The following is a 72,089-nucleotide window of genomic DNA, read 5'->3' on the forward strand; positions in this document are numbered from 1 at the left end:
CTGATTCCCCGCCTCTGATTCCCCATCTCTGATTCACCGCCTCTGATTCCCCATCTCTGATTCCCCACCTCTGATTCCCCATGTCTGAATCCATGCCTCTGTTTCCCCGCCTCTGATTCCCCACCTCTGTTTCCCCATATCTGATTCCCCGCCTCTGATTCCCCAACTCTAATACCCCACCTCTGATTCCCCAGCTCTGATTCCCCGACTCTGATTCCCCGCATCTGATTCCCTGCCTCTGATTCCCCGCCTCTGATTCCAGGCCTCTGATTCCCAGCATCTGATTCCTGCCTCTTATTCCCGGCCTCTGATTCCCTGCTTCTGATTCTGATTCCCTGCCTCTGATTCTCCATCTCTTATTCCGCACATCTGATTCCTTGCCTCTGATTCCCCACCTCTGTTTCCCCATATCTGATTCCCCGCCTGGGTTTCCCCACCTCTGATTCCCCGCCTCTGTTTCCCAATATCTAAGTCCCCGCCTCTGATTCCCCAAATCTGATTCCCCACCTCTGATTCCCCAGCTCTGATTCCCCGCCTCTGATTCCCCGCATCTGATTCCCTGCATCTGATTCCAAGCCTCTGATTCCCTGCCTCTGATTCCCAACCTCTGATTCCCCACCTCTGATTCCCCATATCTGATTCCCCGCCTCTGTTTCCCCGCCTCGGATTCCCCGCCTCTGTTTCCCCATATCTGATTCCCGGCCTCTGATTCCCCGCCTCTGATTCCCCGCCTCTGATTCCCTGCCTCTGATTCCCCATCTCCGAATCCGCACATCTGATTCCCTTCCTCTGATTCCCCGCCTCTGATTCCCCGCCTCTGATTCCCTGCCTCTGATCCCCAACCTCGGATTCCCCACCTCTGATTCCCCATATCTGATTCCCCGCCTCTGTTTCCCCGCCTCTGATTCCCCGCCTCTGATTCCCAACTCTGATTCGCCGCCTCTGATTGCCCAGCTCTGATTCCCCGTGTTTGATTCCCTGCCTCTGATTCCCTGCCCTGATTCCCCATCTCTGTTTCACCGCCTTTGATTCGCCACCTCTGATTCCCCATATCTGATTCCCCGCCTCTGTTTCCCCGACTCTGATTCCCTGCCTCTGATTCCCAACCTCTGATTCCACACCTCTGATTCCCCATATCTGATTCCCCGCCTCTATTTCCCCATATCTGATTCCCCGCCTCTGATTCCCCAACTCTGATTCCCCGCCTCTGATTCCCCAGCTTTGATTCCCCGACTCTGATTCCCGGAGTCCGATTCCCTGCCTCTGATTCCCCGCCTCTGATTCCCCATCTCTGATTCCCCGCCTACGATTCCCCGTGTCTGATTCCCTGCCTCTGATTCCCCGCCTCTGATTCCCCGCCTCTGATTCCCTGCCACTGATTCCCTGCCCCTGATTCCCCAATTCTGATTCCCCATATCTGATTCCCCGCCTCTGTTTCCCCGCCTCTGATTCCCCGCCTCTGATTCCCCATATCTGATTCCCTGCCTCTGATTCCCCAACTCTGATTCACCGCCTCTGATTCCCCAGCTCTGAATCCCCGCCTCTGATTCCCCGCGTCTGATTCCCTGCCTCTGATTCCCCGCCTTGATTCCCCACCTTGATTCCCCATCTCTGATTCACAACCTCGATTCCCCACCTCTGATTCCCTATATTTGATTCCCCGCCTCTGTTTCCCCGCCTCTGATTCGCAACCTCTAATTCCCCACCTCTGATTCCCCATATCTGTTTCCCCGCCTCTGTTACCCTGCCTCTGATTCCCGGCCTCTGTTTCCCCATATCTGATTCCCCTCCTCTGATTCCCCAACTCTGATTCCCCGCCTCTGATTCCCCAGCTCTGATTCCCCGCCTTTTATTCCCGGCCTCTGATTCCCTGCCACTGATTCCCCGCCCCTGATTCCCCACCTCTGATTCCCCATATCTGATTCCCCGCCTCTGTTTCCCCAGCTCTGATTCCCTGCCTCTGATTCCCTGCCCTGATTCCCCATCTCTGTTTAACCGCCTTTGATTCGCCACCTCTGATTCCCCATATCTGATTCCCCGCCTCTGTTTCCCCGCCTCTGATTCCCTGCCTCTGATTCCCAACCTCTGATTCCACACCTCTGATTCCCCATATCTGATTCCCCGCCTCTATTTCCCCATATCTGATTCCCCGCCTCTGATTCCCCAACTCTGATTCCCCGCCTCTGATTCCCCAGCTCTGATTCCCCGCCTCTGATTCCCGGCATCCGATTCCCTGCCTCTGATTCCCCGCCTCTGATTCCCCACCTCTGATTCTCCATATCTGATTCCCCGCCTCTGTTTCCCCGCCTCTGATTCCCCGCCTCTGTTTCCCTATATCTAATTCCCCACCTCTGATGCCCCAACTCTGATTCCCCGCCTCTGATTCCCCAGCTCTGATTCCCCGCCTCTGATTCCCTGCATCGCATTCCCCATATCTGATTCCCCGCCTCTGTTTCCCCGCCTCTGATTCCCCACCTCTGTTTCCCCATATCTGATTCCCGCCTCTGATTCCCAACTATGATTCCCCGCCTCTGATTCCCCAGCTCTGATTCCCTGCCTCTGATTCCCCGCGTTCTATTCCCTGCCTCTTATTCCCCGCCTGTGATTCCCCATCACTGATTCACCACCTCTGATTCCCTACATCTGATTCCCCATATCTAATTCCCCGCCTCTGTTTGCCCGCCTCTGATTCCCCGCCTCTGTTTCCCCATATCTGATTCCCCGCCTCTGAATCCCCAACTCTGATTCCCTGCCTCAGATTACCCAGCTCTGATTCCCCGCCATTGATTCCCCCCGTCTGATTCCCAGCCTCTGAATCCCCGTGTCTGATTTCCTGCCTCTGATTCCCCGCCTCTGATTCCCCATCTCTGATTCACCGCCTCTGATTCCCCACCTCTGATTCCCCATCTCTGATTCCGCACATCCAATTCCCTGCCTCTGATTCCCCAACTCTGATTCCCCACCTCTGATTCCCTAGCTCTGATTCCCCGCCTCAGATTCCTCGCGTCTGATTCCCTGCCTCTGATTCCCCGCCTCTGATTCCCTGCCTCTGATTCCCCATATCTGATTCCCCGCCTCTGATTCCCCAACTCTGATTCCCCGCTTCTGATTCCCCAGCTCTGAATCCCCGCCTCTGATTCCCCGCATCTGATTCCCTGCCTCTGATTCCCCGCCTCTGATTCCCCATCTGTGATTCACAACCTCTGATGCCCCACCTCTGATTCCCCATATCTGATTCCCCGCCTCTCTTTCCCCGCCTCTGATTCCCCGCCTCTGATTCCCCATATCTGATTCCCCGCCTCTGATTGCCCACCTCTGATTCCCCGCGTCTGATACCCTGCCTCTGATTCCCCGACTCTGATTCCCCATCTCTGATTCACCACCTCTGATTCCCGGCCTCTGATTCCCCATCTCTGATTCCGCACATCCGATTCCCTGCCTATGATTCCCCACCTCTGATTCCCCGCCTCTGATTCACCAAATCTGATTCCCTGCCTCTGTTTCCCCGCCTCTGATTCCCTACCTCTGTTTCCCCATATCTGATTCCCCGCCTCTGATTCCCCAACTCTAATACCCCGCCTCTGATTCCCCAGCTCTGATTCCACGCCTCTGATTCCCCGCATCTGATTCCCTGCCTCTGATTCCCCGCCTCTGATTCCAGGCCTCTGATTCCCAGCATCTGATTCCGGCCTCTGATTCCCGGCCTCTGATTCCCTGCTTCTGATTCTGTTTCCCTGCCTCTGATTCCACATCTCTGATTCCGCACATCTGATTCCCTGCCTCTGATTCCCCACCTCTGATTCCCCATATCTGATTCCCCGCCTCTGTTTCCCCGCCTCTGATTCCCCGCCTTTGTTTCCCAATATCTAAGTCCCCACCTCTGATTCCCCAAATCTGATTCCCCACCTCTGATTCCCCAGCTCTGATTCCCCGCCTCTGATTCCCCGCATCTGATTCCCTGCATCTGATTCCAAGCCTCTGATTCCCTGCCTCTGATTCCCAACCTCTGATTCCCCACCTCTGATTCCCCATATCTGATTCCCCGCCTCTGTTTCCCCGCCTCGGATTCCCCGCCTCAGTTTCCCCATATCTGATTCCCGGCCTCTGATTCCCCGCCTCTGATTCCCCGCCTCTAATTCCCTGCCTCTGATTCCCCATCTCCGATTCCGCACATTGGATTTCCTGCCTCTGATTCCCCGCCTCTGATTCCCCGCCTCTGATTCCCTGCTTCTGATTCCCAACCTCTGATTCCCCACCTCTGATTCCCCATATCTGATTCCCCGCCTCTGTTTCCCCGCCTCTGATTCCCCGCCTCTGATTCCCCAACTCTGAATCCCCGCCTCTGATTCCCCAGCTCTGATTCCACGCCTCTGATTCCCCGTGTTTGATTCCCTGCCTCTGATTCCCTGCCCTGATTCCCCATCTCTGATTCACCGCCTTTAATTCGCCACCTCTGATTCCCCATATCTGATTCCCCTCCTCTGTTTCCCCGCCTCTGATTCCCAACCTCTGATTCCACACCTCTGATTCCCCATATCTGATTCCCCGCCTCTGTTTCCCCGCCTCTGATTCCCCGCCCCTGTTTCCCCATATCTGATTCCCCACCTCTGATTCTCCTACTCTGCTTCCCCGCCTCTGATTCCCCAGCTCTGATTCCCCGCCTCTGATTCCCCGTTTTTGATTCCCTGCCTCTGATTCCCCGCCTCTGATTCCCCATCTCTGAATCACCGCCTTTGATTCGCCACCTCTGTTTCCCCATATCTGATTCCCCACCTCTGTTTCCCCGCCTCTTATTCCCCGCCTCTGATTCCCCATATCTGATTCCCCGGCTCTGATTGCCCACCTCTGATTCCCCGCCTCTGATTCGCCAGCTCTGATTCCCCGCCTCTGATTCCCCGCATCTGATTCCCTGCCTCTGATTCCCCGCCTCTGATTCCCCATCTCTGATTCACCGCCTTTGATTCGCCACCTCTGATTCCCCATATCTGATTCCCCACCTCTGTTTCCCGGCCTCTGATTCCCCGCCTCTGATTCTCCATATCTCATTTCCCGCCTCTGAATCCCCATCTCTGATTCCCGGACTCTGATTCCCCACCTCTGATTCCCGGCCTCTTATTCCCAGCATCTGATTCCCGGCCTCTGATTCCCGGCCTCTGATTCCCCGCTTCTGATTCTGATTCCCTGCCTCTGATTCCCCATCTCTGATTCCGCACATCTGATTCCCTGCCTCTGATTCCCCACCTCTGATTCCCCATATCTGATTCCCCGCCTCTGTTTCCCCGCCTCTGATTCCCCGCCTCTGTTTCCCTATATCTAATTCCCCACCTCTGATGCCCCAACTCTGATTCCCCGCCTCTGATTCCCCAGCTCTGATTCCCCGCCTCTGATTCCCCGCATCCGATTCCCCATATCTGATTCCCCGCCTCTGTTTCCCCGCCTCTGATTCCCCGCCTCTGTTTCCCCATATCTGATTCCCCGCCTCTGATCCCCAACTATGATTCCCCGCCTCTGATTCCCCAGCTCTGATTCCCTGCCTCTGATTCCCTGCGTTCTATTCCCTGCCTCTGATTCCCCGCCTGTGATTCCCCATCACTGATTCACCACCTCTGATTCCCCACATCTGATTCCCCATATCTAATTCCCCGCCTCTGTTTGCCCGCCTCTGATTCCCCGCCTCTGTTTCCCCATATCTGATTCCCCGTCTCTGAATCCCCAACTCTGATTCCCTGCCTCTGATTCCCCAGCTCTGATTCCCCGCCTTTGATTCCCCCCGTCTGATTCCCAGCCTCTGAATCCCCGTGTCTGATTTCCTGCCTCTGATTCCCCGCCTCTGATTCCCCATCTCTGATTCACCGCCTCTGATTCCCCACCTCTGATTCCCCATCTCTGATTCCGCACATCCGATTCCCTGCCTCTGATTCCCCAACTCTGATTCCCCGCCTCTGATTCCCCATCTCTGATTCCCCACCTCTGATTCCCCGTGTCTGATTCCCTGCCTCTGATTCCCCGCCTCTGAATACCAGCCTCTGATTCCCCATATCTGATTCCCCGCCTCTGATTCCCTGCCTCTGATTCCCCAGCTCTGATTCCCAGCCTTTGATTCCCCCTGTCTGATTCCCAGCCTCTGAATCCCCGTGTCTGATTTCCTGCCCCTGATACCCCACCTCTGATTCCCCATCTCTGATTCACCGCCTCTGATTCCCCATCTCTGATTCCCCACCTCTGATTCCCCGTGTCTGATTCCCCGTGTCTGATTCCCTGCCTCTGATTCCACGCCTCTGATTCCCCATATCTGATTCCCTGCCACTGATTCCCCGCCTCTCATTCCCAACTCTGATTCACCACCTCTGATTCCCGGCCTCTGATTGCCCACCTCTGATTCCCCGCCTCTGATTCGCCAGCTATGATTCCCCCCCTCTGATTCCCCGCGTCTGATTCCCCGCCTCTGATTCCCCAACTCTAATACCCCGCCTCTGATTCCCCAGCTCTGATTCCCCTCCTCTGATTCCCCGCATCTGAATCCCTGCCTCTGATTCCCCGCCTCTGATTCCAGGCCTCTGATTCCCAACCTCTGATTCCCCACCTCTGATTCCCATAACTTATTCCCCGCCTCTGTTTCACCGCCTCTGATTCCCCGCCTCTGTTTCCCCATATCTGATTCCCCACCTCTGATTCCCCAACTCTGATTCCCCGCCTGTGATTCCCCAGCTCTGATTCCCCGCCTCTGATTCCCCATATCTGATTCCCATCCTCTGATTGCCCACCTCTGATTCCCCGCCTCTGATTCGCCAGCTATGATTCCCCGCCTCTGATTCCCCGCATCTGATTCCCTGCCTCTGATTCCCCCCTTGATTCCCCATCTCTGATTCCCCGCCTGTGATTCCCCAGCTCTGATTCCCCGCCTCTGATTCCCCAGCTCTGATTCCCAGCCTCTGATTCCCCGTGTTTGATCCCCTGCCTCTGATTACCTTCCTCTGATTCCCGGCCACTGATACCCCGCTTCTGATTCTGATTCCCTGCCTCTGATTCCCCATCTCTGATTCACCACATCTAATTCCCTGCCTCTGATTCCACGCCCCTGATTCCCCACCCCTGATTCCCCATATCTGATTCCCCGCCTCTGTTTCCCTGCCTCTGATTCCCCGCCCCTGTTTCCCCATATCTGATTCCCCGCCTCTGATTCCCCAACTCTGATTCCCCGCCTCTGATTCCCCAGCTCTGATTCCCCGCCTCTGATTCCCCGTGTTTGATTCCCTGCCTCTGATTCCCCGCCTCTGATTCCCCATCTCTGATTCACCGCCTTTGATTCGCCACCTCTGATTCCCCATATCTGATTCCCCACCTCTGTTACCCCGCCTCTGATTCCCCGCCTCTGATTCCCCATATATCATTCCCCGCCTCTGAATCCCCATCTCTGATTCCCGGACTCTGATTCCCCACCTCTGATTCCCGGCCTCTTATTCCCGGCATCTGAATCCCGGCCTCTGATTCCCGGCCTCTGATTCCCCGCTTCTGATTCTGATTCCCTGCCTCTGATTCCCCATCTCTGATTCCGCACATCTGATTCCCTGCCTCTGATTCCCCACCTCTGATTCCCCATATCTGATTCCTCGCCTCTTGTTTCCCCGCCTCTGATTCCCCGCCTCTGTTTCCCCATATCTAATTCCCCACCTCAGATGCCCCAACTCTGATACCCCGCCTCTGATTCCCCAGCTCTGATTCCCCGCCTCTGATTCCCCGCATCCGATTCCCCATATCTGATTCCCCGCCTCTGATTCCCAACTATGATTCCCCGCCTCTGATTCCCCAGCTCTGATTCCCCGCCTCTGATTCCCCGCGTTCTATTCCCTGCCTCTGATTCCTCGCCTGTGATTCCCCATCTCTGATTCACCACCTCTGATTCCCCACCTCTGATTCCCCATATCTAATTCCCCGCCTCTGTTTGCCTGCCTCTGATTCCCCGCCTCTGTTTCCCCATATCTGATTCCCCGTGTCTGATTCCCTGCCTCTGATTCCCCGCCTCTGATTCCCCGCCTCTGATTCCCTGCCACTGATTCCCTGCCCCTGATACCCCACCTCTGATTCCCCATATCTGATTCCCTGCCTCTGTTTCCCCATCTCTGATTCCCCACCTCTGATTCCCCGTGTCTGATTCCCCGTGTCTGATTCCCTGCCTCTGATTCCAGGCCTCTGATTCCCCGCCTCTGATTCCCTGCCACTGATTTCCTGCCTCTGATTCCCCGCCTCTGATTCCCCATCTCTGATTCACCGCCTCTGATTCCCCATCTCTGATTCCCCACCTCTGATTCCCCGTGTCTGATTCCCCGTGTCTGATTCCCTGCCTCTGATTCCACGCCTCTGATTCCCCATATCTGATTCCCTGCCACTGATTCCCCGCCTCTCATTCCCCATCTCTGATTCACCACCTCTGATTCCCGGCCTCTGATTGCCCACCTCTGATTCCCCGCCTCTGATTCGCCAGCTATGATTCCCCCCCTCTGATTCCCCGCGTCTGATTCCCCGCCTCTGATTCCCCAACTCTAATACCCCACCTCTGATTCCCCAGCTCTGATTCCCCTCCTCTGATTCCCCGCATCTTAATCCCTGCCTCTGATTCTTCGCCTCTGATTCCAGGCCTCTGATTCCCAACCTCTGATTCCCCACCTCTGATTCTCATAACTGATTCCCCGCCTCTGTTTCACCGCCTCTGATTCCCCGCCTCTGTTTCCCCATATCTGATTCCCCACCTCTGATTCCCCAACTCTGATTCCCCGCCTGTGATTCCCCAGCTCTGATTCCCCGCCTCTGATTCCCCATATCTGATTCCCATCCTCTGATTGCCCACCTCTGATTCCCCGCCTCTGATTCGCCAGCTATGATTCCCCGCCTCTGATTCCCCGCATCTGATTCCCTGCCTCTGATTCCCCCCTTGATTCCCCATCTCTGATTCCCCGCCTGTGATTCCCCAGCTCTGATTCCCCGCCTCTGATTCCCCAGCTCTGATTCCCAGCCTCTGATTCCCCGTGTTTGATCCCCTGCCTCTGATTACCTTCCTCTGATTCCCGGCCACTGATACCCCGCTTCTGATTCTGATTCCCTGCCTCTGATTCCCCATCTCTGATTCACCACATCTAATTCCCTGCCTCTGATTCCACGCCCCTGATTCCCCACCCCTGATTCCCCATATCTGATTCCCCGCCTCTGTTTCCCTGCCTCTGATTCCCCGCCCCTGTTTCCCCATATCTGATTCCCCGCCTCTGATTCCCCAACTCTGATTCCCCGCCTCTGATTCCCCAGCTCTGATTCCACGCCTCTGATTCCCCGTGTTTGATTCCCTGCCTCTGATTCCCCGCCTCTGATTCCCCATCTCTGATTCACCGCCTTTGATTCGCCACCTCTGATTCCCCATATCTGATTCCCCACCTCTGTTACCCCGCCTCTGATTCCCCGCCTCTGATTCCCCATATATCATTCCCCGCCTCTGAATCCCCATCTCTGATTCCCGGACTCTGATTCCCCACCTCTGATTCCCGGCCTCTTATTCCCGGCATCTGAATCCCGGCCTCTGATTCCCGGCCTCTGATTCCCCGCTTCTGATTCTGATTCCCTGCCTCTGATTCCCCATCTCTGATTTCGCACATCTGATTCCCTGCCTCTGATTCCCCACCTCTGATTCCCCATATCTGATTCCTCGCCTCTGTTTCCCCGCCTCTGATTCCCCGCCTCTGTTTCCCCATATCTAATTCCCCACCTCAGATGCCCCAACTCTGATACCCCGCCTCTGATTCCCCAGCTCTGATTCCCCGCCTCTGATTCCCCGCATCCGATTCCCCATATCTGATTCCCCGCCTCTGTTTCCCCGCCTTTGATTCCCCGCCTCTGTTTCCCTATATCTGATTCCCCGCCTCTGATTCCCAACTATGATTCCCCGCTTCTGATTCCCCAGCTCTGATTCCCCGCCTCTGATTCCCCGCGTTCTATTCCCTGCCTCTGATTCCTCGCCTGTGATTCCCCATCTCTGATTCACCACCTCTGATTCCCCACCTCTGATTCCCCATATCTAATTCCCCACCTCTGTTTGCCCGCCTCTGATTCCCCGCCTCTGTTTCCCCATATCTGATTCCCCGTGTCTGATTCCCTGCCTCTGATTCCCCGCCTCTGATTCCCCGCCTCTGATTCCCTGCCACTGATTCCCTGCCCCTGATACCCCACCTCTGATTCCCCATATCTGATTCCCTGCCTCTGTTTCCCCGCCTCTGATTCCCCGCCTCTGATTCCCCATATCTGATTCCCCGCCTCTGATTCCAAACTCTGATTCCCCGCCTCTGATTCTCCAGCTCTGAATCCCCGCCTCTGATTCCCCGCGTCAGTTTCCCCGCCTCTGATTCCCCGCCTCTGTTTCCCCATATCTAAGTCCCCGACTCTGATTCCCCAACTCTGATTCCCCACCTCTGATTCCCCAGCTCTGATTCCCCGCCTCTGATTTCCCGCATCTGATTCCCTGCATCTGATTCCCAGCCTCTGATTCCCTGCCTCTGATTCCCAACCTCTGATTCTCCACCTCTGATTCCCCATATCTGATTCCCCGCCTCTGTTTCCCCGCCTCCGATTCCCCGCCTCTGTTTCCCCATATCTGATTCCCGGCCTCTGATTCTCCGCCTCTGATTCCCCGCCGCTGATTCCCTGCCTCTGATTCCCCATCTCCGATTCCGCACATCGGATTCCCTGCCTCTGATTCCCCGCCTCTGATTCCCCGCCTCTGATTCCCTGCTTCTGATTCCCAACCTCTGATTCCCCACCTCTGATTCCCCATATCTGATTCCCCGCCTCTGTTTCCCCGCCTCTGATTCCCCGCCTCTGATTCCCCAACTCTGAATCCCCGCCTCTGATTCCCCAGCTTTGATTCCCCGCCTCTGATTCCCCGCATCTGATTCCCTGCCTCTGATTCCCCGCCTCTGATTCCAGGCCTCTGATTCCCAGCATCTGATTCCAGCCTTTGATTCCCGGCCTCTGATTCCCTGCTTCTGATTCTGATTCCCTGCCTCTGATTCCCCATCTCTGATTCCGCACATCTGATTCCTTGCCTCTGATTCCCCACCTCTGATTCCCCATATCTGATTCCCCACCTGGGTTTCCCCGCCTCTGATTCCCCGCCTCTGTTTCCCAATATCTAAGTCCCCGCCTCTGATTCCCCAAATCTGATTCCCCACCTCTGATTCCCCAGCTCTGATTCCCCGCCTCTGATTCCCCGCATCTGATTCCCTGCATCTGATTCCAAGCCTCTGATTCCCTGCCTCTGATTCCCAACCTCTGATTCCCCACCTCTGATTCCCCATATCTGATTCCCGGCCTCTGATTCCCCGCCTCTGATTCCCCGCCTCTGATTCCCTGCCTCTGATTCCCCATCTCCGATTCCGCACATCTGATTCCCTTCCTCTGATTCCCCGCCTCTGATTTTCCGCCTCTGATTCCCTGCCTCTGATTCCCAACCTCGGATTCCCCACCTCTGATTCCCCATATCTGATTCCCCGCCTCTGTTTCCCCGCCTCTGATACCCCACCTCTGATTCCCAACTCTGATTCCCCGCCTCTGATTCCCCAGCTCTGATTCCCCGTGTTTGATTCCCTGCCTCTGATTCCCTGCCCTGATTCCCCATCTCTGTTTCACCGCCTTTGATTCGCCACCTCTTATTCCCCATATCTGATTCCCCGCCTCTGTTTCCCCGACTCTGATTCCCTGCCTCTGATTCCCAACCTCTGATTCCACACCTCTGATTCCCCATATCTGATTCCCCGCCTCTATTTCCCCATATCTGATTTCCCGCCTCTGATTCCCCAACTCTGATTCCCCGCCTCTGATTCCCCAGCTCTGATTCCCCGACTCTGATTCCCGGCATCCGATTCCCTGCCTCTGATTCCCCGCCTCTGATTCCCCATCTCTGATTCCCCGCCTCTGATTCCCCGTGTCTGATTCCCTGCCTTTGATTCCCCGCCTCTGATTCCCCGCCTCTGATTCCCTGCCACTGATTCCCTGCCCCTGATTCCCCACCTCTGATTCCCCACATCTGATTCCCGGCCTCTGTTTCCCCGCCTCTGATTCCCCGCCTCTGATTCCCCATATCTGATTCCCTGCCTCTGATTCCCCAACTCTGATTCCCCGCCTCTGATTCCCCAGCTCTGAATCCCCGCCTCTGATTCCCCTCGTCTGATTCCCTGCCTCTGATTCCCCGCCTTGATTCCCCATCTCTGATTCACAACCTCTGATTCCCCACCTCTGATTCCCTATATTTGATTCCCCGCCTCTGTTTCCCCGCCTCTGATTCCCCGCCTCTGATTCCCCATATCTGATTCCCCGCCTCTGATTGCCCACCTCTGATTCCCAGCCTCTGATTCGCCAGCTCTGATTCCCCGCCTCTGATTCCCCGCATCTGATTCCCTGTCTCTGATTCCCCGCCTCTGATTCCCCATCTCTGATTCACCGCCTTTGATTCGCCACCTCTGATTCCCCATATCTGATTCCCCACCTCTGATTCCCGGCCTCTTATTCCCAGCATCTGATTCCCGGCCTCTGATTCCCGGCCTCTGATTCCCCGCTTCTGATTCTGATTCCCTGCCTCTTATTCCCCATCTCTGATTCCGCACATCTGATTCCCTGCCTCTGATTCCCCACCTCTGATTCCCCATATCTGATTCCCCGCCTCTGTTTCCCCGCCTCTGATTCCCCGCCTCTGTTTCCCTATATCTAATTCCCCACCTCTGATGCCCCAACTCTGATTCCCCGCCTCTGATTCCCCAGCTCTGATTCCCCGCCTCTGATTCCCTGCATCCGATTCCCCATATCTGATTCCCCGCCTCTGTTTCACCGCCTCTGATTCCCTGCTTCTGATTCTGATTCCCTGCCTCTGATTCCCCATCTCTGATTCCGCACATCTGATGCCCCGCCTCTGATACCCCATCTCTGATTCCCCGCCTCTGATTCCCCGTGTCTGATTCCCTGCCTCTGATTCCCCGCCTCTGATTCCCTGCCACTGATTCCCTGCCCCTGATACCCCACCTCTGATTCCCCATATCTGATTCCCTGCCTCTGTTTCCCCGCCTCTGATTCCCCGCCTCTGATTCCCCATATCTGATTCCCCGCCTCTGATTCCCCAACTCTGATTCCCCGCCTCTGATTCTCCAGCTCTGAATCCCCGCCTCTGATTCCCCGCGTCAGTTTCCCCGCCTCTGATTCCCCGCCTCTGTTTCCCCATATCTAAGTCCCCGACTCTGATTCCCCAACTCTGATTCCCCACCTCTGATTCCCCAGCTCTGATTCCCCGCCTCTGATTTCCCGCATCTGATTCCCTGCATCTGATTCCCAGCCTCTGATTCCCTGCCTCTGATTCCCAACCTCTGATTCTCCACCTCTGATTCCCATTATCTGATTCCCCGCCTCTGTTTCCCCGCCTCCGATTCCCCGCCTCTGTTTCCCCATATCTGATTCCCGGCCTCTGATTCTCCGCCTCTGATTCCCCGCCGCTGATTCCCTGCCTCTGATTCCCCATCTCCGATTCCGCACATCGGATTCCCTGCCTCTGATTCCCCGCCTCTGATTCCCCGCCTCTGATTCCCTGCTTCTGATTCCCAACCTCTGATTCCCCACCTCTGATTCCCCATATCTGATTCCCCGCCTCTGTTTCCCCGCCTCTGATTCCCCGCCTCTGATTCCCCAACTCTGAATCCCCGCCTCTGATTCCCCAGCTTTGATTCCCCGCCTCTGATTCCCCGCATCTGATTCCCTGCCTCTGATTCCCCGCCTCTGATTCCAGGCCTCTGATTCCCAGCATCTGATTCCAGCCTTTGATTCCCGGCCTCTGATTCCCTGCTTCTGATTCTGATTCCCTGCCTCTGATTCCCCATCTCTGATTCCGCACATCTGATTCCTTGCCTCTGATTCCCCACCTCTGATTCCCCATATCTGATTCCCCACCTGGGTTTCCCCGCCTCTGATTCCCCGCCTCTGTTTCCCAATATCTAAGTCCCCGCCTCTGATTCCCCAAATCTGATTCCCCACCTCTGATTCCCCAGCTCTGATTCCCCGCCTCTGATTCCCCGCATCTGATTCCCTGCATCTGATTCCAAGCCTCTGATTCCCTGCCTCTGATTCCCAACCTCTGATTCCCCACCTCTGATTCCCCATATCTGATTCCCGGCCTCTGATTCCCCGCCTCTGATTCCCCGCCTCTGATTCCCTGCCTCTGATTCCCCATCTCCGATTCCGCACATCTGATTCACTTCCTCTGATTCCCCGCCTCTGATTTTCCGCCTCTGATTCCCTGCCTCTGATTCCCAACCTCGGATTCCCCACCTCTGATTCCCCATATCTGATTCCCCGCCTCTGTTTCCCCGCCTCTGATACCCCACCTCTGATTCCCAACTCTGATTCCCCGCCTCTGATTCCCCAGCTCTGATTCCCCGTGTTTGATTCCCTGCCTCTGATTCCCTGCCCTGATTCCCCATCTCTGTTTCACCGCCTTTGATTCGCCACCTCTTATTCCCCATATCTGATTCCCCGCCTCTGTTTCCCCGACTCTGATTCCCTGCCTCTGATTCCCAACCTCTGATTCCACACCTCTGATTCCCCATATCTGATTCCCCGCCTCTATTTCCCCATATCTGATTTCCCGCCTCTGATTCCCCAACTCTGATTCCCCGCCTCTGATTCCCCAGCTCTGATTCCCCGACTCTGATTCCCGGCATCCGATTCCCTGCCTCTGATTCCCCGCCTCTGATTCCCCATCTCTGATTCCCCGCCTCTGATTCCCCGTGTCTGATTCCCTGCCTTTGATTCCCCGCCTCTGATTCCCCGCCTCTGATTCCCTGCCACTGATTCCCTGCCCCTGATTCCCCACCTCTGATTCCCCACATCTGATTCCCGGCCTCTGTTTCCCCGCCTCTGATTCCCCGCCTCTGATTCCCCATATCTGATTCCCTGCCTCTGATTCCCCAACTCTGATTCCCCGCCTCTGATACCCCAGCTCTGAATCCCCGCCTCTGATTCCCCTCGTCTGATTCCCTGCCTCTGATTCCCCGCCTTGATTCCCCATCTCTGATTCACAACCTCTGATTCCCCACCTCTGATTCCCTATATTTGATTCCCCGCCTCTGTTTCCCCGCCTCTGATTCCCCGCCTCTGATTCCCCATATCTGATTCCCCGCCTCTGATTGCCCACCTCTGATTCCCAGCCTCTGATTCGCCAGCTCTGATTCCCCGCCTCTGATTCCCCGCATCTGATTCCCTGCCTCTGATTCCCCGCCTCTGATTCCCCATCTCTGATTCACCGCCTTTGATTCGCCACCTCTGATTCCCCATATCTGATTCCCCACCTCTGATTCCCGGCCTCTTATTCCCAGCATCTGATTCCCGGCCTCTGATTCCCGGCCTCTGATTCCCCGCTTCTGATTCTGATTCCCTGCCTCTTATTCCCCATCTCTGATTCCGCACATCTGATTCCCTGCCTCTGATTCCCCACCTCTGATTCCCCATATCTGATTCCCCGCCTCTGTTTCCCCGCCTCTGATTCCCCGCCTCTGTTTCCCTATATCTAATTCCCCACCTCTGATGCCCCAACTCTGATTCCCCGCCTCTGATTCCCCAGCTCTGATTCCCCGCCTCTGATTCCCTGCATCCGATTCCCCATATCTGATTCCCCGCCTCTGTTTCACCGCCTCTGATTCCCTGCTTCTGATTCTGATTCCCTGCCTCTGATTCCCCATCTCTGATTCCGCACATCTGATGCCCCGCCTCTGATACCCCATCTCTGATTCCCCGCCTCTGATTCCCCGTGTCTGATTCCCTGCCTCTGATTCCCCGCCTCTAATTCCCCGCCTCTGTTTCCCCGCCTCTGATTCCCCGCCTCTGATTCCCCATATCTGACTCCCCGCCTCTGATTCCCCAACAGTGATTCCCCGCCTCTGATTCCCCAGCTCTGATTCCCCGTGTTTGATTCCCTGCCTCTGATTCCCTGCCCTGATTCCCCATCTCTGTTTCACCGCCTTTGATTCGCCACCTCTTATTCCCCATATCTGATTCCCCGCCTCTGTTTCCCCGACTCTGATTCCCTGCCTCTGATTCCCAACCTCTGATTCCACACCTCTGATTCCCCATATCTGATTCCCCGCCTCTATTTCCCCATATCTGATTTCCCGCCTCTGATTCCCCAACTCTGATTCCCCGCCTCTGATTCCCCAGCTCTGATTCCCCGACTCTGATTCCCGGCATCCGATTCCCTGCCTCTGATTCCCCGCCTCTGATTCCCCATCTCTGATTCCCCGCCTCTGATTCCCTGCCACTGATTCCCTGCCCCTGATTCCCCACCTCTGATTCCCCACATCTGATTCCCGGCCTCTGTTTCCCCGCCTCAGATTCCCCGCCTCTGATTCCCCATATCTGATTCCCTGCCTCTGATTCCCCAACTCTGATTCCCCGCCTCTGATTCCCCAGCTCTGAATCCCCGCCTCTGATTCCCCTCGTCTGATTCCCTGCCTCTGATTCCCCGCCTTGATTCCCCATCTCTGATTCACAACCTCTGATTCCCCACCTCTGATTCCCTATATTTGATTCCCCGCCTCTGTTTCCCCGCCTCTGATTCCCCGCCTCTGATTCCCCATATCTGATTCCCCGCCTCTGATTGCCCACCTCTGATTCCCAGCCTCTGATTCGCCAGCTCTGATTCCCCGCCTCTGATTCCCCGCATCTGATTCCCTGTCTCTGATTCCCCGCCTCTGATTCCCCATCTCTGATTCACCGCCTTTGATTCGCCACCTCTGATTCCCCATATCTGATTCCCCACCTCTGATTCCCGGCCTCTTATTCCCAGCATCTGATTCCCGGCCTCTGATTCCCGGCCTCTGATTCCCCGCTTCTGATTCTGATTCCCTGCCTCTTATTCCCCATCTCTGATTCCGCACATCTGATTCCCTGCCTCTGATTCCCCACCTCTGATTCCCCATATCTGATTCCCCGCCTCTGTTTCCCCGCCTCTGATTCCCCGCCTCTGTTTCCCTATATCTAATTCCCCACCTCTGATGCCCCAACTCTGATTCCCCGCCTCTGATTCCCCAGCTCTGATTCCCCGCCTCTGATTCCCTGCATCCGATTCCCCATATCTGATTCCCCGCCTCTGTTTCACCGCCTCTGATTCCCTGCTTCTGATTCTGATTCCCTGCCTCTGATTCCCCATCTCTGATTCCGCACATCTGATGCCCCGCCTCTGATACCCCATCTCTGATTCCCCGCCTCTTATTCCCCGTGTCTGATTCCCTGCCTCTGATTCCCCGCCTCTGATTCCCTGCCACTGATTCCCTGCCCCTGATACCCCACCTCTGATTCCCCATATCTGATTCCCTGCCTCTGTTTCCCCGCCTCTGATTCCCAACCTCTGATTCCCCATATCTGATTCCCCGCCTCTGATTCCCCAACTCTGATTCCCCGCCTCTGATTCTCCAGCTCTGAATCCCCGCCTCTGATTCCCCGCGTCAGTTTCCCCGCCTCTGATTCCCCGCCTCTGTTTCCCCATATCTAAGTCCCCGACTCTGATTCCCCAACTCTGATTCCCCACCTCTGATTCCCCAGCTCTGATTCCCCGCCTCTGATTTCCCGCATCTGATTCCCTGCATCTGATTCCCAGCCTCTGATTCCCTGCCTCTGATTCCCAACCTCTGATTCTCCACCTCTGATTCCCCATATCTGATTCCCCGCCTCTGTTTCCCCGCCTCCGATTCCCCGCCTCTGTTTCCCCATATCTGATTCCCGGCCTCTGATTCTCCGCCTCTGATTCCCCGCCGCTGATTCCCTGCCTCTGATTCCCCATCTCCGATTCCGCACATCGGATTCCCTGCCTCTGATTCCCCGCCTCTGATTCCCCGCCTCTGATTCCCTGCTTCTGATTCCCAACCTCTGATTCCCCACCTCTGATTCCCCATATCTGATTCCCCGCCTCTGTTTCCCCGCCTCTGATTCCCCGCCTCTGATTCCCCAACTCTGAATCCCCGCCTCTGATTCCCCAGCTTTGATTCCCCGCCTCTGATTCCCCGCATCTGATTCCCTGCCTCTGATTCCCCGCCTCTGATTCCAGGCCTCTGATTCCCAGCATCTGATTCCAGCCTTTGATTCCCGGCCTCTGATTCCCTGCTTCTGATTCTGATTCCCTGCCTCTGATTCCCCATCTCTGATTCCGCACATCTGATTCCTTGCCTCTGATTCCCCACCTCTGATTCCCCATATCTGATTCCCCACCTGGGTTTCCCCGCCTCTGATTCCCCGCCTCTGTTTCCCAATATCTAAGTCCCCGCCTCTGATTCCCCAAATCTGATTCCCCACCTCTGATTCCCCAGCTCTGATTCCCCGCCTCTGATTCCCCGCATCTGATTCCCTGCATCTGATTCCAAGCCTCTGATTCCCTGCCTCTGATTCCCAACCTCTGATTCCCCACCTCTGATTCCCCATATCTGATTCCCGGCCTCTGATTCCCCGCCTCTGATTCCCCGCCTCTGATTCCCTGCCTCTGATTCCCCATCTCCGATTCCGCACATCTGATTCCCTTCCTCTGATTCCCCGCCTCTGATTTTCCGCCTCTGATTCCCTGCCTCTGATTCCCAACCTCGGATTCCCCACCTCTGATTCCCCATATCTGATTCCCCGCCTCTGTTTCCCCGCCTCTGATACCCCACCTCTGATTCCCAACTCTGATTCCCCGCCTCTGATTCCTCAGCTCTGATTCCCCGTGTTTGATTCCCTGCCTCTGATTCCCTGCCCTGATTCCCCATCTCTGTTTCACCGCCTTTGATTCGCCACCTCTTATTCCCCATATCTGATTCCCCGCCTCTGTTTCCCCGACTCTGATTCCCTGCCTCTGATTCCCAACCTCTGATTCCACACCTCTGATTCCCCATATCTGATTCCCCGCCTCTATTTCCCCATATCTGATTTCCCGCCTCTGATTCCCCAACTCTGATTCCCCGCCTCTGATTCCCCAGCTCTGATTCCCCGACTCTGATTCCCGGCATCCGATTCCCTGCCTCTGATTCCCCGCCTCTGATTCCCCATCTCTGATTCCCCGCCTCTGATTCCCCGTGTCTGATTCCCTGCCTTTGATTCCCCGCCTCTGATTCCCCGCCTCTGATTCCCTGCCACTGATTCCCTGCCCCTGATTCCCCACCTCTGATTCCCCACATCTGATTCCCGGCCTCTGTTTCCCCGCCTCTGATTCCCCGCCTCTGATTCCCCATATCTGATTCCCTGCCTCTGATTCCCCAACTCTGATTCCCCGCCTCTGATTCCCCAGCTCTGAATCCCCGCCTCTGATTCCCCTCGTCTGATTCCCTGCCTCTGATTCCCCGCCTTGATTCCCCATCTCTGATTCACAACCTCTGATTCCCCACCTCTGATTCCCTATATTTGATTCCCCGCCTCTGTTTCCCCGCCTCTGATTCCCCGCCTCTGATTCCCCATATCTGATTCCCCGCCTCTGATTGCCCACCTCTGATTCCCAGCCTCTGATTCGCCAGCTCTGATTCCCCGCCTCTGATTCCCCGCATCTGATTCCCTGCCTCTGATTCCCCGCCTCTGATTCCCCATCTCTGATTCACCGCCTTTGATTCGCCACCTCTGATTCCCCATATCTGATTCCCCACCTCTGATTCCCGGCCTCTTATTCCCAGCATCTGATTCCCGGCCTCTGATTCCCGGCCTCTGATTCCCCGCTTCTGATTCTGATTCCCTGCCTCTTATTCCCCATCTCTGATTCCGCACATCTGATTCCCTGCCTCTGATTCCCCACCTCTGATTCCCCATATCTGATTCCCCGCCTCTGTTTCCCCGCCTCTGATTCCCCGCCTCTGTTTCCCTATATCTAATTCCCCACCTCTGATGCCCCAACTCTGATTCCCCGCCTCTGATTCCCCAGCTCTGATTCCCCGCCTCTGATTCCCTGCATCCGATTCCCCATATCTGATTCCCCGCCTCTGTTTCACCGCCTCTGATTCCCTGCTTCTGATTCTGATTCCCTGCCTCTGATTCCCCATCTCTGATTCCGCACATCTGATGCCCCGCCTCTGATACCCCATCTCTGATTCCCCGCCTCTGATTCCCCGTGTCTGATTCCCTGCCTCTGATTCCCCGCCTCTAATTCCCCGCCTCTGTTTCCCCGCCTCTGATTCCCCGCCTCTGATTCCCCATATCTGACTCCCCGCCTCTGATTCCCCAACAGTGATTCCCCGCCTCTGATTCCCCATCTCTGATTCCCAGTCCTCTTATTCCCGGCATCTGATTCCCGGCCTCTGATTCCCAGCCTCTGATTTCCTGCCACTGATCCCCCGCCCCTGATTCCCCACCTCTGATTCCCCATATCTGATTCCCCGCCTCTGTTTCCCCGCCTCTGATTGGTCGCCTCTGATACCCCGCCTCTTATTCCCCATCTCTAAATCACTGCCTCTGATTCGCCTCCTCTGATTCCCCATATCTGATTCCCTGCCTCTGATTCCCCGCCTCTGATTCCCCGTGTCTGATTCCCTGCCTCTGATTCCCCGCCTCTGATTCCCCGCCTCTGTTTCCCCGCCTCTGATTCCCCGCCTCTGATTCCCCATATCTGATTCCCCGCCTCTGATTCCCCATCTCTGATTCAACACCTCTGATTCCCCGCGTCTGATTCCCCACCTCCGATTCCCCATCTCTGATTCCCCATATCTGATTCCCCGCGACTGTTTCCCCGCCTCTGATTCGACGCCTCTGTTTCCCCATATCTGATTCCCCGCCTCTGATTCCCCAACTCTGCTTTCCCGCCTCTGATTCCCCACCTCTGATTCCCCGCCTCTGATTCCTCGCATCTGATTCCCTGCCTCTGATGCCCCGCCTCTGATTCCCCATCTCTGATTCCCCGCCTCTGATTCCCCGTGTCTGATTCCCTGCCTCTGATTCCCCGCCTCTGATTCCCCATATCGGATTCCCCGCCTCTGATTCCCCATCTCTGAATCCCCACCTATGATTCCCCGCCTCTGATTCCCCAGCTCTGATTCCCCACCTCTGATTCCCCATCTCTCATTCCCAGTCCTCTTATTCCCGGCATCTGATTCCTGGCCTCTGATTCCCAGCCTCTGATTCCCTGCCACTGATTCCCCGCCCCTGATTCCCCACCTCTGATTCCCCATATCTGATTCCCCGCCTCTGTTTCCCCGCCTCTGATTGGTCGCCTCTGATACCCCGCCTCTGATTCCCCATCTCTAATTCACTGCCTCTGATTAGCCTCCTCTGATTCCCCATATCTGATTCCCCGCCTCTGTTTCCCCGCCTCTGATTCCCCGCCTCTGATTCCCCATATCTGATTCCCCGCCTCTGATTCCCCATCTCTGATTCCCGGACTCTGATTCCCCACCTCTGATTCCCGGCCTCTGATTCCCCATCTCTGATTCCCCGCCTCTGATTCCCCGTGTATGATTCCCTGCCTCTGAATCCCCGCCTCTGATTCCCCACCTCTGATTCCCCATCTCTGATTCCCCATATCTGATTCCCCGCGTCTGTTACCCCGCCTCTGATTCCACGCCTCTGTTTCCCCATATCTGATTCCCCGCCTCTGATTCCCCAACTCTGAATCCCCGCCTCTGATTCCCCAGCTCTGATTCATCACATCTGATTCCCCACCTCTGCTTCCCCATCTCTGATTCACTGCCTCTGATTCGCCACCTCTGATTCCCCATATGATTCACCGCCTATGTTTCCCCACTTCTGATTCCCCGCCTCTGATTCCCCATATCGGATTCACCGCCTCTGATTCCCCATCTCTGAATCCCCAACTATGATTCCCCGCCTCTGATTCCCCGCGTCTGATTCCCTGCCTCTGATTCCCCGCCTCTGATTCCCCATCTCTGATTCACAACCTCTGATTCCCCACCTCTGATTCCCCATATCTGATTCCCCGCCTCTGTTTCCCCGCCTCTGATTCCCCGCCTCTGATTCCCCATATCTGATTCCCAGCCTCTGATTCCACACCTCTGATTCCCCGCCCCTGATTCTTCAGCTATGAATCCCCTCCTCTGGTTCCCCACGTCTGATTCCCTGCCTCTGATTCCCCACCTCTGATTCCCCATCTCTGATTCCACACATCCGATTCCCTGCCTCTGATTCTGCGCCTCTGAATCCCTGCGTCTGATTCCCTGCCTCTGATTCCCAACCTCTGATTCCCCACCTCTGATTCCCCATCTCTGATTCCACACATCCGATTCCCTGCCTCTGATTCTGCGCCTCTGAATCCCTGCGTCTGATTCCCTGCCTCTGATTCCCAACCTCTGATTCCCCACCTCTGATTCCCCATATCTGATTCCCCGCCTCTGTTTCCCCGCTTCTGATTCCCCGCCTCTGTTTCCCCATATCTGAATTCCCGCCTCTGATTCCCCAACTCTGATTCACCGCCTCTGATTCCCCGTGTCTGATTCCCTGCCTCTGATTCCCCGCCTACGATTCCTCGCCTCTGTTTCCCCGCCTCTGATTCCCCGCCTCTGATTCCCCATATCTGACTCCCCGCCTCTGTTTCCCCGCTTCTGATTCCCCACCTCTGATTCCCCACCTCTGATTCCTCGCATCTGATTCCCTGCCTCTGATGCCCCGCCTCTGATTCCCCATCTCTGATTCCCCGCCTCTGATTCCCCGTGTCTGATTCCCTGCCTCTGATTCCCCGCCTACGATTCCTCGCCTCTGTTTCCCCGCCTCTGATTCCCCGCCTCTGATTCCCCATATCTGATTCCCTGCCTCTGATTCCCCAACTCTGATACCCCGCCTCTGATTCCCCATCTCTGATTCCCAGTCCTCTTATTCCCGGCATCTGATTCCCGGCCTCTGATTCCCAGCTTCTGATTCCCTGCCACTGAATCCCCGCCCCTGATTCCCCACCTCTGATTCCCCATATCTGATTCCCCGCCTCTGTTTCCCCGCCTCTGATTGGTCGCCTCTGATACCCCGCCTCTGATTCCCCATCTCTAATTCACTGCCTCTGATTCGCCTCCTCTGATTCCCCATATCTGATTCCCCGCCTCTAATTCCCCATATCGGATTCGCCGCCTCTGATTCCCCATGTCTGATTCCCGGACTCTGATACCCCAGCTCTGATTCCCCGCCTCTGATTCCCCGCGTCTGATTCCCCGCGTCTGTTTCCCCGCCTCTGATTCCACGCCTCTGTTTCCCCATATCTGATTCCCCGCCTCTGATTCCCCAACTCTGAATCCCCGCCTCTGATTCCCCAGCTCTGATTCATCACATCTGATTCCCCACCTCTGCTTCCCCATCTCTGATTCACTGCCTCAGATTCGCCACCTCTGATTCCCCATATGATTCCACGCCTATGTTTCCCCACTTCTGATTCCCCGCATCTGATTCCCCATATCGGATTCCCCGCCTCTTATTCCCCATCTCTGAATCCCCAACTATGATTCCCCGCCTCTCATTCCCCGCGTCTGGTTCCCTGCCTCTGATTCCCCGCCTCTGATTCCCCATCTCTGATTCACAACCTCTGATTCCCCACCTCTGATTCCCCATATCTGATTCCCCGCCTCTGTTTCCCCGCCTCTGATTCCCCGCCTCTGATTCCCCATATCTGATTCCCAGCCTCTGATTCCACACCTCTGATTCCCCGCCCCTGATTCGTCAGCTATGAATCCCCGCCTCTGGTTCCCCACGTCTGATTCCCTGCCTCTGATTCCCCACCTCTGATTCCCCGCTTCTGATTCTGATTCCCTGCCTCTGATTCCCCATCTCTGATTCCCCACATCTGATTCCCTGCCTCTGATTCCCTGTCTCTGATTCCCCGCCTCTGATTCCCCGCCTCTGATTCACAACCTCTGATTCCCCAACTCAGATTCCCCATATCTGATTCCCCGCCTCTGTTTCCCCGCCTCTGATTCCCCGCCTCTGTTACCCCATATCTGATTCCCGGACTCTGATTCCCCACCTCTGATTCCCCATCTCTGATTCCACACATCCGATTCCCTGCCTCTGATTCTGCGCCTCTGATTCCCTGCGTCTGATTCCCTGCCTCTGATTCCCAACCTCTGATTCCCCACCTCTGATTTCCCATATCTGATTCCCCGCCTCTGTTTCCCCGCTTCTGATTCCCCGCCTCTGTTTCCCCATATCTGATTTCCCGCCTCTGATTCCCCAACTCTGATTTCCCACCTCTGATTCCCCAGCTCTGATTCCCCGCCTCTGATTTCTCACGTCTGATTCTCTGCCTCTGATGCCCCGCCTCTGATTCCCCATCTCTGATTCCCCGCCTCTGATACTCCGTATCTGATTCCCTGCCTCTGATTCCCCGCCTCTGATTCCCCGCCTCTGTTTCCCCGTCTCTGATTCCCCTCCTCTGATTCCCCATATCTGATTCCCAGCCTCTGATTCCCCAACTCTGATTCCCCACCTCTGATTCCCCATCTCTGATTTCCAGTCCTCTTATTCCCGGAATCTGATTCCCGGCCTCTGATTCCCCGCCTCTGATTCCTCGTGTATGATTCCCTGCCTCTGATTCCCCGCCTCTGATTCCCCACCTCTGATTCCCCATCTCTGATTCCCCATATCTGATTCCCTGCGTCTGTTTCCCCGCCTCTGATTCCACGCCTCTGTTTCCCCATATCTGATTCCCAGCCTCTGATTCCCCAACTCTGAATCCCCGCCTCTGATTCCCCAGCTCTGATTCATCACATCTGATTCCCCACCTCTGCTTCCCCATCTCTGATTCCCCGCCTCTGATTGCTCACGTCTGATTCCCTGCCTCTGATGCCCCTCCTCTGATTCCCCATCTCAGATTCCCCGCCTCTGATACCCAGTGTCTGATTCCCTGCCTCTGATTCCCCGCCTCTGATTCCCCGCCTCTGTTTCCCCGCCTCTGATTCCCCTCCTCTGATTCCCCATATCTGATTCCCAGCCTCTGATTCCCCAACTCTGATTCCCCACCTCTGATTCCCCATCTCTGATTTCCAGTCCTCTTATTCCCGGAATCTGATTCCCGGCCTCTGATTCCCAGCCTCTGATTCCCTGCCACTGATTCCCTGCCACTGATTCCCTGCACCTGATTCCCCACCTCTGATTCCCCATATCTGATTCCCCGCCTCTGTTTCCCCGCCTCTGATTGGCCGCCTCTGATACCCCGCCTCTGATTCCCCATCTCTAATTCACTGACTCTGATTCGCTTCCTCTGATTCCCCATATCTGAATCCCCGCCTCTGTTTCCCCGCCTTTGATTCCCCGCCTCTGATTCCCCATATATGATTCCCAACCTCTGATTCCCCACCTCTGATTCCCCATATCTGACTCCCCGCCTCTGTTACCCCGCCTCTGATTCCCCGCCTCTGTTTCCCCATATCTGATTCCCGGACTCTGATTCCCCACCTCAGATTCCCCATCTCAGATTCCGCACATCCGATTCCCTGCCTCTGATTCCCACCCTCTGATTCCCCGCATCTGATTCCCTGCCTCTGATTCCCAACCTATGATTCCCCACCTCTGATTCCCTATATCTGAATCTCCGCCTCTGTTTGCCCGCCTCTGATTCCCCGCCTCTGTTTCCCCATATCTGATTCGCCGCCTCTGATTCCCCACATTTGATTCCCTGCCTCTGATTCCCTGTCTTTGATTCGCCGTCTCTGATTCCCCATATCTGATTCCCCGCCGCTGTTTCCCCAGACTCTGATTCCCCACCTCTGATTCCCCATCTCTGATTCCGCACATCCGATTCCCTGCCTCTGATTCCCCGCCTCTGATTCCCTGCGTCTGATTCCCTGCCTCTGATTCCCAACCTATGATTCCCCACCTATGATTCCCTATATCTGATTCTCCGCCTCTGTTTCCCCGCGTCTGATTCCCCGCCTCTGTTTCCCCATATCTGATTCACCGCCTCTGATTCCCCACATCTGATTCCCTGCCTCTGATTCCCTGTCTCTGATTCGCCGTCTCTGATGCCCCATATCTGATTCCCCGCCGCTGTTTCCCCGGACTCTGATTTCCCACCTCTGATTCCCCATCTCTGATTCCGCACATCTGATTCCCTGCCTCTGATTCCCCGCCTCTGATTCCCCGCGTCTGATTCCCTGCCTCTTATTCCCAACCTCTGATTCCCCACCTCTGATTCCCCATATCTGATTCCCCGCCTCTGTTTCCCCGCTTCTGATTCCCCGCCTCTGTTTCCCCATATCTGATTCCTCGCATCTGATTCCCTGCCTCTGATGCCCCGCCTCTGATTCCCCAATTCTGATTCCCCGCCTCTGATTCCCCATGTCTGATTCCCTGCCTCTGATTCCCCGCCTACGATTCCTCGCCTCTGTTTCCCCGCCTCTGATTCCCCGCCTCTGATTCCCCATATCTGACTCCCCGCCTCTGTTTCCCCGCTCTGATTCCCCACCTCTGATTCCCCGCCTCTGATTCCTCGCATCTGATTCCCTGCCTCTGATGCCCCGCCTCTGATTCCCCATCTCTGATTCCCCGCATCTGATTCCCCGTGTCTGATTCCCTGCCTCTGATTCCCCGCCTACGATTCCTCGCCTCTGTTTCCCCGCCTCTGATTCCCCGCCTCTGATTCCCCATATCTGATTCCCTGCCTCTGATTCCCCAACTCTGATACCCCGCCTCTGATTCCCCATCTCTGATTCCCAGTCCTCTTATTCCCGGCATCTGATTCCCGGCCTCTGATTCCCAGCCTCTGATTCCCTGCCACTGAATCCCCGCCCCTGATTCCCCACCTCTGATTCCCCATATCTGATTCCCCGCCTCTGTTTCCCCGCCTCTGATTGGTCGCCTCTGATACCCCGCCTCTGATTCCCCATCTCTAATTCACTGCCTCTGATTCGCCTCCTCTGATTCCCCATATCTGATTCCCCGCCTCTGATTCCCCATATCGGATTCGCCGCCTCTGATTCCCCATCTCTGATTCCCGGACTCTGATACCCCAGCTCTGATTCCCCGCCTCTGATTCCCCGCGTCTGATTCCCCGCGTCTGTTTCCCCGCCTCTGATTCCACGCCTCTGTTTCCCCATATCTGATTCCCCGCCTCTGATTCCCCAACTCTGAATCCCCGCCTCTGATTCCAAAGCTCTGATTCATCACATCTGATTCCCCACCTCTGCTTCCCCATCTCTGATTCACTGCCTCAGATTCGCCACCTCTGATTCCCCATATGATTCCCCGCCTATGTTTCCCCACTTCTGATTCCCCGCCTCTGATTCCCCATATCGGATTCCCCGCCTCTGATTCCCCATCTCTGAATCCCCAACTATGATTCCCCGCCTCTCATTCCCCGCGTCTGGTTCCCTGCCTCTGATTCCCCGCCTCTGATTCCCCATCTCTGATTCACAACCTCTGATTCCCCACCTCTGATTCCCCATATCTGATTCCCCGCCTCTGTTTCCCCGCCTCTGATTCCCCGCCTCTGATTCCCCATATCTGATTCCCAGCCTCTGATTCCACACCTCTGATTCCCCGCCCCTGATTCGTCAGCTATGAATCCCCGCCTCTGGTTCCCCACGTCTGATTCCCTGCCTCTGATTCCCCACCTCTGATTCCCCGCTTCTGATTCTGATTCCCTGCCTCTGATTCCCCATCTCTGATTCCCCACATCTGATTCCCTGCCTCTGATTCCCTGTCTCTGATTCCCCGCCTCTGATTCCCCGCCTCTGATTCACAACCTCTGATTCCCCAACTCAGATTCCCCATATCTGATTCCCCGCCTCTGTTTCCCCGCCTCTGATTCCCCGCCTCTGTTTCCCCATATCTGATTCCCGGACTCTGATTCCCCATCTCTGATTCCCCATCTCTGATTCCACACATCCGATTCCCTGCCTCTGATTCTGCACCTCTGATTCCCTGCGTCTGATTCCCTGCCTCTGATTCCCAACCTCTGATTCCCCACCTCTGATTCCCCATATCTGATTCCCCGCCTCTGTTTCCCCGCTTCTGATTCCCCGCCTCTGTTTCCCCATATCTGATTTCCCGCCTCTGATTCCCCAACTCTGATTTCCCGCCTCTGATTCCCCAGCTCTGATTCCCCGCCTCTGATTGCTCACGTCTGATTCCCTGACTCTGATGCCGCGCCTCTGATTCCCCATCTCTGATTCCCCGCCTCTGATACCCCGTGTCTGATTCCCTGCCTCTGATTCCCCGCCTCTGATTCCCCGCCTCTGTTTCCCCGCTTCTGATACCCCTCCTCTGATTCCCCATATCTGATTCCCAGCCTCTGATTCCCCAACTCTGATTCCCCACCTCTGATTCCCCATCTCTGATTTCCAGTCCTCTTATTCCCGGAATCTGATTCCCGGCCTCTGATTCCCAGCCTCTGATTCCCTGCCACTGATTCCCTGCCACTGATTCCCCGCCCCTGATTCCCCACCTCTGATTCCCCATATCTGATTCCACGCCTCTGTTTCCCCGCCTCTGATTGGCCGCCTCTGATACCCCGCCTCTGATTCCCCATCTCTAATTCACTGACTCTGATTCGCTTCCTCTGATTCCCCATATCTGATTCCCCGCCTCTGTTTCCCCGCCTTTGATTCCCCGCCTCTGATTCCCCATATATGATTCCCAACCTCTGATTCCCCACCTCTGATTCCCCATATCTGACTCCCCGCCTCTGTTATCCCGCCTCTGATTCCCCGCCTCTGTGTCCCCATATCTGATTCCCGGATCTGATTCCCCACCTCAGATTCCCCATCTCAGATTCCGCACATCCGATTCCCTGCCTCTGATTCCCCGCCTCTGATTCCCCGCGTCTGATTCCCTGCCTCTGATTCCCAACCTATGATTCCCCACCTCTGATTCCCTATATCTGATTCTCCGCCTCTGTTTGCCAGCCTCTGATTCCCCTCCTCTGTTTCCCCATATCTGATTCGCCGCCTCTGATTCCCCACATCTGATTCCCTGCCTCTGATTCCCTGTCTTTGATTCGCCGTCTCTGATTCCCAATATCTGATTCCCCGCCGCTGTTTCCCCGGACTCTGATTCCCCACCTCTGATTCCCCATCTCTCATTCCGCACATCCGATTCCCTGCCTCTGATTCCCCGCCTCTGATTCCCCGCGTCTGATTCCCTGCCTCTGATTCCCAACCTATGATTCCCCACCTATGATTCCCTATATCTGATTCTCCGCCTCTGTTTCCCCGCGTCTGATTCCCCGCCTCTGTTTCCCCATATCTGATTCACCGCCTCTGATTCCCCACATCTGATTCCCTGCCTCTGATTCCCTGTCTCTGATTCGCCGTCTCTGATTCCCCATATCTGATTCCCCGCCGCTGTTTCCCCGGACTCTGATTCCCCACCTCTGATTCCCCATCTCTGATTCCGCACATCCGATTCCCTGCCTCTGATTCCCCGCCTCTGATTCCCCGCGTCTGATTCCCTGCCTCTTATTCCCAACCTCTGATTCCCCACCTCTGATTCCCCATATCTGATTCCCCGCCTCTGTTTCCCCGCTTCTGATTCCCCGCCTCTGTTTCCCCATATCTGATTCCTCGCATCTGATTCCCTGCCTCTGATGCCCCGCCTCTGATTCCCCATCTCTGATTCCCCGCCTCTGATTCCCCGTGTCTGATTCCCTGCCTCTGATTCCCCGCCTACGATTCCTCGCCTCTGTTTCCCCGCCTCTGATTCCCCGCCTCTGATTCCCCATATCGTACTCCACGCCTCTGTTTCCCCGCCTCTGATTCCCCACCTCTGATTCCCCGCCTCTGATTCCTCGCATCTGATTCCCTGCCTCTGATGCCCCGCCTCTGATTCCCCATCTCTGATTCCCCGCCTCTGATTCCCCGTGTCTGATTCCCTGCCTCTGATTCCCCGCCTACGATTCCTCGCCTCTGTTTCCCCGCCTCTGATTCCCCGCCTCTGATTCCCCATATCTGACTCCCGCCTCTGATTCCCCAACTCTGATACCCCGCCTCTGATTCCCCATCTCTGATTCCAAGTCCTCTTATTCCCGGAATCTGATTCCCGGCCTCTGATTCCCAGCCTCTGATTCCCTGCCACTGAATCCCCGCCCCTGATTCCCCACCTCTGATTCCCCATATCTGATTCCCCGCCTCTGTTTCCCCGCCTCTGATTGGTCGCCTCTGATACCCCGCCTCTGATTCCCCATCTCTAATTCACTGCCTCTGATTCACCTCCTCTGATTCCCCATATCTGATTCCCCGCCTCTGATTCCCCATATCGGATTCGCCGCCTCTGATTCCCTATCTCTGATTCCCGGACTCTGATTCCCCACCTCTGATTCCAGGCTTCTGATTCCCCATCTCTGATTCCCCATATCTGATTCCCTGCGTCTGTTTCCCCGCCTCTGATTCCACGCCTCTGTTTCCCCATATCTGATTCCCCGCCTCTGATTCCCCAACTCTGAATCCCCGCCTCTGATTCCCCAGCTCTGATTCATCACATCTGATTCCCCACCTCTGCTTCCCCATCTCTGATTCCCCGCCTCTGATTGCTCACGTCTGATTCCCTGCCTCTGATGCCCCGCCTCTGATTCCCCATCTCAGATTCCCCGCCTCTGATACCCAGTGTCTGATTCCCTGCCTCTGATTCCCCGCCTCTGATTCCCCGCCTCTGTTTCCCCGCCTCTGATTCCCCTCCTCTGATTCCCCATATCTGATTCCCAGCCTCTGATTCCCCAACTCTGATTCCCCACCTCTGATTCCCCATCTCTGATTTCCAGTCCTCTTATTCCCGGAATCTGATTCCCGGCCTCTGATTCCCAGCCTCTGATTCCCTGCCACTGATTCCCTGCCACTGATTCCCTGCACCTGATTCCCCACCTCTGATTCCCCATATCTGATTCCCCGCCTCTGTTTCCCCGCCTCTGATTGGCCGCCTCTGATACCCCGCCTCTGATTCCCCATCTCTAATTCACTGACTCTGATTCGCTTCCTCTGATTCCCCATATCTGAATCCCCGCCTCTGTTTCCCCGCCTTTGATTCCCCGCCTCTGATTCCCCATATATGATTCCCAACCTCTGATTCCCCACCTCTGATTCCCCATATCTGACTCCCCGCCTCTGTTACCCCGCCTCTGATTCCCCGCCTCTGTTTCCCCATATCTGATTCCCGGACTCTGATTCCCCACCTCAGATTCCCCATCTCAGATTCCGCACATCCGATTCCCTGCCTCTGATTCCCACCCTCTGATTCCCCGCATCTGATTCCCTGCCTCTGATTCCCAACCTATGATTCCCCACCTCTGATTCCCTATATCTGAATCTCCGCCTCTGTTTGCCCGCCTCTGATTCCCCGCCTCTGTTTCCCCATATCTGATTCGCCGCCTCTGATTCCCCACATTTGATTCCCTGCCTCTGATTCCCTGTCTTTGATTCGCCGTCTCTGATTCCCCATATCTGATTCCCCGCCGCTGTTTCCCCAGACTCTGATTCCCCACCTCTGATTCCCCATCTCTGATTCCGCACATCCGATTCCCTGCCTCTGATTCCCCGCCTCTGATTCCCTGCGTCTGATTCCCTGCCTCTGATTCCCAACCTATGATTCCCCACCTATGATTCCCTATATCTGATTCTCCGCCTCTGTTTCCCCGCGTCTGATTCCCCGCCTCTGTTTCCCCATATCTGATTCACCGCCTCTGATTCCCCACATCTGATTCCCTGCCTCTGATTCCCTGTCTCTGATTTGCCGTCTCTGATGCCCCATATCTGATTCCCCGCCGCTGTTTCCCCGGACTCTGATTTCCCACCTCTGATTCCCCATCTCTGATTCCGCACATCTGATTCCCTGCCTCTGATTCCCCGCCTCTGATTCCCCGCGTCTGATTCCCTGCCTCTTATTCCCAACCTCTGATTCCCCACCTCTGATTCCCCATATCTGATTCCCCGCCTCTGTTTCCCCGCTTCTGATTCCCCGCCTCTGTTTCCCCATATCTGATTCCTCGCATCTGATTCCCTGCCTCTGATGCCCCGCCTCTGATTCCCCAATTCTGATTCCCCGCCTCTGATTCCCCATGTCTGATTCCCTGCCTCTGATTCCCCGCCTACGATTCCTCGCCTCTGTTTCCCCGCCTCTGATTCCCCGCCTCTGATTCCCCATATCTGACTCCCCGCCTCTGTTTCCCCGCTCTGATTCCCCACCTCTGATTCCCCGCCTCTGATTCCTCGCATCTGATTCCCTGCCTCTGATGCCCCGCCTCTGATTCCCCATCTCTGATTCCCCGCATCTGATTCCCCGTGTCTGATTCCCTGCCTCTGATTCCCCGCCTACGATTCCTCGCCTCTGTTTCCCCGCCTCTGATTCCCCGCCTCTGATTCCCCATATCTGATTCCCTGCCTCTGATTCCCCAACTCTGATACCCCGCCTCTGATTCCCCATCTCTGATTCCCAGTCCTCTTATTCCCGGCATCTGATTCCCGGCCTCTGATTCCCAGCCTCTGATTCCCTGCCACTGAATCCCCGCCCCTGATTCCCCACCTCTGATTCCCCATATCTGATTCCCCGCCTCTGTTTCCCCGCCTCTGATTGGTCGCCTCTGATACCCCGCCTCTGATTCCCCATCTCTAATTCACTGCCTCTGATTCGCCTCCTCTGATTCCCCATATCTGATTCCCCGCCTCTGATTCCCCATATCGGATTCGCCGCCTCTGATTCCCCATCTCTGATTCCCGGACTCTGATACCCCAGCTCTGATTCCCCGCCTCTGATTCCCCGCGTCTGATTCCCCGCGTCTGTTTCCCCGCCTCTGATTCCACGCCTCTGTTTCCCCATATCTGATTCCCCGCCTCTGATTCCCCAACTCTGAATCCCCGCCTCTGATTCCAAAGCTCTGATTCATCACATCTGATTCCCCACCTCTGCTTCCCCATCTCTGATTCACTGCCTCAGATTCGCCACCTCTGATTCCCCATATGATTCCCCGCCTATGTTTCCCCACTTCTGATTCCCCGCCTCTGATTCCCCATATCGGATTCCCCACCTCTGATTCCCCATCTCTGAATCCCCAACTATGATTCCCCGCCTCTCATTCCCCGCGTCTGGTTCCCTGCCTCTGATTCCCCGCCTCTGATTCCCCATCTCTGATTCACAACCTCTGATTCCCCACCTCTGATTCCCCATATCTGATTCCCCGCCTCTGTTTCCCCGCCTCTGATTCCCCGCCTCTGATTCCCCATATCTGATTCCCAGCCTCTGATTCCACACCTCTGATTCCCCGCCCCTGATTCGTCAGCTATGAATCCCCGCCTCTGGTTCCCCACGTCTGATTCCCTGCCTCTGATTCCCCACCTCTGATTCCCCGCTTCTGATTCTGATTCCCTGCCTCTGATTCCCCATCTCTGATTCCCCACATCTGATTCCCTGCCTCTGATTCCCTGTCTCTGATTCCCCGCCTCTGATTCCCCGCCTCTGATTCACAACCTCTGATTCCCCAACTCAGATTCCCCATATCTGATTCCCCGCCTCTGTTTCCCCGCCTCTGATTCCCCGCCTCTGTTTCCCCATATCTGATTCCCGGACTCTGATTCCCCATCTCTGATTCCCCATCTCTGATTCCACACATCCGATTCCCTGCCTCTGATTCTGCACCTCTGATTCCCTGCGTCTGATTCCCTGCCTCTGATTCCCAACCTCTGATTCCCCACCTCTGATTCCCCATATCTGATTCCCCGCCTCTGTTTCCCCGCTTCTGATTCCCCGCCTCTGTTTCCCCATATCTGATTTCCCGCCTCTGATTCCCCAACTCTGATTTCCCGCCTCTGATTCCCCAGCTCTGATTCCCCGCCTCTGATTGCTCACGTCTGATTCCCTGACTCTGATGCCGCGCCTCTGATTCCCCATCTCTGATTCCCCGCCTCTGATACCCCGTGTCTGATTCCCTGCCTCTGATTCCCCGCCTCTGATTCCCCGCCTCTGTTTCCCCGCTTCTGATACCCCTCCTCTGATTCCCCATATCTGATTCCCAGCCTCTGATTCCCCAACTCTGATTCCCCACCTCTGATTCCCCATCTCTGATTTCCAGTCCTCTTATTCCCGGAATCTGATTCCCGGCCTCTGATTCCCAGCCTCTGATTCCCTGCCACTGATTCCCTGCCACTGATTCCCCGCCCCTGATTCCCCACCTCTGATTCCCCATATCTGATTCCACGCCTCTGTTTCCCCGCCTCTGATTGGCCGCCTCTGATACCCCGCCTCTGATTCCCCATCTCTAATTCACTGACTCTGATTCGCTTCCTCTGATTCCCCATATCTGATTCCCCGCCTCTGTTTCCCCGCCTTTGATTCCCCGCCTCTGATTCCCCATATATGATTCCCAACCTCTGATTCCCCACCTCTGATTCCCCATATCTGACTCCCCGCCTCTGTTATCCCGCCTCTGATTCCCCGCCTCTGTGTCCCCATATCTGATTCCCGGATCTGATTCCCCATCTCTCATTCCGCACATCCGATTCCCTGCCTCTGATTCCCCGCCTCTGATTCCCCGCGTCTGATTCCCTGCCTCTGATTCCCAACCTATGATTCCCCACCTATGATTCCCTATATCTGATTCTCCGCCTCTGTTTCCCCGCGTCTGATTCCCCGCCTCTGTTTCCCCATATCTGATTCACCGCCTCTGATTCCCCACATCTGATTCCCTGCCTCTGATTCCCTGTCTCTGATTCGCCGTCTCTGATTCCCCATATCTGATTCCCCGCCGCTGTTTCCCCGGACTCTGATTCCCCACCTCTGATTCCCCATCTCTGATTCCGCACATCCGATTCCCTGCCTCTGATTCCCCGCCTCTGATTCCCCGCGTCTGATTCCCTGCCTCTTATTCCCAACCTCTGATTCCCCACCTCTGATTCCCCATATCTGATTCCCCGCCTCTGTTTCCCCGCTTCTGATTCCCCGCCTCTGTTTCCCCATATCTGATTCCTCGCATCTGATTCCCTGCCTCTGATGCCCCGCCTCTGATTCCCCATCTCTGATTCCCCGCCTCTGATTCCCCGTGTCTGATTCCCTGCCTCTGATTCCCCGCCTACGATTCCTCGCCTCTGTTTCCCCGCCTCTGATTCCCCGCCTCTGATTCCCCATATCGTACTCCACGCCTCTGTTTCCCCGCCTCTGATTCCCCACCTCTGATTCCCCGCCTCTGATTCCTCGCATCTGATTCCCTGCCTCTGATGCCCCGCCTCTGATTCCCCATCTCTGATTCCCCGCCTCTGATTCCCCGTGTCTGATTCCCTGCCTCTGATTCCCCGCCTACGATTCCTCGCCTCTGTTTCCCCGCCTCTGATTCCCCGCCTCTGATTCCCCATATCTGACTCCCGCCTCTGATTCCCCAACTCTGATACCCCGCCTCTGATTCCCCATCTCTGATTCCAAGTCCTCTTATTCCCGGAATCTGATTCCCGGCCTCTGATTCCCAGCCTCTGATTCCCTGCCACTGAATCCCCGCCCCTGATTCCCCACCTCTGATTCCCCATATCTGATTCCCCGCCTCTGTTTCCCCGCCTCTGATTGGTCGCCTCTGATACCCCGCCTCTGATTCCCCATCTCTAATTCACTGCCTCTGATTCACCTCCTCTGATTCCCCATATCTGATTCCCCGCCTCTGATTCCCCATATCGGATTCGCCGCCTCTGATTCCCTATCTCTGATTCCCGGACTCTGATTCCCCACCTCTGATTCCAGGCTTCTGATTCCCCATCTCTGATTCCCCGCCTCTGATTCCCCGTGTATGATTCCCTGCCTCTGATTCCCCGCCTCTGATTCCCCTCCTCTGATTCCCTGCCACAGACTCCCCGCCCCTGATTCCCCACCTCAGATTCCCCATATCTGATTCCCCGCCTCTGTTTCCCCGCCTCTGATTCCCCGCCTCTGATTCCCCATATCTGATTCCCCGCCTCTGATTCCCAACTCTGATTCCCCGCCTCTGATTCCCCAGCTCTGATTCCCCACCTCTGATTCCCCGCGTCTGATTCCCTGCCTCTGATTCCCCGCCTCTGATTCCCCATCTCTGATTCACAACCTCTGATTCCCCACCTCTGATTCCCCATATCTGATTCCCCACCTCTGTTTCCCCGCCTCTGATTCGCCCCTCTGATTCCCCATATCTGATTCCCAGACTCTGATTCCACACCTCTGATTCCCCGCCCCTGATTCGTCAGCTATGAATCCCCGCCTCTGGTTCCCCACGTCTGATTCCCTGCCTCTTATTCCCCACCTCTGATTCCCGGCCTCTGATTCCCGGCCTGTGATTCCTGGCCTCTGATTCCCCGCCTCTGATTCCGCGCTTCTGATTCTGATTCCCTGCCTCTGATTCCCCATCTCTGAATCCCCACATCTGATTCCCTGCCTCTGATTCCCTGTCTCTGATTCCCGCCTCTGATTCCCCGCCTCTGATTCCCAACCTCTGATTCCCCAGCTCTGATTCACTGCCTCTGATTCCCCGCCTCCTATTCCCCGTGTCTGATTTCCTGCCTCTGATTCACAGCCTCTGATTCCCCATATCTGATTCCCCACCTATGTTTCCCCGCCTCTGATTCCCCTCCTCTGATTCACCATCCCTGATTCCTGGACTCTGATTCCCCACCTCTCATTCCCCGCCTCTGATTCCCCGCATCTGATTCCCTGCCTCTGATTCACAGCCTCTGATTCCCTGCCTCTGATTCTCAACCTCTGATTCCCCACCTCTGATTCCCCATATCTGATTCCCCGCCTCATTTCCAAGCCTCTGATTCCGCGCCTCTGTTTCCCCATATCTGTTTCCCCGCCTCTGATTCCCCGCCTCTGATTCCCCATATCTGATTCCCCGCCTCATTTCCAAGCCTCTGATTCCGCGCCTCTGTTTCCCCATATCTGTTTCCCCGCCTCTGATTCCCCGCCTCTGATTCCCCATATCTGATTCCCCGCCTCTGATACCCCAACTCTGATTTCCAAGCCTGTTATTCCCCATCTCTGATTCCCCGCCTCTGATTCCCCGCGTCTGATTCCCTGCCTCTGATTCCCCGCTCTGATTCCCCATCTCTGTTTCCCCGCCTCTGATTCCCCACATCTGATTCCCTGCCTCTGATTCCCTGTCTCTGATTCCCCGCCTCTGATTCCCCGCCTCTGATTCCCAACCTCTGATTCCCCACCTCTGATTCCCCATATCTGATTCCCCGCCTCTGTTTCCCCGCCTCTGATTCCCCGCCTCTGATTCCCCATATCTGATTCCCCGCCTCTGCTCCCCATCTCTGATTCACAACCTCTGATTCCCCACCTCTGATTCCCCATATCTGATTCCCCGCCTCTGTTTCCCCGCCTCTGATTCCCCGCCTCTGATTCCCCATATCTGATACCCAGCCTCTGATTCCACACCTCTGATTCACAACCCCTGATTCGTCAGCTATGAATCCCCGCCTCTGGTTCCCCACGTCTGATTCCCCGCCTCTGAATCCCCAGCTCTGATTCCCCGCCTCTGATTCCCCGCGTCTGATTCCCTGCCTCTGATTCCCCGCCTCTGATTCCCCATCTCTGATTCACAACCTCTGATTCCCCACCTCTGATTCCCCATATCTGATTCCCCGCCTCTGTTTCCTCGCCTCTGATTCGCCCCTCTGATTCCCCATATCTGATTCCCAGCCTCTGATTCCACACCTCTGATTCCCCGCCCCTGATTCGTCAGCTATGAACCCCCGCCTCTGATTCCCCACGTCTGATTCCCTGCCTCTGATTCCCCACCTCTGATTCCCGGCCTCTGATTCCCGGCCTGTGATTCCCGGCCTCTGATTCCCCGCCTCTTATTCCCCGCTTCTGATTCTGATTCCCTGCCTCTGATTCCCCATCTCTGATTCCCCACATCTGATTCCCTGCCTCTGATTCCCTGTCTCTGATTCCCCGCCTCTGATTCCTCGCCTCTGATTCCCAACCTCTGATTCCCCAGCTCTGATTCACTGCCTCTGATTCCCCGCCTCCTATTCCCCGTGTCTGATTTCCTGCCTCTGATTCACAGCCTCTGATTCCCCATCTCTAATTCACCGCCTCTGATTCCCCACCTCTGATTCCCCATATCTGATTCCCCACCTATGTTTCCCCGCCTCTGATTCCCCTCCTCTGATTCACCATCTCTGATTCCTGGACTCTGATTCCCCACCTCTCATTCCCCGCCTCTGATTCCCCGCATCTGATTCCCTGCCTCTGATTCACAGCCTCTGATTCCCTGCCTCTGATTCTCAACCTCTGATTCCCCACCTCTGATTCCCCATATCTGATTCCCCGCCTCATTTCCCCGCCTCTGATTCTGCGCCTCTGTTTCCCCATATCTGTTTCCCCGCCTCTGTTTCCCCGCCTCTGAATCCCCGCCTCTTTTTCCCCATATCTGATTCCCCGCCTCTGATACCCCAACTCTGATTCCCAGCCTGTTATTCCCCATCTCTGATTCCCCGCCTCTGATTCCCCGCGTCTGATTCCCTGCCTCTGATTCCCCGCTCTGATTCCCCATCTCTGATTCCCCGCCTCTGATTCCCCACATCTGATTCCCTGCCTCTGATTCCCTGTCTCTGATTCCCCGCCTCTGATTCCCCGCCTCTGATTCCCAACCTCTGATTCCCCACCTCTGATTCCCCATATCTGATTCCCCACCGCTGTTTCCCCGGACTCTGATTCCCCACCTCTGATTCCCCATCTCTGATTCCGCACATCCGATTCCCTGCCTCTGATTGCCCGCGTTTGATTCCCCGCGTCTGATTCCCTGCCTCTTATTCCCAACCTCTGATTCCCCACCTCTGATTCCCCATATCTGATTCCCCGCCTCTGTTTCCCCGTTTCTGATTCCCCGCCTCTGTTTCCCCATATCTGATTCCCCGCCTCTGATTCCCCAACTCTGATTTCCCGCCTCTGATTCCCCACCTCTGATTCCCCGCCTCTGATTCCTCGCATCTGATTCCCTGCCTCTGATACCCCGCCTCTGATTCCCCATCTCTGATTCCCCGCCTCTGATTCCCCGTGTCTGATTCCCTGCCTCTGATTCCCCGCCTCTGATTCCCCGCCTCTGTTTCCCCGCCTCTGATTCCCCACCTCTGATTCCCCATATCTGACTCCCCGCCTCTGATTCCCCAACTGTGATACCCCGCCTCTGATTCCCCATCTCTGATTCCCAGTCCTCTTATTCCCGGCATCTGATTCCCGGCCTCTAATTCCCAGCCTCTGATTCCCTGCCACTGATTCCCCGCCCCTGATTCCCCACCTCTGATTCCCCATATCTGATTCCCCGCCTCTGTTTCCCCGCCTCTGATTGGTCGCCTCTGATACCCCGCCTCTGATTCCCCATCTCTAATTCACTGCCTCTGATTCGCCTCCTCTGATTCCCCATATCTGATTCCCCGCCTCTGTTTCCCCGCCTCTGATTCCCCGCCTCTGATTCCCCATATCTGATTCCCCGCCTCATATGCCCCATCTCTGATTCCCTGACTCTGATTCCCCACCTCTGATTCCCGGCCTCTGATTCCCCATCTCTGATTCCCCGCCTCTGATTCCCCGTGTATGATTCCCTGCCTCTGATTCCCCGCCTCTGATTCCCCTCCTCTGATTCCCTGCCACAGATTCCCCGGCCCTGATTACCCGCCTCTGATTCCCCATATCTGATTCCCCGCCTCTGATCCCCAACTCTGATTCCCCGCCTCTGATTCCCCAGCTCTGATTCCCCGCCTCTGATTCCCCGCGTCTGATTCCCTGCCTTTGATTCCCCGCCTCTGATTCCCCATCTCTGATTCACAACCTCTGATTCCCCACCTCTGATTCCCCATATCTGATTCCCCGCCTCTGTTTCCCCGCCTCTGATTCCCCGCCTCTGATTCCCCATATCTGATACCCAGCCTCTGATTCCACACCTCTGATTCACCACCCCTGATTCGTCAGCTATGAATCCCCGCCTCTGGTTCCCCACGTCTGATTCCCCGCCTCTGAATCCCCAGCTCTGATTCCCCGCCTCTGATTCCCCGCGTCTGATTCCCTGCCTCTGATTCCCCGCCTCTGATTTCCCATCTCTGATTCACAACCTCTGATTCCCCACCTCTGATTCCCCATATCTGATTCCCCGCCTCTGTTTCCCCGCCTCTGATTCGCCCCTCTGATTCCCCATATCTGATTCCCAGCCTCTGATTCCACACCTCTGATTCCCCGCCCCTGATTCGTCAGCTATGAACCCCCGCCTCTGATTCCCCACGTCTGATTCCCTGCCTCTGATTCCCCACCTCTGATTCCCGGCCTCTGATTCCCGGCCTGTGATTCCCGGCCTCTGATTCCCCGCCTCTGATTCCCCGCTTCTGATTCTGATTCCCTGCCTCTGATTCCCCATCTCTGATTCCCCACATCTGATTCCCTGCCTCTGATTCCCTGTCTCTGATTCCCCGCCTCTGATTCCTCGCCTCTGATTCCCAACCTCTGATTCCCCAGCTCTGATTCACTGCCTCTGATTCCCCGCCTCCTATTCCCCGTGTCTGATTTCCTGCCTCTGATTCACAGCCTCTGATTCCCCATCTCTAATTCACCGCCTCTGATTCCCCACCTCTGATTCACCATATCTGATTCCCCACCTATGTTTCCCCGCCTCTGATTCCCCTCCTCTGATTCACCATCTCTGATTCCTGGACTCTGATTCCCCACCTCTCATTCCCCGCCTCTGATTCCCCGCATCTGATTCCCTGCCTCTGATTCACAGCCTCTGATTCCCTGCCTCTGATTCTCAACCTCTGATTCCCCACCTCTGATTCCCCATATCTGATTCCCCGCCTCATTTCCCCGCCTCTGATTCCGCGCCTCTGTTTCCCCATATCTGTTTCCCCGCCTCTGTTTCCCCGCCTCTGAATCCCCGCCTCTTTTTCCCCATATCTGATTCCCCGCCTCTGATACCCCAACTCTGATTCCCAGCCTGTTATTCCCTATCTCTGATTCCCCGCCTCTGATTCCCCGCGTCTGATTCCCTGCCTCTGATTCCCCGCTCTGATTCCCCATCTCTGATTCCCCGCCTCTGATTCCCCACATCTGATTCCCTGCCTCTGATTCCCTGTCTCTGATTCCCCGCCTCTGATTCCCCGCCTCTGATTCCCAACCTCTGATTCCCCACCTCTGATTCCCCATATCTGATTCCCCGCCGCTGTTTCCCCGGACTCTGATTCCCCACCTCTGATTCCCCATCTCTGATTCCGCACATCCGATTCCCTGCCTCTGATTCCCCGCCTTTGATTCCCCGCGTCTGATTCCCTGCCTCTTATTCCCAACCTCTGATTCCCCACCTCTGATTCCCCATATCTGATTCCCCGCCTCTGTTTCCCCGTTTCTGATTCCCCGCCTCTGTTTCCCCATATCTGATTCCCCGCCTCTGATTCACCAACTCTGATTTCCCGCCTCTGATTCCCCACCTCTGATTCCCCGCCTCTGATTCCTCGCATCTGATTCCCTGCCTCTGATGCCCCGCCTCTGATTCCCCATCTCTGATTCCCCGCCTCTGATTCCCCGTGTCTGATTCCCTGCCTCTGATTCCCCGCCTCTGATTCCCCGCCTCTGTTTCCCCGCCTCTGATTCCCCACCTCTGATTCCCCATATCTGACTCCCCGCCTCTGATTCCCCAACTGTGATACCCCGCCTCTGATTCCCCATCTCTGATTCCCAGTCCTCTTATTCCCGGCATCTGATTCCCGGCCTCTAATTCCCAGCCTCTGATTCCCTGCCACTGATTCCCCGCCCCTGATTCCCCACCTCTGATTCCCCATATCTGATTCCCCGCCTCTGTTTCCCCGCCTCTGATTGGTCGCCTCTGATACCCCGCCTCTGATTCCCCATCTCTAATTCACTGCCTCTGATTCGCCTCCTCTGATTCCCCATATCTGATTCCCCGCCTCTGTTTCCCCGCCTCTGATTCCCCGCCTCTGATTCCCCATATCTGATTCCCCGCCTCATATGCCCCATCTCTGATTCCCTGACTCTGATTCCCCACCTCTGATTCCCGGCCTCTGATTCCCCATCTCTGATTCCCCGCCTCTGATTCCCCGTGTATGATTCCCTGCCTCTGATTCCCCGCCTCTGATTCCCCTCCTCTGATTCCCTGCCACAGATTCCCCGGCCCTGATTACCCACCTCTGATTCCCCATATCTGATTTCCCGCCTCTGTTTCCCCGCCTCTGATTCCCCGCCTCTGATTCCCCATATCTGATTCCCCGCCTCTGATCCACAACTCTGATTCCCCGCCTCTGATTCCCCAGCTCTGATTCCCCACCTCTGATTCCCCGCGTCTGATTCCCTGCCTCTGATTCCCCGCCTCTGATTCCCCATCTCTGATTCACAACCTCTGATTCCCCACCTCTGATTCCCCATATCTGATTCCCCGCCTCTGATTTCCCGCCTCTGATTCCCCGCCTCTGATTCCCCATATCTGATTCCCAGCCTCTGATTCCACACCTCTGATTCCCCGCCCCTGATTCGTCAGCTATTAATCCCCTCCTCTGGTTCACCACGTCTGATTCCCTGCCTCTGATTCCCCGCCTCTGATTCCCCATCTCTGATTCAACACCTCTGATTCCCCGCGTCTGATTCCCCACCTCTGATTCCCCATCTCTGATTCCCCATATCTGATTCCCCGCGTCTGTTTCCCCGCCTCTGATTCCACGCCTCTGTTTCCCCATATCTGATTCCCCGCCTCTGATTCCCCAACTCTGAATCCCCGCCTCTGATTCCCCAGCTCTGATTCATCACATCTGATTCCCCACCTCTGCTTCCCCATCTCTGATTCACTGCCTCTGATTCGCCACCTCTGATTCCCCATATGATTCCCCGCCTATGTTTCCCCACTTCTGATTCCCCGCCTCTGATTCCCCATATCGGATTCCCCGCCTCTGATTCCCCATCTCTGAATCCCCAACTATGATTCCCCGCCTCTGATTCCAAAGCTCTAATTCCCCACCTCTGATTCCCCGTGTCTGATTCCCTGCCTCTGATTCCCCGCCCCTGATTCCCCATCTCTGATTCACAACCTCTGATTCCCCAACTCTGATTCCCCATATCTGATTCCCCGCCTCTGTTTCCCCGCCTCTGATTCCCCGCCTCTGATTCCCCATATCTGATTCCCAGCCTCTGATTCCACACCTCTGATTCCCCGCCCCTGATTCGTCAGCTATGAATCCCCGCCTCTGGTTCACCACGTCTGATTCCCTGCCTCTGATTCCCCACCTCTGATTTACCGCTTCTGATTCTGATTCCCTGCCTCTGATTCCCCATCTCTGATTCCCCACATCTGATTCCCTGCCTCTGATTCCCTGTCTCTGATTCCCCGCCTCTGATTCCCCGCCTCTGATTCCCAACCTCTGATTCCCCAACTCAGATTCCCCATATCTGATTCCCCGCCTCTGTTTCCCCGCCTCTGATTCCCCGCCTCTGTTTCCCCATATCTGATTCCCGGACTCTGATTCCCCACCTCTGATTCCCCATCTCTGATTCCACACATCCGATTCCCTGCCTCTGATTCCCTGCCTCTGATTCCCAACCTCTGATTCCACACCTCTGATTCCCCATATCTGATTCCCCGCCTCTGTTTCCCCGCTTCTGATTCCCCGCCTCTGTTTCCCCATATCTGATTTCCCGCCTCTGATTCCCCAACTCTGATTTCCCGCCTCTGATTCCCCAGCTCTGAGTCCCCGCCTCTGATTGCTCACGTCTGATTCCCTGCCTCTGATGCCCCGCCTCTGATTCCCCATCTCTGATTCCCCGCCTCTGATTCCCCGCCTCTGTTTCCCCGCCTCTGATTCCCCTCCTCTGATTCCCCATATCTAATTCCCAGCCTCTGATTCCCCAACTCCGATTCCCCACCTCTGATTCCCCATCTCTGATTTCCAGTCCTGTTATTCCCGGAATCTGATTCCCGGCCGCTGATTCCCAGCCTCTGATTCCCTGCCACTGATTCCCTGCCACTGATTCCCCGCCCCTGATTCACCACGCCTGATTCCCCATATCTGATTACCTGCCTCTGTTTCCCCGCCTCTGATTGGCCGCCTCTGATACCCCGCCTCTGATTCCCCATCTCTAATTCACTGACTCTGATTCGCTTCCTCTGATTCCCCATATCTGATTCCCCGCCTCTTGTTTCCCCGCCTTTGATTCCCCGCCTCTGATTCCCCATATATGATTCCCAACCTCTGATTCTCAACCTCTGATTCCCCACCTCTGATTCCCCATATCTGATTCCCCGCCTCATTTCCCCGCCTCTGATTCCGCGCCTCTGTTTCCCCATATCTGTTTCCCCGCCTCTGTTTCCCCGCCTCTGAATCCCCGCCTCTTTTTCCCCATATCTGATTCCCCGCCTCTGATACCCCAACTCTGATTCCCAGCCTGTTATTCCCTATCTCTGATTCCCCGCCTCTGATTCCCCGCGTCTGATTCCCTGCCTCTGATTCCCCGCTCTGATTCCCCATCTCTGATTCCCCGCCTCTGATTCCCCACATCTGATTCCCTGCCTCTGATTCCCTGTCTCTGATTCCCCGCCTCTGATTCCCCGCCTCTGATTCCCAACCTCTGATTCCCCACCTCTGATTCCCCATATCTGATTCCCCGCCGCTGTTTCCCCGGACTCTGATTCCCCACCTCTGATTCCCCATCTCTGATTCCGCACATCCGATTCCCTGCCTCTGATTCCCCGCCTTTGATTCCCCGCGTCTGATTCCCTGCCTCTTATTCCCAACCTCTGATTCCCCACCTCTGATTCCCCATATCTGATTCCCCGCCTCTGTTTCCCCGTTTCTGATTCCCCGCCTCTGTTTCCCCATATCTGATTCCCCGCCTCTGATTCACCAACTCTGATTTCCCGCCTCTGATTCCCCACCTCTGATTCCCCGCCTCTGATTCCTCGCATCTGATTCCCTGCCTCTGATGCCCCGCCTCTGATTCCCCATCTCTGATTCCCCGCCTCTGATTCCCCGTGTCTGATTCCCTGCCTCTGATTCCCCGCCTCTGATTCCCCGCCTCTGTTTCCCCGCCTCTGATTCCCCACCTCTGATTCCCCATATCTGACTCCCCGCCTCTGATTCCCCAACTGTGATACCCCGCCTCTGATTCCCCATCTCTGATTCCCAGTCCTCTTATTCCCGGCATCTGATTCCCGGCCTCTAATTCCCAGCCTCTGATTCCCTGCCACTGATTCCCCGCCACTGATTCCCCACCTCTGATTCCCCATATCTGATTCCCCGCCTCTGTTTCCCCGCCTCTGATTGGTCGCCTCTGATACCCCGCCTCTGATTCCCCATCTCTAATTCACTGCCTCTGATTCGCCTCCTCTGATTCCCCATATCTGATTCCCCGCCTCTGTTTCCCCGCCTCTGATTCCCCGCCTCTGATTCCCCATATCTGATTCCCCGCCTCATATGCCCCATCTCTGATTCCCTGACTCTGATTCCCCACCTCTGATTCCCGGCCTCTGATTCCCCATCTCTGATTCCCCGCCTCTGATTCCCCGTGTATGATTCCCTGCCTCTGATTCCCCGCCTCTGATTCCCCTCCTCTGATTCCCTGCCACAGATTCCCCGGCCCTGATTACCCACCTCTGATTCCCCATATCTGATTTCCCGCCTCTGTTTCCCCGCCTCTGATTCCCCGCCTCTGATTCCCCATATCTGATTCCCCGCCTCTGATCCACAACTCTGATTCCCCGCCTCTGATTCCCCAGCTCTGATTCCCCACCTCTGATTCCCCGCGTCTGATTCCCTGCCTCTGATTCCCCGCCTCTGATTCCCCATCTCTGATTCACAACCTCTGATTCCCCACCTCTGATTCCCCATATCTGATTCCCCGCCTCTGATTTCCCGCCTCTGATTCCCCGCCTCTGATTCCCCATATCTGATTCCCAGCCTCTGATTCCACACCTCTGATTCCCCGCCCCTGATTCGTCAGCTATTAATCCCCTCCTCTGGTTCACCACGTCTGATTCCCTGCCTCTGATTCCCCGCCTCTGATTCCCCATCTCTGATTCAACACCTCTGATTCCCCGCGTCTGATTCCCCACCTCTGATTCCCCATCTCTGATTCCCCATATCTGATTCCCCGCGTCTGTTTCCCCGCCTCTGATTCCACGCCTCTGTTTCCCCATATCTGATTCCCCGCCTCTGATTCCCCAACTCTGAATCCCCGCCTCTGATTCCCCAGCTCTGATTCATCACATCTGATTCCCCACCTCTGCTTCCCCATCTCTGATTCACTGCCTCTGATTCGCCACCTCTGATTCCCCATATGATTCCCCGCCTATGTTTCCCCACTTCTGATTCCCCGCCTCTGATTCCCCATATCGGATTCCCCGCCTCTGATTCCCCATCTCTGAATCCCCAACTATGATTCCCCGCCTCTGATTCCAAAGCTCTAATTCCCCACCTCTGATTCCCCGTGTCTGATTCCCTGCCTCTGATTCCCCGCCCCTGATTCCCCATCTCTGATTCACAACCTCTGATTCCCCAACTCTGATTCCCCATATCTGATTCCCCGCCTCTGTTTCCCCGCCTCTGATTCCCCGCCTCTGATTCCCCATATCTGATTCCCAGCCTCTGATTCCACACCTCTGATTCCCCGCCCCTGATTCGTCAGCTATGAATCCCCGCCTCTGGTTCACCACGTCTGATTCCCTGCCTCTGATTCCCCACCTCTGATTTACCGCTTCTGATTCTGATTCCCTGCCTCTGATTCCCCATCTCTGATTCCCCACATCTGATTCCCTGCCTCTGATTCCCTGTCTCTGATTCCCCGCCTCTGATTCCCCGCCTCTGATTCCCAACCTCTGATTCCCCAACTCAGATTCCCCATATCTGATTCCCCGCCTCTGTTTCCCCGCCTCTGATTCCCCGCCTCTGTTTCCCCATATCTGATTCCCGGACTCTGATTCCCCACCTCTGATTCCCCATCTCTGATTCCACACATCCGATTCCCTGCCTCTGATTCCCTGCCTCTGATTCCCAACCTCTGATTCCACACCTCTGATTCCCCATATCTGATTCCCCGCCTCTGTTTCCCCGCTTCTGATTCCCCGCCTCTGTTTCCCCATATCTGATTTCCCGCCTCTGATTCCCCAACTCTGATTTCCCGCCTCTGATTCCCCAGCTCTGAGTCCCCGCCTCTGATTGCTCACGTCTGATTCCCTGCCTCTGATGCCCCGCCTCTGATTCCCCATCTCTGATTCCCCGCCTCTGATTCCCCGCCTCTGTTTCCCCGCCTCTGATTCCCCTCCTCTGATTCCCCATATCTAATTCCCAGCCTCTGATTCCCCAACTCCGATTCCCCACCTCTGATTCCCCATCTCTGATTTCCAGTCCTGTTATTCCCGGAATCTGATTCCCGGCCGCTGATTCCCAGCCTCTGATTCCCTGCCACTGATTCCCTGCCACTGATTCCCCGCCCCTGATTCCCCACGCCTGATTCCCCATATCTGATTACCTGCCTCTGTTTCCCCGCCTCTGATTGGCCGCCTCTGATACCCCGCCTCTGATTCCCCATCTCTAATTCACTGACTCTGATTCGCTTCCTCTGATTCCCCATATCTGATTCCCCGCCTCTTGTTTCCCCGCCTTTGATTCCCCGCCTCTGATTCCCCATATATGATTCCCAACCTCTGATTCCCCACCTCTGATTCCCCATATCTGACTCCCCGCCTCTGTTTCCCCGCCTCTGATTCCCCGCCTCTGTTTCCCCATATCTGATTCCCGGACTCTGATTCCCCACCTCAGATTCCCCATCTCAGATTCCGCACATCCGATTCCCTGCCTCTGTTTCCCCGCCTCTGATTCCCCGCCTCTGATTCCCCGCCTCTGTTTCCCCATATCTGATTCGCCGCCTCTGATTCCCCACATCTGATTCCCTGCCTCTGATTCCCTGTCTTTGATTCGCCATCTCTGATTCCCCATATCTGATTCCCCGCCTCTGATACCCCAACTCTGATTCACAGCCTGTTATTCCCCATCTCTGATTCCCCGCCTCTGATTCCCCGCGTCTGATTCCCTGCCTCTGATTCCCCGCTCTGATTCCCCATCTCTGATTCCCCGCCTCTGATTCCCCACATCTGATTCCCTGCCTCTGATTCCCTGTCTCTGATTCCCCGCCTCTGATTCCCCGCCTCTGATTCCCAACCTCTGATTCCCCACCTCTGATTCCCCATATCTGATTCCCCGCCGCTGTTTCCCCGGACTCTGATTCCCCACCTCTGATTCCCCATCTCTGATTCCGCACATCCGATTCCCTGCCTCTGATTCCCCACCTTTGACTCCCCGCGTCTGATTCCCTGCCTCTTATTCCCAACCTCTGATTCCCCGCCTCTGTTTCCCCGTTTCTGATTCCCCGCCTCTGTTTCCCCATATCTGATTCCCCGCCTCTGATTCCCCAACTCTGTTTTCCCGCCTCTGATTCCCCACCTCTGATTCCCCGCCTCTGATTCCTCGCATCTGATTCCCTGCCTCTGATGCCCCGCCTCTGATTCCCCATCTCTGATTCCCCGCCTCTGATTCCCCGTGTCTGATTCCCTGCCTCTGATTCCCCGCCTCTGATTCCCCGCCTCTGTTTCCCCTCCTGTGATTCCCCACCTCTGATTTCCCATATCTGACTCCCCGCCTCTGATTCCCCAACTGTGATACCCCGCCTCTGATTCCCCATCTCTGATTCCCAGTCCTCTTATTCCCGGCATCTGATTCCCGGCCTCTGATTCCCAGCCTCTGATTCCCTGCCACTGATTCCCCGCCCCTGATTCCCCACCTCTGATTCCCCATATCTGATTCCCCGCCTCTGATTGGTCGCCTCTGATACCCCGCCTCTGATTCCCCATCTCTAATTCACTGCCTCTGATTCGCCTCCTCTGATTCCCCATATCTGATTCCCCGCCTCTGTTTCCCCGCCTCTGATTCCCCGCCTCTGATTCCCCATATCTGATTCCCCGCCTCATATGCCCCATCTCTGATTCCCTGACTCTGATTCCCCACCTCTGATTCCCGGCCTCTGATTCCCCATCTCTGATTCCCCGCCTCTGATTCCCCGTGTATGATTCCTTGCCTCTGATTCCCCGCCTCTGATTCCCCTCCTTTGATTCCCTGCCACAGATTCCCCGGCCCTGATTACCCGCCTCTGATTCCCCATATCTGATTCCCCGCCTCTGATTCCCCGCGTCTGATTCCCTGCCTTTGATTCCCCGCCTCTGATTCCCCATCTCTGATTCACAACCTCTGATTCCCCACCTCTGATTCCCCATATCTGATTCCCCGCCTCTGTTTCCCCGCCTCTGATTCCCCGCCTCTGATTCCCCATATCTGATACCCAGCCTCTGATTCCACACCTCTGATTCACCACCCCTGATTCGTCAGCTATGAATCCCCGCCTCTGGTTCCCCACGTCTGATTCCCCGCCTCTGAATCCCCAGCTCTGATTCCCCGCCTCTGATTCCCGGCCTGTGATTCCCGGCCTCTGATTCCCCGCCTCTGATTCCCCGCTTCTGATTCTGATTCCCTGCCTCTGATTCCCCATCTCTGATTCCCCACATCTGATTCCCTGCCTCTGATTCCCTGTCTCTGATTCCCCGCCTCTGATTCCTCGCCTCTGATTCCCAACCTCTGATTCCCCAGCTCTGATTCACTGCCTCTGATTCCCCGCCTCCTATTCCCCGTGTCTGATTTCCTGCCTCTGATTCACAGCCTCTGATTCCCCATCTCTAATTCACCGCCTCTGATTCCCCACCTCTGATTCCCCATATCTGATTCCCCACCTATGTTTCCCCGCCTCTGATTCCCCTCCTCTGATTCACCATCTCTGATTCCTGGACTCTGATTCCCCACCTCTCATTCCCCGCCTCTGATTCCCCGCATCTGATTCCCTGCCTCTGATTCACAGCCTCTGATTCCCTGCCTCTGATTCTCAACCTCTGATTCCCCACCTCTGATTCCCCATATCTGATTCCCCGCCTCATTTCCCCGCCTCTGATTCCGCGCCTCTGTTTCCCCATATCTGTTTCCCCGCCTCTGTTTCCCCGCCTCTGAATCCCCGCCTCTTTTTCCCCATATCTGATTCCCCGCCTCTGATACCCCAACTCTGATTCCCAGCCTGTTATTCCCTATCTCTGATTCCCCGCCTCTGATTCCCCGCGTCTGATTCCCTGCCTCTGATTCCCCGCTCTGATTCCCCATCTCTGATTCCCCGCCTCTGATTCCCCACATCTGATTCCCTGCCTCTGATTCCCTGTCTCTGATTCCCCGCCTCTGATTCCCCGCCTCTGATTCCCAACCTCTGATTCCCCACCTCTGATTCCCCATATCTGATTCCCCGCCGCTGTTTCCCCGGACTCTGATTCCCCACCTCTGATTCCCCATCTCTGATTCCGCACATCCGATTCCCTGCCTCTGATTCCCCGCCTTTGATTCCCCGCGTCTGATTCCCTGCCTCTTATTCCCAACCTCTGATTCCCCACCTCTGATTCCCCATATCTGATTCCCCGCCTCTGTTTCCCCGTTTCTGATTCCCCGCCTCTGTTTCCCCATATCTGATTCCCCGCCTCTGATTCCCCAACTCTGATTTCCCGCCTCTGATTCCCCACCTCTGATTCCCCGCCTCTGATTCCTCGCATCTGATTCCCTGCCTCTGATGCCCCGCCTCTGATTCCCCATCTCTGATTCCCCGCCTCTGATTCCCCGTGTCTGATTCCCTGCCTCTGATTCCCCGCCTCTGATTCCCCGCCTCTGTTTCCCCGCCTCTGATTCCCCACCTCTGATTCCCCATATCTGACTCCCCGCCTCTGATTCCCCAACTGTGATACCCCGCCTCTGATTCCCCATCTCTGATTCCCAGTCCTCTTATTCCCGGCATCTGATTCCCGGCCTCTAATTCCCAGCCTCTGATTCCCTGCCACTGATTCCCCGCCCCTGATTCCCCACCTCTGATTCCCCATATCTGATTCCCCGCCTCTGTTTCCCCGCCTCTGATTGGTCGCCTCTGATACCCCGCCTCTGATTCCCCATCTCTAATTCACTGCCTCTGATTCGCCTCCTCTGATTCCCCATATCTGATTCCCCGCCTCTGTTTCCCCGCCTCTGATTCCCCGCCTCTGATTCCCCATATCTGATTCCCCGCCTCATATGCCCCATCTCTGATTCCCTGACTCTGATTCCCCACCTCTGATTCCCGGCCTCTGATTCCCCATCTCTGATTCCCCGCCTCTGATTCCCCGTGTATGATTCCCTGCCTCTGATTCCCCGCCTCTGATTCCCCTCCTCTGATTCCCTGCCACAGAATCCCCGGCCCTGATTACCCACCTCTGATTCCCCATATCTGATTTCCCGCCTCTGTTTCCCCGCCTCTGATTCCCCGCCTCTGATTCCCCATATCTGATTCCCCGCCTCTGATCCACAACTCTGATTCCCCGCCTCTGATTCCCCAGCTCTGATTCCCCACCTCTGATTCCCCGCGTCTGATTCCCTGCCTCTGATTCCCCGCCTCTGATTCCCCATCTCTGATTCACAACCTCTGATTCCCCACCTCTGATTCCCCATATCTGATTCCCCGCCTCTGATTTCCCGCCTCTGATTCCCCGCCTCTGATTCCCCATATCTGATTCCCAGCCTCTGATTCCACACCTCTGATTCCCCGCCCCTGATTCGTCAGCTATTAATCCCCTCCTCTGGTTCACCACGTCTGATTCCCTGCCTCTGATTCCCCGCCTCTGATTCCCCATTCTGATTCAACACCTCTGATTCCCCGCGTCTGATTCCCCACCTCTGATTCCCCATCTCTGATTCCCCATATCTGATTCCCCGCGTCTGTTTCCCCGCCTCTGATTCCACGCCTCTGTTTCCCCATATCTGATTCCCCGCCTCTGATTCCCCAACTCTGAATCCCCGCCTCTGATTCCCCAGCTCTGATTCATCACATCTGATTCCCCACCTCTGCTTCCCCATCTCTGATTCACTGCCTCTGATTCGCCACCTCTGATTCCCCATATGATTCCCCGCCTATGTTTCCCCACTTCTGATTCCCCGCCTCTGATTCCCCATATCGGATTCCCCGCCTCTGATTCCCCATCTCTGAATCCCCAACTATGATTCCCCGCCTCTGATTCCAAAGCTCTAATTCCCCACCTCTGATTCCCCGTGTCTGATTCCCTGCCTCTGATTCCCCGCCTCTGATTCCCCATCTCTGATTCACAACCTCTGATTCCCCAACTCTGATTCCCCATATCTGATTCCCCGCCTCTGTTTCCCCGCCTCTGATTCCCCGCCTCTGATTCCCCATATCTGATTCCCAGCCTCTGATTCCACACCTCTGATTCCCCGCCCCTGATTCGTCAGCTATGAATCCCCGCCTCTGGTTCACCACGTCTGATTCCCTGCCTCTGATTCCCCACCTCTGATTTACCGCTTCTGATTCTGATTCCCTGCCTCTGATTCCCCATCTCTGATTCCCCACATCTGATTCCCTGCCTCTGATTCCCTGTCTCTGATTCCCCGCCTCTGATTCCCCGCCTCTGATTCCCAACCTCTGATTCCCCAACTCAAATTCCCCATATCTGATTCCCCACCTCTGTTTCCCCGCCTCTGATTCCCCGCCTCTGTTTCCCCATATCTGATTCCCGGACTCTGATACCCCACCTCTGATTCCCCATCTCTGATTCCACACATCCGATTCCCTGCCTCTGATTCCCTGCCTCTGATTCCCAACCTCTGATTCCACACCTCTGATTCCCCATATCTGATTCCCCGCCTCTGTTTCCCCGCTTCTGATTCCCCGCCTCTGTTTCCCCATATCTGATTTCCCACCTCTGATTCCCCAACTCTGATTTCCCGCCTCTGATTCCCCAGCTCTGAGTCCCCGCCTCTGATTGCTCACGTCTGATTCCCTGCCTCTGATGCCCCGCCTCTGATTCCCCATCTCTGATTCCCCGCCTCTGATTCCCCGCCTCTGTTTCCCCGCCTCTGTTTCCCCTCCTCTGATTCCCCATATCTGATTCCCAGCCTCTGATTCCCCAACTCCGATTCCCCACCTCTGATTCCCCATCTCTGATTTCCAGTCCTGTTATTCCCGGAATCTGATTCCCGGCCGCTGATTCCCAGCCTCTGATTCCCTGCCACTGATTCCCTGCCACTGATTCCCCGCCCCTGATTCCCCACGCCTGATTCCCCATATCTGATTCCCTGCCTCTGTTTCCCCGCCTCTGATTGGCCGCCTCCGATACCCCGCCTCTGATTCCCCATCTCTAATTCACTGACTCTGATTCGCTTCCTCTGATTCCCCATATCTGATTCCCCGCCTCTTGTTTCCCCGCCTTTGATTCCCCGCCTCTGATTCCCCATATATGATTCCCAACCTCTGATTCCCCACCTCTGATTCCCCATATCTGACTCCCCGCCTCTGTTTCCCCGCCTCTGATTCCCCGCCTCTGTTTCCCCATATCTGATTCCCGGACTCTGATTCCCCACCTCAGATTCCCCATCTCAGATTCCGCACATCCGATTCCCTGCCTCTGTTTCCCCGCCTCTGATTCCCCGCCTCTGATTCCCCGCCTCTGTTTCCCCATATCTGATTCGCCGCCTCTGATTCCCCACATCTGATTCCCTGCCTCTGATTCCCTGTCTTTGTTTCGCCATCTCTGATTCCCCATATCTGATTCCCCGCCTCTGATACCCCAACTCTGATTCCCAGCCTGTTATTCCCCATCTCTGATTCCCCGCCTCTGATTCCCCGCGTCTGATTCCCTGCCTCTGATTCCCCGCTCTGATTCCCCATCTCTGATTCCCCGCCTCTGATTCCCCACATCTGATTCCCTGCCTCTGATTCCCTGTCTCTGATTCCCCGCCTCTGATTCCCCGCCTCTGATTCCCAACCTCTGATTCCCCACCTCTGATTCCCCATATCTGATTCCCCGCCGCTGTTTCCCCGGACTCTGATTCCCCACCTCTGATTCCCCATCTCTGATTCCGCACATCCGATTCCCTGCCTCTGATTCCCCACCTTTGACTCCCCGCGTCTGATTCCCTGCCTCTTATTCCCAACCTCTGATTCCCCGCCTCTGTTTCCCCGTTTCTGATTCCCCGCCTCTGTTTCCCCATATCTGATTCCCCGCCTCTGATTCCCCAACTCTGTTTTCCCACCTCTGATTCCCCACCTCTGATTCCCCGCCTCTGATTCCTCGCATCTGATTCCCTGCCTCTGATGCCCCGCCTCTGATTCCCCATCTCTGATTCCCCGCCTCTGATTCCCCGTGTCTGATTCCCTGCCTCTGATTCCCCGCCTCTGATTCCCCGCCTCTGTTTCCCCGCCTGTGATTCCCCACCTCTGATTCCCCATATCTGACTCCCCGCCTCTGATTCCCCAACTGTGATACCCCGCCTCTGATTCCCCATCTCTGATTCCCAGTCCTCTTATTCCCGGCATCTGATTCCCGGCCTCTGATTCCCAGCCTCTGATTCCCTGCCATTGATTCCCCGCCCCTGATTCCCCACCTCTGATTCCCCATATCTGATTCCCCGCCTCTGTTTCCCCGCCTCTGATTGGTCGCCTCTGATACCCCGCCTCTGATTCCCCATCTCTAATTCACTGCCTCTGATTCGCCTCCTCTGATTCCCCATATCTGATTCCCCGCCTCTGTTTTCCCGCCTCTGATTCCCCGCCTCTGATTCCCCATATCTGATTCCCCGCCTCATATGCCCCATCTCTGATTCCCTGACTCTGATTCCCCACCTCTGATTCCCGGCCTCTGATTCCCCATCTCTGATTCCCCGCCTCTGATTCCCCGTGTATGATTCCCTGCCTCTGATTCCCCGCCTCTGATTCCCCTCCTCTGATTCCCTGCCACAGATTCCCCGCCCCTGATTACCCACCTCTGATTCCCCATATCTGATTTCCCGCCTCTGTTTCCCCGCCTCTGATTCCCCGCCTCTGATTCCCCATATCTGACTCCCCGCCTCTGATCCACAACTCTGATTCCCCGCCTCTGATTCCCCAGCTCTGATTCCCCGCCTCTGATTCCCCGCGTCTGATTCCCTGCCTCTGATTCCCCGCCTCTGATTCACAACCTCTGATTCCCCACCTCTGATTCCCCATATCTGATTCCCCGCCTCTGATTTCCCACCTCTGATTCCCCGCCTCTGATTCCCCATATCTGATTCCCAGCCTCTGATTCCACACCTCTGATTCCCCGCCCATGATTCGTCAGCTATTAATCCCCTCCTCTGGTTCACCACGTCTGATTCCCTGCCTCTGATTCCCCGCCTCTGATTCCCCATCTCTGATTCAACACCTCTGATTCCCCGCGTCTGTTTCCCTGCCTCTGATTCCCCGCCTCTGATTCCCCTCCTCTGATTCCCTGCCACAGATTCCCCGCCCCTGATTACCCACCTCTGATTCCCCATATCTGATTTCCCGCCTCTGTTTCCCCGCCTCTGATTCCCCGCCTCTGATTCCCCATATCTGATTCCCCGCCTCTGATCCACAACTCTGATTCCCCGCCTCTGATTCCCCAGCTCTGATTCCCCGCCTCTGATTCCCCGCGTCTGATTCCCTGCCTCTGATTCCCCGCTTCTGATTCCCCATCTCTGATTCACAACCTCTGATTCCCCACCTCTGATTCCCCATATCTGATTCCCCGCCTCTGATTTCCCGCCTCTGATTCCCCGCCTCTGATTCCCCACATTCTGATTCCCAGCCTCTGATTCCACACCTCTGATTCCCCGCCCCTGATTCGTCAGCTATTAATCCCCTCCTCTGGTTCACCATGTCTGATTCCCTGCCTCTGATTCCCCACCTCTGCTTCCCCATCTCTGATTCACTGCCTCTGATTCGCCACCTCTGATTCCCCATATGATTCCCCGCCTATGTTTCCCCACTTCTGATTCCCCGCCTCTGATTCCCCATATCGGATTCCCCGCCTCTGATTCCCCATCTCTGAATCCCCAACTATGATTCCCCGCCTCTGATTCCAAAGCTCTAATTCCCCACCTCTGATTCCCCGTGTCTGATTCCCTGCCTCTGATTCCCCGCCTCTGATTCCCCATCTCTGATTCACAACCTCTGATTCCCCAACTCTGATTCCCCATATCTGATTCCCCGCCTCTGTTTCCCCGCCTCTGATTCCCCGCCTCTGATTCCCCATATCTGATTCCCAGCCTCTGATTCCACACCTCTGATTCCCCGCCCCTGATTCGTCAGCTATGAATCCCCGCCTCTGGTTCACCACGTCTGATTCCCTGCCTCTGATTCCCCACCTCTGATTTACCGCTTCTGACTCTGATTCCCTGCCTCTGATTCCCCATCTCTGATTCCCCACATCTGATTCCCTGCCTCTGATTCCCTGTCTCTGATTCCCCGCCTCTGATTCCCCGCCTCTGATTCCCAACCTCTGATTCCCCAACTCAGATTCCCCATATCTGATTCCCCGCCTCTGTTTCCCCGCATCTGATTCCCCGCCTCTGTTTCCCCATATCTGATTCCCGGACTCTGATTCCCCACCTCTGATTCCCCATCTCTGATTCCACACATCCGATTCCCTGCCTCTGATTCCCTGCCTCTGATTCCCCGCGTCTGATTCCCTGCCTCTGATTCCCAACCTCTGATTCCACACCTCTGATTCCCCATATCTGATTCCCCGCCTCTGTTTCCCCGCTTCTGATTCCCCGCCTCTGTTTCCCCATATCTGATTTCCCGCCTCTGATTCCCCAACTCTGATTTCCCGCCTCTGATTCCCCAGCTCTGAGTCCCCGCCTCTGATTGCTCACGTCTGATTCCCTGCCTCTGATGCCCCGCCTCTGATTCCCCATCTCTGATTCCCCGCCTCTGATTCCCCGCCTCTGTTTCCCCGCCTCTGATTCCCCTCCTCTGATTCCCCATATCTGATTCCCAGCCTCTGATTCCCCAACTCCGATTCCCCACCTCTGATTCCCCATCTCTGATTTCCAGTCCTGTTATTCCCGGAATCTGATTCCCGGCCGCTGATTACCAGCCTCTGATTCCCTGCCACTGATTCCCTGCCACTGATTCCCCGTCCCTGATTCCCCACGCCTGATTCCCCATATCTGATTCCCCGCCTCTGTTTCCCCGCCTCTGATTGGCCGCCTCTGATACCCCGCCTCTGATTCCCCATCTCTAATTCACTGACTCTGATTCGCTTCCTCTGATTCCCCATATCTGATTCCCCGCCTCTGTTTCCCCGCCTCTGATTCCCCGCCTCTGATTCCCCATATATGATTCCCAACCTCTGATTCCCCACCTCTGATTCCCCATATCTGACTCCCCGCCTCTGTTTCCCCGCCTCTGATTCCCCGCCTCTGTTTCCCCATATCTGATTCCCGGACTCTGATTCCCCACCTCAGATTCCCCATCTCAGATTCCGCACATCCGATTCCCTGCCTCTGTTTCCCCGCCTCTGATTCCCCGCCTCTGATTCCCCGCCTCTGTTTCCCCATATCTGATTCGCCGCCTCTGATTCCCCACATCTGATTCCCTGCCTCTTATTCCCAACCTCTGATTCCCCACCTCTGATTCCCCATCTCTGATTCCGCACATCCGATTCCCTGCCTCTGATTCCCCGCCTTTGATTCCCCGCGTCTGATTCCCTGCCTCTTATTCCCAACCTCTGATTCCCCACCTCTGATTCCCCATATCTGATTCCCCGCCTCTGTTTCCCCGTTTCTGATTCCCCGCCTCTGTTTCCCCATATCTGATTCCCCGCCTCTGATTCCCCAACTCTGTTTTCCCGCTTCTGATTCCCCACCTCTGATTCCCTGCCTCTGATTCCTCGCATCTGATTCCCTGCCTCTGATGCCCCGCCTCTGATTCCCCATCTCTGATTCCCCGCCTCTGATTCCCCGTGTCTGATTCCCTGCCTCTGATTCCCCGCCTCTGATTCCCCGCCTCTGTTTCCCCGCCTCTGATTCCCCACCTCTGATTCCCCATATCTGACTCCCCGCCTCTGATTCCCCAACTGTGATACCCCGCCTCTGATTCCCCATCTCTGATTCCCAGTCCTCTTATTCCCGGCATCTGATTCCCGGCCTCTGATTCCCAGCCTCTGATTCCCTGCCACTGATTCCCCGCCCCTGATTCCCCACCTCTGATTCCCCATATCTGATTCCCCGCCTCTGTTTCCCCACCTCTGATTGGTCGCCTCTGATACCCCGCCTCTGATTCCCCATCTCTAATTCACTGCCTCTGAATCGCCTCCTCTGATTCCCCATATCTGATTCCCCGCCTCTGTTTCCCCGCCTCTGATTCCCCGCCTCTGATTCCCCATATCTGATTCCCCGCCTCATATGCCCCATCTCTGATTCCCTTACTCTGATTCCCCACCTCTGATTCCCGGCCTCTGATTCCCCATCTCTGATTCCCCGCCTCTGATTCCCCGTGTATGATTCCCTGCCTCTGATTCCCCGCCTCTGATTCCCCTCCTCTGATTCCCTGCCACAGATTCCCCGCCCCTGATTACCCACCTCTGATTCCCCATATCTGATTTCCCGCCTCTGTTTCCCCGCCTCTGATTTTCCGCCTCTGATTCCCCATATCTGATTCCCCGCCTCTGATCCACAACTCTGATTCCCCGCCTCTGATTCCCCAGCTCTGAATCCCCGCCTCTGATTCCCCGCGTCTGATTCCCTGCCTCTGATTCCCCGCCTCTGATTCACAACCTCTGATTCCCCACCTCTGATTCCCCATATCTGATTCCCCGCCTCTGATTTCCCACCTCTGATTCCCCGCCTCTGATTCCCCATATCTGATTCCCAGCCTCTGATTCCACACCTCTGATTCCCCGCCCCTGATTCGTCAGCTATTAATCCCCTCCTCTGGTTCACCACGTCTGATTCACTGCCTCTGATTCCCCGCCTCTGATTCCCCATCTCTGATTCAACACCTCTGATTCCCCGCGTCTGTTTCCCTGCCTCTGATTCCCCGCCTCTGATTCCCCTCCTCTGATTCCCTGCCACAGATTCCCCGCCCCTGATTACCCACCTCTGATTCCCCATATCTGATTTCCCGCCTCTGTTTCCCCGCCTCTGATTCCCCATATCTGATTCCCCGCCTCTGATCCACAACTCTGATTCCCCGCCTCTGATTCCCCAGCTCTGATTCCCCGCCTCTGATTCCCCGCGTCTGATTCCCTGCCTCTGATTCCCCGCCTCTGATTCCCCATCTCTGATTCACAACCTCTGATTCCCCACCTCTGATTCCCCATATCTGTTTCCCCGCCTCTGATTTCCCGCCTCTGATTCCCCGCCTCTGATTCCCCATATCTGATTCCCAGCCTCTGATTCCACACCTCTGATTCCCCGCCCCTGATTCGTCAGCTATTAATCCCCTCCTCTGGTTCACCACGTCTGATTCCCTGCCTCTGATTCCCCGCCTCTGATTCCCCATCTCTGATTCAACACCTCTGATTCCCCGCGTCTGTTTCCCCGCCTCTGATTCCACGCCTCTGTTTCCCCATATCTGATTCCCCGCCTCTGATTCCCCAACTCTGAATCCCCGCCTCTGATTCCCCAGCTCTGATTCATCACATCTGATTCCCCACCTCTGCTTCCCCATCTCTGATTCACTGCCTCTGATTCGCCACCTCTGATTCCCCATATGATTCCCCGCCTATGTTTCCCCACTTCTGATTCCCCGCCTCTGATTCCCCATATCGTATTCCCCGCCTCTGATTCCCCATCTCTGAATCCCCAACTATGATTCCCCGCTTCTGATTCCAAAGCTCTAATTCCCCACCTCTGATTCCCCGTGTCTGATTCCCTGCCTCTGATTCCCCGCCTCTGATTCCACATCTCTGATTCACAACCTCTGATTCCCCAACTCTGATTCCCCATATCTGATTCCCCGCCTCTGTTTCCCCGCCTCTGATTCCCCGCCTCTGATTCCCCATATCTGATTCCCAGCCTCTGATTCCACATCTCTGATTCCCCGCCCCTGATTCGTCAGCTATGAATCCCCGCCTCTGGTTCCCCACGTCTGATTCCCTGCCTCTGATTCCCCACCTCTGATTCACCGCTTCTGATTCTGATTCCCTGCCTCTGATTCCCCATCTCTGATTCCCCACATCTGATTCCCTGCCTCTGATTCCCTGTCTCTGATTCCCCGCCTCTGATTCCCAACCTCTGATTCCCAACCTCTGATTCCCCAACTCAGATTCCCCATATCTGATTCCCCGCCTCTGTTTCCCCGCCTCTGATTCCCCGCCTCTGTTTCCCCATATCTGATTCCCGGACTCTGATTCCCCACCTCTGATTCCCCATCTCTGATTCCACACATCCGATTCCCTGCCTCTGATTCCCTGCCTCTGATTCCCCGCGTCTGATTCCCTGCCTCTGATTCCCAACCTCTGATTCCCCACCTCTGATTCCCCATATCTGATTCCCCGCCTCTGTTTCCCCGCTTCTGATTCCCCGCCTCTGTTTCCCCATATCTGATTTCCCGCCTCTGATTCCCCAACTCTGATTTCCCGCCTCTGATTCCCCAGCTCTGAGTCCCAGCCACTGATTGCTCACGTCTGATTCCCTGCCTCTGATGCCCCGCCTCTGATTCCCCATCTCTGATTCCCCGCCTCTGATTCCCCGCCTCTGTTTCCCCGCCTCTGATTCCCCTCCTCTGATTCCCCATATCTGATTCCCAGCCTCTGATTCCCCAACTCTGATTCCCCACCTCTGATTCCCCATCTCTGATTTCCAGTCCTGTTATTCCCGGAATCTGATTCCCGGCCGCTGATTCCCAGCCTCTGATTCCCTGCCACTGATTCCCTGCCTCTGTTTCCCCGCCTCTGATTGGCCGCCTCTGATACCCCGCCTCTGATTCCCCATCTCTAATTCACTGACTCTGATTCGCTTCCTCTGATTCCCCATATCTGATTCCCCGCCTCTGTTTCCCCGCCTTTGATTCCCCGCCTCTGATTCCCCATATATGATTCCCAACCTCTGATTCCCCACCTCTGATTCCCCATATCTGACTCCCCGCCTCTGTTTCCCCGCCTCTGATTCCCCGCCTCTGTTTCCCCATATCTGATTCCCGGACTCTGATTCCCCACCTCAGATTCCCCATCTCAGATTCCGCACATCCGATTCCCTGCCTCTGTTTCCCCGCCTTTGATTCCCCGCCTCTGATTCCCCGCCTCTGTTTCCCCATATCTGATTCGCCGCCTCTGATTCCCCACATCTGATTCCCTGCCTCTGATTCCCTGTCTTTGATTCGCCGTATATGATTCCCCATATCTGATTCCCCGCCGCTGTTTCCCCGGACTCTGATTCCCCACCTCTGATTCCCCATCTCTGATTCTGCACATCCGATTCCCTGCCTCTGATTCCCCGCCTCTGATTCCCCGCGTCTGATTCCCTGCCTCTGATTCCCAACCTATGATTCCCCACCTATGATTCCCTATATCTGATTCCCCGCCTCTGTTTCCCCGCCTCTGATTCCCCGCCTCTGTTTCCCCATATCTGATTCACCGACTCTGATTCCCCACATCTGATTCCCTGCCTCTGATTCCCTGTCTCTGATTCGCCGTCTCTGATTCCCCATATCTGATTCCCCGCCGTTGTTTCCCCGGACTCTGATTCCGCACCTCTGATTCCCCATCTCTGATTCCGCACATCTGATTCCCTGCCTCTGATTCCCCGCCTCTGATTCCCCGCGTCTGATTCCCTGTCTCTTATTCCCAACCTCTGATTCCCCACCTCTGATTCCCCATATCTGATTCCCCGCCTCTGTTTCCCCGCTTCTGATTCCCCGCCTCTGTTTCCCCATATCTGATTCCCCGCATCTGATTCCCCACTCTGATTTCCCGCCTCTGATTCCCCACCTCTGATTCCCCGCCTCTGATTCCTCGCATCTGATTCCCTGCCTCTGATGCCCCGCCTCTGATTCCCCATCTCTGATTCCCCGCCTCTGATTCCCCGTGTCTGATTCCCTGCCTCTGATTCCCCGCCTACGATTCCTCGCCTCTGTTTCCCCGCCTCTGATTCCCCGCCTCTGATTCCCCTCCTCTGATTCCCTGCCACAGATTCTCCACCCCTGATTACCCACCTCTGATTCCCCATATCTGATTTCCCGCCTCTGTTTCCCCGCCTCTGATTCCCCATATCTGATTCCCCGCCTCTGATCCACAACTCTGATTCCCCGCCTCTGATTCCCCAGCTCTGATTCCCCGCCTCTGATTCCCCGCGTCTGATTCCCTGCCTCTGATTCCCCGCCTCTGATTCCCCATCTCTGATTCACAACCTCTGATTCCCCACCTCTGATTCCCCATATCTGATTCCCCGCCTCTGATTTCCCGCCTCTGATTCCCCGCCTCTGATTCCCCATATCTGATACCCAGCCTCTGATTCCACACCTCTGATTCCGCGCCCCTGATTCGTCAGCTATTAATCCCCTCCTCTGGTTCACCACGTCTGATTCCCTGCCTCTGATTCCCCGCCTCTGATTCCCCATCTCTGATTAAACACCTCTGATTCCCCGCGTCTGTTTCCCCGCCTCTGATTCCCCAACTCTGAATCCCCGCCTCTGATTCCCCAGCTCTGATTCATCACATCTGATTCCCCACCTCTGCTTCCCCATCTCTGATTCACTGCCTCTGATTCGCCACCTCTGATTCCCCATATGATTCCCCGCCTATGTTTCCCCACTTCTGATTCCCCGCCTCTGATTCCCCATATCGGATTCCCCGCCTCTGATTCCCCATCTCTGAATCCCCAACTATGATTCCCCGCTTCTGATTCCAAAGCTCTAATTCCCCACCTCTGATTCCCCGTGTCTGATTCCCTGCCTCTGATTCCCCGCCTCTGATTCCACATCTCTGATTCACAACCTCTGATTCCCCAACTCTGATTCCCCATATCTGATTCCCCGCCTCTGTTTCCCCGCCTCTGATTCCCCGCCTCTGATTCCCCATATCTGATTCCCAGCCTCTGATTCCACATCTCTGATTCCCCGCCCCTGATTCGTCAGCTATGAATCCCCGCCTCTGGTTCCCCACGTCTGATTCCCTGCCTCTGATTCCCCACCTCTGATTCACCGCTTCTGATTCTGATTCCCTGCCTCTGATTCCCCATCTCTGATTCCCCACATCTGATTCCCTGCCTCTGATTCCCTGTCTCTGATTCCCCGCCTCTGATTCCCAACCTCTGATTCCCAACCTCTGATTCCCCAACTCAGATTCCCCATATCTGATTCCCCGCCTCTGTTTCCCCGCCTCTGATTCCCCGCCTCTGTTTCCCCATATCTGATTCCCGGACTCTGATTCCCCACCTCTGATTCCCCATCTCTGATTCCACACATCCGATTCCCTGCCTCTGATTCCCCATCTCTGATTCCCCGCCTCTGACTCCCCGCCTCTGTTTCCCCGCCTCTGATTCCCCTCCTCTGATTCCCCATATCTGATTCCCAGCCTCTGATTCCCCAACTCTGATTCCCCACCTCTGATTCCCGATCTCTGATTTCCAGTCCTGTTATTCCCGGAATCTGATTCCCGGCCGCTGATTCCCAGCCTCTGATTCCCTGCCACTGATTCCCTGCCTCTGTTTCCCCGCCTCTGATTGGCCGCCTCTGATACCCCGCCTCTGATACCCCATCTCTAATTCACTGACTCTGATTCGCTTCCTCTGATTCCCCATATCTGATTCCCCGCCTCTGTTTCCCCGCCTTTGATTCCCCGCCTCTGATTCCCCATATATGATTCCCAACCTCTGATTCCCCACCTCTGATTCCCCATATCTGACTCCCCGCCTCTGTTTCCCCGCCTCTGATTCCCCGCCTCTGTTTCCCCATATCTGATTCCCGGACTCTGATTCCCCACCTCAGATTCCCCATCTCAGATTCCGCACATCCGATTCCCTGCCTCTGTTTCCCCGCCTCTGATTACCCGCCTCTGATTCCCCGCCTCTGTTTCCCCATATCTGATTCGCCGCCTCTGATTACCCACATCGGATTCCCTGCCTCTGATTCCCTGTCTTTGATTCGCCGTCTCTGATTCCCCATATCTGATTCCCCGCCGCTGTTTCCCCGGACTCTGATTCCCCACCTCTGATTCCCCATCTCTGATTCTGCACATCCGATTCCCTGCCTCTAATTCCCCGCCTCTGATTCCCCGCGTCTGATTCCCTGCCTCTGATTCCCAACCTATGATTCCCCACCTATGATTCCCTATATCTGATTCCCCGCCTCTGTTTCCCCGCCTCTGATTCCCCGCCTCTGTTTCCCCATATCTGATTCACCGACTCTGATTCCCCACATCTGATTCCCTGCCTCTGATTCCCTGTCTCTGATTCGCCGTCTCTGATTCCCCATATCTGATTCCCCGCCGCTGTTTCCCCAGACTCTGATTCCCCACCTCTGATTCCCCATCTCTGATTCCGCACATCTGATTCCCTGCCTCTGATTCCCCGCCTCTGATTCCCCGCGTCTGATTCCCTGCCTCTTATTCCCAACCTCTGATTCCCCACCTCTGATTCCCCATATCTGATTCCCCGCCTCTGTTTCCCCGCTTCTGATTCCCCGCCTCTGTTTCCCCATATCTGATTCCCCGCATCTGATTCCCCACTCTGATTTCCCGCCTCTGATTCCCCACCTCTGATTCCCCGCCTCTGATTCCTCGCATCTGATTCCCTGCCTCTGATGCCCCGCCTCTGATTCCCCATCTCTGATTCCCCGCCTCTGATTCCCCGTGTCTGATTCCCTGCCTCTGATTCCCCGCCTACGATTCCTCGCCTCTGTTTCCCCGCCTCTGATTCCCCGCCTCTGATTCCCCATATCTGACTCCCCGCCTCTGATTCCCCAACTCTGATACCCCGCCTCTGATTCCCCATCTCTGATTCCCAGTCCTCTTATTACCGGCATCTGATTCCCGGCCTCTGATTCCCAGCCTCTGATACCCTGCCACTGAATCCCCGCCCCTGATTCCCCACCTCTGATTCCCCATATCTGATTACCCGCCTCTGTTTCCCCGCCTCTGATAGGTCGCCTCTGATACCCCGCCTCTGATTCCCCATCTCTAATTAACTGCCTCTGATTCGCCTCCTCTGATTCCCCATATCTGATTCCCCGCCTCTGATTCCCCATATCGGATTCGCCGCCTCTGATTCCCCATCTCTGATTCCCGGACTCTGATTCCCCACCTCTGATTCCCGGCTTCTGATTCCCCATCTCTGATACCCCGCCTCTGATTCCCCGTGTATGATTCCCTGCCTCTGATTCCCCGCCTCTGATTCCCCTCCTCTGATTCCCTGCCACAGACTCCCCGCCCCTGATTCCCCACCTCTGATTCCCCATAACCGATTCCCCGCCTCTGTTTCCCCGCCTCTGATTCCCCGCCTCTGATTCCCCATATCTGATTCCCCGCCTCTGATCCCGAACTCTGATTCCCCGCCTCTGATTCCCCAGCTCTGATTCCATGCCTCTGATTCCCCGCCTCTGATTCCCCATCTCTGATTCACAACCTCTGATTCCCCACCTCTGATTCCCCATATCTGATTCCCCGCCTCTGTTTCCCCGCCTCTGATTCCCCGCCTCTGATTCCCCATATCTGATTCCCAGCCTCTGATTCCACACCTCTGATTCCCCGCCCCTGATTCGTCAGCTATGAATCCCCGCCTCTGGTTCCCCACGTCTGATTCCCCGCCTCTGATTCCCCAGCTCTGATTCCCCGCCTCTGATTCCCCACGTCTGATTCCCTGCCTCTGATTCCCCGCCTCTGATTCCCGATCTCTGATTCACAACCTCTGATTCCCCACCTCTGATTCCCCATATCTGATTCCCCGCCTCTGTTTCCCCGCCTCTGATTCGCCCCTCTGATTCCCCATATCTGATTCCCAGCCTCTGATTCCACACCTCTGATTCCCCGCCCCTGATTCGTCAGCTATGAATCCCCGCCTCTGGTTCCCCACGTCTTATTCCCTGCCTCTGATTCCCCACCTCTGATTCCCGGCCTCTGATTCCCGGCCTGTGATTCCCGGCCTCTGATTCCCAGCCTCTGATTCCCTGCCACTGAATCCCCGCCCCTGATTCCCCACCTCTGATTCCCCATATCTGATTACCCGCCCTTGTTTCCCCACCTCTGATTGGTCGCCTCTGATACCCCGCCTCTGATTCCCCATCTCTAATTAACTGCCTCTGATTCGCCTCCTCTGATTCCCCATATCTCATTCCCCGCCTCTGATTCCCCATATCGTTTTCGCCGCCTCTGATTCCCCATCTCTGATTCCCGGACTCTGATTCCCCACCTCTGATTCCCGGCTTCTGATTCGGTGAAACAGAGGCGGTGAAACAGAGGCGGGGAATCAGATATGGGGAAACAGAGGCGGGGAATCAGATATGGGGAAACAGAGGCGGGTAATCAGATATGGGGAATCAAGGTGGGGAATCAGGGGCGGGGAGTCTGTGGCAGGGAATCAGAGGAGGGGAATCAGAGGCGGGGAATCAGAGGCAGGGAATCATACACGGGGAATCAGAGGCGGGGAATCAGAGATGGGGAATCAGAAGCCGGGAATCAGAGGTGGGGAATCAGAGTCCGGGAACCAGAGATGGGGAATCAGAGGCGGCCAATCCGATATGGGGAATCAGAGGCGGGGAATCAGATATGGGGAATCAGAGGAGGCGAATCAGAGGCGGGGAAACAGAGGCGGGGAATCAGATATGGGGAATCAGAGGTGGGGAATCAGGGGCGGGGATTCAGTGGCAGGGAATCAGAGGCTGGGAATCAGAGGCCGGGAATCAGATGCCGGGAATAAGAGGACTGGGAATCAGAGATGGGGAATCAGAGGCGGGGTATCAGAGTTGGGGAATCAGAGGCGGGGAGGCAGATATGGGGAATCAGAGGCGGGGAATCAGAGGCGGGGAAACAGAGGCGAGGAATCGTAGGCGGGGAATCAGAGGCAGGGAATCAGACACGGGGAATCAGAGGCGGGGAATCAGAGGTTGAGAATCAGAGGCAGGGAATCAGAGGCTGTGAATCAGAGGCAGGGAATCAGATGCGGGGAATCAGAGGCGGGGAATGAGAGGTGGGGAATCAGAGTCCAGGAATCAGAGATGGTGAATCAGAGGAGGGGAATCAGAGGCAGGGAAACATAGGTGGGGAATCAGATATGGGGAATCAGAGGTGGGGAATCAGAGGCGGTGAATTAGAGATGGGGAATCAGAGGCTGTGAATCAGAGTCAGGAAATCAGACACGGGGAATAGGAGGCGGGGAATCAGAGGGAGTGAATCAGAGCTGGGGAATCAGAGGTTGGGAATCAGAGGCGGGGAATCAGAGGCGGGGAATCAGAGACAGGGAATCAGAGGCAGGGAATCAGATGTGGGGAATCAGAGATGGGGAATCAGAGGCAGGGAATCAGAATCAGAAGCGGGGAATCAGAGGCGGGGAATCAGAGGCCGGGAATCACAGGCCGGGAATCAGAGGCCGGGAATCAGAGGTGGGGAATCAGAGGCAGGGAATCAGACGTGGGGAACCAGAGGAGGGGATTCATAGCTGACGAATCAGGGGCGGGGAATCAGAGGTGTGGAATCAGAGGCTGGGAATCAGATATGGGGAATCAGAGGGGCGAATCAGAGGCGGGGAAACAGAGGCGGGGAATCAGATATGGGGAATCAGAGGTGGGGAATCAGAGTTTGTGAATCAGAGATGGCGAATCAGAGGCGGGGAATCAGAGGCAGGGAATCAGACGTGGGGAATCAGAGGCGGGGAATCAGAGCTGGGGAATCAGAGGCGGGGAATCAGACGTGGGGAACCAGAGGCGGGGATTCATAGCTGACGAATCAGGGGCGGGGAATCAGAGGTGTGGAATCAGAGGCTGGGAATGAGATATGGGGAATCAGAGGCGGGGAATCAGAAGCGGGGAAACAGAGGCGGGGAATCAGATCTGGGGAATCAGAGTTGGGGAATCAGAGGTTGTGAATCAGAGATGGGGAATCAGAGGCGGGGAATCAGAGGCAGGGAATCAGACGCGGGGAATCAGAGGCGGGGAATCAGAGCTGGGCAATCAGAGGCGGGGAACCAGAGGCGGGGAAACAGAGGCGGGGAATCAGATATGGGGAATCAGAGGTGGGGAATCAGGGGCGGGGAGTCTATGGCAGGGAATCAGAGGAGGGGAATCAGAGGCGGGGAATCAGAGGCAGGGAATCATACACGGGGAATCAGAGGCGGGGAATCAGAGATGGGGAATCAGAAGCCGGGAATCAGAGGTGGGGAATCAGAGTCCGGGAATCAGAGATGGGGAATCAGAGGCGGCGAATCCGATATGGGGAATCAGAGGCGGGGAATCAGATATGGGGAATCAGAGGAGGCGAATCAGATGCAGTGCATTAGAGATGGGGAATCAGAGGCGGGGTATCAGAGGCGACCAATCAGAGGCGGGGAAACAGAGGCGGGTAATCAGATATGGGGAATCAGAGGTGGGGAATCAGGGGCGGGGATTCAGTGGCAGGGAATCAGAGGCTGGGAATCAGAGGCCGGGAATCAGATGCCGGGAATAAGAGGACTGGGAATCAGAGATGGGGAATCAGAGGCGGGGTATCAGAGTTGGGGAATCAGAGGCGGGGAGTCAGATATGGGGAATCAGAGGCGGGGAATCAGAGGCGGGGAAACAGAGGCGAGGAATCGTAGGCGGGGAATCAGAGGCAGGGAATCAGACACGGGGAATCAGAGGCGGGGAATCAGAGATGGGGAATCAGAGGCGGGGCATCAGAGGCAGGGAATCAGATGCGAGGAATCAGAGGCGGGGAATCAGAGGTGGGGAATCAGAGGCGGGAAATCGGAGTGGGGAATCAGATGCGGGGAATCAGATATGGGGAAACAGAGGCGGGGAATCAGAAGCGGGGAAACAGAGGCGGGGAATCAGATATGGGGAATCAGAGGTGGGGAACCAGAGGTTGGGAATAAGAGGCAGGGAATCAGACGCGGGGAATCAGAGGCGGGGAATCAGAGGCAGGGAATCGGATGTGCGGAATCAGAGATGGGGAATCAGAGGTGGGGAATCAGAGTCCGGGGAAACAGCGGCGGGGAATCAGATATGGGGAATCAGAGACGGCGAATCAGAGACAGGGAATCAGAGGCAGGGAATCAGATGTGGGGAATCAGAGTCGGTGAATCAGATATGGGGAAACAGAGGCGGGGAATCAGAGGCGGGGAAACAGAGGCGGAGAATCAGATATAGGGAATCATAGGTGGGGAATCATAGGTTGGGAATCAGAGGCAGGGAATCAGACGCGGGGAATCAGAGGCGGGGAATCAGAGGCAGGGAATCGGATGTGCGGAATCAGAGATGGTGAATCAGAGGTGGGGTATCAGAGTCCGGGGAAACAGCGGCGGGGAATCAGATATGGGGAATCAGAGACGGCGAATCAAAGACAGGGAATCAGAGGCAGGGAATCAGATGTGGGGAATCAGAGGCGGCGAATCAGATATGGGGAAACAGAGGCGGGGAATCAGAGGCGGGGAAACAGAGGCGGAGAATCAGATATAGGGAATCAGAGGTGGGGAATCATAGGTTGGGAATCAGAGGCAGGGAATCAGACGCGGGGAATCAGAGGCGGGGAATCAGAGGCAGGGAATCGGATGTGCGGAATCTGAGATGGGGAATCTGAGGTGGGGAATCAGAGTCCGGGAATCAGATATGGGGAAACAGAGGCGGGGAATCAGAGGCGGGGAAACAGAGGCGGGGAAACAGATATGGGGAAACAGAGGTGCGGAATCAGAGGCGGGGAAATGAGGCGGGGAATCAGATATGGGGAATCAGAGGTGGGGAATCAGAGGTTGAGAATCAGAGGCAGGGAATCAGAGGCTGTGAATCAGAGGCAGGGAATCAGATGCGGGGAATCAGAGGCGGGGAATGAGAGGTGGGGAATCAGAGTCCAGGAATCAGAGATGGTGAATCAGAGGAGGGGAATCAGAGGCGGGGAAACATAGGTGGGGAATCAGATGTGGGGAATCAGAGGTGGGGAATCAGAGGCGGTGAATTAGAGATGGGGAATCAGAGGCTGTGAATCAGAGGCAGGAAATCAGACACGGGGAATAGGAGGCGGGGAATCAGAGGCAGTGAATCAGAGCTGGGGAATCAGAGGTTGGGAATCAGAGGCGAGGAATCAGAGGCGGGGAATCAGAGACAGGGAATCAGAGGCAGGGAATCAGATGTGGGGAATCAGAGATGGGGAATCAGAGGCAGGGAATCAGAATCAGAAGCAGGGAATCAGAGGCGGGGAATCAGAGGCCGGGAATCAGAGGCGGGGAATCAGAGACAGGGAATCAGAGGCAGGGAATCAAATGTGGCGAATCAGAGGCGGGGAATCAGAGATGGGGAATCAGAGCGGGGAATCAGAGGCAGGGAATCAGACGCGGGGAATCAGAGGCGGGGAATCAGAGATGGGGAATAACAGGCTGGGAATCAGAGTTGGGTTATCAGAGGCGGGGAATCAGATATGGGGAATCAGAGACGGCGAATCAAAGACAGGGAATCAGAGGCAGGGAATCAGATGTGGGGAATCAGAGGCGGCGAATCAGATATGGGGAAACAGAGGCGGGGAATCAGAGGCGGGGAATCAGAGGCGGGGAAACAGAGGCAGGGAATCCGATGTGCGGAATCTGAGATGGGGAATCTGAGGTGGGGAATCAGAGTCCGGGAATAAGATATGGGGAAACAGAGGCGGGGAATCAGAGGCGGGGAAACAGAGGCGGGGAGTCAGATATGGGGAATCAGAGGTGGGGAATCAGAGGTTGGGAATCATATATGGGGAATCAGAGGCGGGGAATCAAAGGCGGGGAAACAGAGGCGGGGAATCAGATATGGGGAATCAGAGGAAGCGAATCAGAGTCAGTGAATTAGAGATGGGGAATCAGAGGCGGGGTATCAGAGGCGGCCAATCAGAGGCGGGGAAACAGAGGCGGGGAATCAGATATGGGGAATCAGGCGTGGGGAATCAGGGGCGGGGAATCAGTGGCAGGGAATCAGTGGCAGGGAATCAGAGGCTGGGAATCAGCGGCCGGGAATCAGATTCCGGGAATAACAGGACTGGAAATCAGAGATGGGGAATCAGAGGTGGGGAATCAGAGTTGGGGAATCAGAGGCTGGGAATCAGATATGGGGAATCAGAGGAGGGGAATCAGAGGCGGGGAAACAGAGGCGGGGAATCAGAGGCGGGGAGTCAGAGATGGGGAATCAGAGGCGGGGCATCAGAGGCAGGGAATCAGACGTGAGCAATCAGAGGCGGGGACTCAGAGCTGGGGAATCAGAGGCGGGAAATCAGAGTTGGGGATTCAGAGGCGGGAAATCAGATATGGGGAAACAGAGGCGGGGAATCAGAAGAGGGGAAACAGAGGCGGGGAATCAGATATGGGGAATCAGAGGTGGGGAATCAGAGGTTGGGAATCAGAGGCAGGGAATCAGATGCCGGGAATCAGAGGCAGGGAATCAGAGGCAGGGAATCGGATGTGTGGAATCAGAGATGGGGAATCAGAGGTGGGGAATCAGAGTCCGGGAATCAGATATGGGGAAACAGAGGCGGGGAATCAGAGGCGGGGAAACAGAGGCGGGGAATCAGATATGGGGAATCTGAGTTGGGGAATCAGAGGTTGGGAATCAGAGGTTGGGAATCAGAGGCGGGGAATCAGAGACAGGGAATCAGAGGCAGGGAATCAGATGTGGGGAATCAGAGATGGGGAATCAGAGGCAGGGAATCAGAATCAGAAGCGGTGAATCAGAGGTGGGGAATCAGAGGCAGGGAATCAGACGTGGGGAACCAGAGGCGGGGATTCATAGCTGACGAATCAGGGGCGGGGAATCAGAGGTGTGGAATCAGAGGCTGGGAATCAGATATGGGGAATCAGAGGCGGGGAATCAGAGGCGGGGAAACAGTGGCGGGGAATCAGATATGGGGAATCAGAGTTGGGGAATCAGAGGTTGTGAATCAGAGGCAGGGAATCAGATGCGAGGAATCAGAGGCGGGGAATCAGAGGTGGGGAATCAGAGGCGGGAAATCGGAGTGGGGAATCAGATGCGGGGAATCAGATATGGGGAAACAGAGGCGGGGAATCAGAAGCGGGGAAACAGAGGCGGGGAATCAGATATGGGGAATCAGAGGTGGGGAACCAGAGGTTGGGAATAAGAGGCAGGGAATCAGACGCGGGGAATCAGAGGCGGGGAAT

Source organism: Narcine bancroftii, chromosome 4 (assembly GCF_036971445.1).
Source record: "Narcine bancroftii isolate sNarBan1 chromosome 4, sNarBan1.hap1, whole genome shotgun sequence".
Taxonomy (NCBI): Eukaryota; Metazoa; Chordata; class Chondrichthyes; order Torpediniformes; family Narcinidae; genus Narcine; species Narcine bancroftii.